Source organism: Neolamprologus brichardi, chromosome 6, assembly GCF_056152115.1.
Source record: "Neolamprologus brichardi isolate AB-2024 chromosome 6, ASM5615211v1, whole genome shotgun sequence".
In the NCBI taxonomy this organism is placed as follows: Eukaryota; Metazoa; Chordata; class Actinopteri; order Cichliformes; family Cichlidae; genus Neolamprologus; species Neolamprologus brichardi.
In genome coordinates this window covers 20,629,818-20,695,690 of record NC_142109.1, presented here as the reverse complement: position 1 = coordinate 20,695,690, position 65,873 = coordinate 20,629,818, and the positions used below count along the sequence as shown (strand labels likewise).

Below are 65,873 nucleotides of genomic sequence, written 5' to 3'. Positions count from 1 at the left end.
TTTAGTGCTAGTATCATCTAGTTTTGATTCTGGTTCTGTTTTGGTTAAGTCCTAAGTACTCCTGATTTTGAACTGTTGTACTCCTGTTTTAATTCTGGATCAGTTCTGGGTCTGGTTAAATTGGGGTTTAGTCCCTGTGTCTTGATACAGCCCCGACTTTGTTCTGCCTTGCTGCTTAATTAAAAAAACTAGTTTAAGGTGTCCTGCATATGTGATTTTTTTTTTTTCCTATATAAAGTCATTCTTTTTTGAACAAAACTCAAAACAGAGCCTATTAATCTTTCAGTCATTTCTACCCTCACTTAATTTCCTTTCGCTGCTCAGCTCTCACACAGTGGCTTAGCTATGCTCCAATCCCTTCATATTGAGGCCAATCACATGCGAGGATATAGGATAATATCATAATGTCATTATGTGAAAAACAGAGAGGGTGAGAGACGTGACAGTAAAGTGGAGCATGCGTCTGTCCTCTCAGTAAGTGAGTGAGATAGTAGACAGCGGTGAGGAGGGCTGTGCGAAAGCAAAAACACATAAATATGCCTGACACCCGTAAACGTAGCAGAATCTGGCTGCAGTTTAAAGACTTTTTTTGTCCCGGTCTTGGTCTCGTCTCAACTTGGTCTTGGTCTTGGTGTCGTCTCAACTTGGTCTTGTCTTGGTCTCAGATTAGGTGGTCTTGACTACAAGTCTAGTTAGAACTGAAGATGCTTGTCAGATGAGAGGTCTTGAAGAAACTTTAAGAAGTTCAAATGGTACAAAGGTAAGTGGTGAACTGCCAGAGGTTAAAAAAAAAGGTAAGGTTACCCAAAACTGAAAAATAATGTACATTTCAGAATTATGCAAAAAGGGAACTAAAAATATATTAATATGTTTAAAACTGTTCTGCAGCAATGGAAGTTGATCAAGCCTCCATTGCCTGCCTGCCGGAGGTAGACGAGGTGCGCGAGGACCTGCTCCTGCTGGAGATGGAGGAGTTGTGTGAGGGTACGTGTCTGCCGGCGGTGGAGAAGGGGCTGCGCGAGGGACTGCTCCAGCCGGGAGTGGCAGTGGTGGAGGGGGGCACGCAGGGCTGCTCCAGCCAGGAGCAGGGGAGCCTGCTCGACCGGAGCCAGAGGGCAAGGCATGCGACAGCACCCCCAAGCCAAGTCTGGCTTGCTGGCGAGACCGGCTTCATCTTCATCAGAGGCCGGTGCGCCAGTTGATCCTGCACCGACGGTCTGGGGTGATTCCCTCTCCTGCTCGTGGACAGGGGAGTAAGTTCGGACGGATGGCTCCCCGGCCTCAGTTGGGCGATGGGGGTATGTGGCGGGTGTGGTTGTGGCGCGGTTGCAGTAGAAGCAGACCCACTGCATCGGCTCATCACGCCGCCTGAGTGTGTGGGTGATGTGTGCGGCTTCCAGTGGGAGAGCTGCAGTCGAGTGTGTGAAATAATAATAAAACTTTTGACCAGTAGTGTATAAACCAAATTATGACAGTATTAAAATCACCAATCATATGGTGCAGGTTTCTGACACTTGATACTTGTGGATCACTGTGTTGCAGAGTGGGCCCTCTGAGGATCAGGCTTGTTGGAGCATATTCAGGGCCATTATTTATACATCAGGACAACCAAACAACCTCTGGCTAAGCGGATGGTACAACACAGAAAGCTAACTCGTCATGGCAGGACTTCGCAGACTAATAACACCTACAGGCCTGTGGCCACTCTTTCAATGACGGGAATGCTGGTTTGAGCAGGGATTTGAGGAGGGATTTGTGAAAAGGCCAAGACTGAATAGAGATTGACAGACCACGTGACTTTCACGCATTGCATGCCGGGTACTAGTGGCAAAACAATCAAAGCAAGCATCAAACGCAAGCATTTGCAGCACCGCAAAATGTTCAGTCTTCGGTTCCAATACCTTCTTGCTTTTTCTTTGGCCCCCAAAAAAGGTATGTACAAAACGAAGGAGAACAATGCCGGTCCGTACAAAGACAGACTTGATGAAAAGTCAAAGAAAAGATATGAGGAAAAAATCAAAGGAGTGAAAGGGTTAGACCCTTACGAGCACACAGAGTGGACAAAAGACCTTAGCGTGCTGCCCAACTTTCACCACGCTCATATTTATAATTATACAGTTCTTGGAGTGAGTGCATACATTCATGAAGTTTTTAGTAACTTCAGGTCACTGCAACAAGCCCAGGTACAGTTTACCGACGGATGGGTACAGGACCTTGAAATGCACCGTGTAGAACGAAAGACCATCGTACGAACAAAGGTAAGTTTACCAGTCTCACAAATTGTCTTCATAAATAAACATTCGTTAACCGTTTATTAATAGGACCTTTGAGCTCAACGGTAATTAATTAGTAGTGGAAATAATTTCTGGTACGCATTACAGAAATGTAGCAGTGACAATAATTTGTATGCTGTAATCGTACTGGGCAATAAGTGATACAAAAAATGACGTGTTAACTACTACAAAACACTTACCTTTGTGGAAATGCTTGGAGCAGACTAACATGTGAGCTGGAGTGTTCTGGGACGTTATATTTGGTCTTCAAATGGCTGCAATCCAGGCCATCCGTCGCCTCTTTGTTACTTCGGAAACATGGCTTGAACAATTTCTCTTCAACGACATAATCCGATAACAACTGATCTCTTTACCCGTCGGCTTCCCGTGGCTGTCATGCGACCGGCTATTGCAGTTAATAATACAACAGCTTCTTGCCATTTTTTGTGTTTGTTTTTATTGCTGTGTAACTGATTTCAGTTGAAAGCCTGCCTGCGCTAGTACCTCTTGCCATGAGTTCCCAGAATCCTTTGCGGTTTTACCCCTGAATGACGTCACATTTTCAATCTCTATTGAGGAAGGGGCCAAAGGGTACATCTTACAGCATCTTACGCTGCTGTGATTGGTACTCATGACCATTAGTCAATGGTATATTAATTTGCATATGATAATGATCATGAAACTGACCTTACAGCCCATTGTTAGTCAGTGGTGCTAGTTCTGCTCATTATGCAAATGTACTGTTTATAAGGTTAGAGCAGGGGTGTCGAACTCCAGGCCTCGAGGGCCGGTGTCCTTCAGGTTTTAGATATCACCCTGGGTCAAATCACCTGAATCAAATGATTAGTTCATTACCAGCCCTCTGAAGAACTTCGAGACATGTTGATTAGGTAATTTAGCCATTTAAATCAGCTGTGTTGGATCAAGGACACATCCAAAACCTGCAGGACACCGGCCCTCGAGGCCTGGAGTTCGACACCTGTGGGTTAGGGAAACATGCAGTCAGCTGAGATTGAAGAAGTCCCCTCGATGAGTGACGAAACATTTCTCCCAGTAAAAACGCTACGTCTGGATGAACACAATCAGCGTTTTGGGAGCTTTAGTGAAGGTTGCAAATTATTTTCTTATGGTTGCTGACAGTGGACTCTTATCTGTACTTGTCCTGATAGACCTCAGCTCAGCATTTGATGTTGACCATAATATTTTATTACAGCGAATAGAGCATGCTGTAGGAATTAAAGGTACTGTATTGCCATGGTTTGAATCATACCTACCTAACAGACTCCAATTTGTTCATCTAACCGGAGAGTCCTCTACACATACTCCAAATTAATTATGGAGTTCCACAGGGTTCCATGCTAGGACCACTTCTGTTCACATTATACATGCTTCCCTTAGTCACTATCATTAAAAGGCATAGCATACATTTTCACTGCTATGCAGATGACACCCAGCTTTATCGTCCCATGAATCTAGATAAGACACACCAATTAAATTGCAGGAATGTCTTAAAGACATAAAGACCTGCTTCTAAATTCTAGATTATAGATACCTGGGGAGCATTACCTTGGCCTCCAGTAACCCTGCAAGGAATTTATCAGGATGTGTCCTTAAATGTGTATGTTAAACAAATATGAATGACTTTCATGTATTGTGCACAATATCTCTAAAATTAGAAGCTGAAGCTGAAGCTTCCAGGGCCCTCTTCTGTGGAACCTGATCCCAGTTTAGATTTGGGAGACAGACACCTCTCTATTTTTAGGATTAGCTTTATAACTTAATTTTTTGACAAAGCTTATGGTTAGGGCTGGATCAGGTACCCTGAATCCTCCCTTAGTTATGCTGCAATAGGGCTAGGCTACTCAGGGGTTCCCATGAGGCACTGATTGTTTCTTCTTAACTCACCTTTTTTCACTATGTGTTTAGATACCCCTTTGAATTTTTGCATTACTCATTATTCATCTCCGAATCTCTTTCATAGCGTTTCTTATCCTGTTTTCCTGCCTTCACTGACCACTGGTCACAAGAGATGGCTGCCCTTCCCTTCCCTGAGCCTGGTTCTACCAGGGGATTTTATTCTTGTTAAAAGGGAGTTTTTCCTTACCACTGTTGCCAAGTGCTTGTTTACAGGGGGTCATTAGATTGTTGTGAGCTTTTTCTGTATTATTGTAGGGTCTTTATCATATACTATAAAGTGCCTCAGTTTGACAGTTGTTATGATTTAGAGTAACATAAATAAAACTTGTTGAAATTGTTTTATGGAGGGGAGCATGGCAGTTCTGGAAGAGGCTGCTGCAGCAGGAGGAGTTTTTTCGACAATGTTTGAGTGTATGCTTGTGCAAATTAGCATTAGATAACCAGCATCACATGTTGCCTGTTTGAATGCTGGGGCTGATTACAATGCAGTTACCACATGGTGTAAAAGAATATCCAACCTCACTTGTTTGTGGGCTGCAGGCTTATCACTTACAAAGCAAAATATAAATGGCAGTGGGAATATCTGTAAACAATAAGAAACAAATGGTACCAAAAATGTTTTTGATACAACCCTACCTTCCGGTGAGGGGGGGTGGGGGGTATAAAGTATGCCTCAGGCTACATTAAACCTCAGTGAGGTCTTAAGAAGTTCACCTGTTTTTCCTTGTTGTCTCCTTTCAATAACATTGATTATGCTTGGGTTTGTGCACAACTTCCAGTCATAGCATTACAGCCACAGGGACAGCATTGACATCACTTTTCTACAAAAAAAATGTGCTGAGTCACCTTGTATCAGTAATGTCACTGCATTAATGTGTGTGGAGAAGCCCAATTGGTTTTAGAGCATTTGTTCTCCACTAAGACACCTGTAAAAAGGCATGGCCATACATCAAATAGAGTGCTGAGCATTTCTGCACTCCTGCAAGCATGCTAATTTAAAAAACACAAAACACAAAACAAACCTCCCTTATGCAAGTGAGAAAGAAGCTGCGTTGAGAGTGCTTTACCACACCGTACAAACATCTGGTCTTTTCTGTTTCACTTTTATTTTACAGTCAGTATATATGTGTGTAAAGCTTGCAGAGGCAGGAAGAGCTTTTAAAAGACACACAAAAGTAAATCAATCTGCGCATAAATGTGGACATACAACTCAAGTCAATGGAAGTCCTCTTCTGACCACTTGCACATGTGTGTATTTACCATTGACCTCAGTCATGTAGACAGCACACCATAACTTGTGGTTTAAAGCTTTACATGCAGGACCATTACATGTGGCAACTGTTGGGTTTCCAGCTATGACTCAACAACTTTACAGCAATGCAGTGAAAAGGCAGGAGGTTGGGTTTTTTTGTCCCTTACTGCCCACACTACTTGGTTCCCTGCAATTTCCCCCCAAATTAAAGTCAAGCTAAACGGTAGCACCTTTATGTCTGTGAAGGTTCTCAGTCATCCAGGTCATCGTAGTCAAAGGAGCTTGCAAAGAAAAGCGTCTGGACTTCTTTAAGTTACTTGAAGACGTTTCACCTCTCATCCGAGAAGCTTCTTCAGTTCTAAGGTCAAATGGTGGAGAGTCCCAGATATAAACCTAGTGGGAGTATCTCCCCACAGAGGGACAAAAGGACCCCCTGATGATCCTCTAATCGCCTGAGCCAAGGTGTGAAAGGTATTAAACTGTATTAAAGGTAGCACCTTTAATACAGGTGCTACCTCTCAACCTCTACAGTTGAGAGGAAATATATACAGATGATCAAAAAAAAATATTTCCAATGGAGAGGAAAAACTGCACAAGGACATTATTGTGAACAACAGAGTGGTTAAATTTAAATTTACGTACACCTGAATGCAGTTAAGAAACTATTTGATCATACCATTCATCTGTCCATTACCACTTATCCACTCCAGGGGCGCAGCGAGAGGGACTAGAGGCTATTCTTGCTCTCTTTGTGTGAGTAGAGACACCATGAATAATGGGGAGTTCCATGTGTCAGGAACCCAGGGGGTCTCCCACACAAACTTCTGCATAGCAAGGTAAACACGTGTCTCTTCTCTTTTCCTGCTGGAGATCATGTAGGAGCCCCAGCTTGCTTAGGTTCGAAGAAATGCATGAACCATGTGGAATACTTTGTCTTTGGCCTCCAGTGCCTCATCTGCATGATTTGAGCAAGTGGGAAAATAAAAACATGTGTCCCTCAGGTGTTCTCTGTGCTCAGTTGCAAGGCTTCCTCCTCCCTTTTCCTGTAACTACATGAGGTCGTAATATTCACTAAACAATGCCAGAGGTATTAAGAGATTGGTAGAGAAACCTGAAATACTGATCTTCAGGGAAGTCAGTGTGAGTCACGGGTGTAACCAAGTCAGTGGTGTTTTGGCCATGCCTTTCCCCGAGGCTAGATGTGCAGTATTAAAACGCAAGAGGATAGGTTCTGCTGTCCTGCAAACCTCATTCAACAATCTGACAGGGCTCTCTATGATCAGGAGGCCTCATGCAATTTCTAAACTGGTAAGCCAGTAGCATCAATACTAGTGTGCAAACAGTGATCCTTTGCTCACTGTAAATGTGCTTTTAGAGCTATAAAACTGAGAACTGACACTGTTTTTCTAGAACACCTGGCAGGCATTGAATTATTCATCCTTGCTAAACACAACAGGAGATTTTTCGATTTTTGCAGAACTGACCAAAATGAAAATTCCTGAAAAAAAAAAATCCAGGATAATGATCCATTCTTCACTAGAAAAACAGACAAATTTTAGCTTCCCACTATTATTAGTTTGGTCATAGAAATATTTTTGTGATGACATTTGTGGCAGTTCCAAACGTTTTCCTTATAAGCATTTTTACCATTTTCCACAGGCTTGAAGCAGTTGAGTGGGCTTATTTTACCCAGTCTTTAGCTAGCTAGTCTAATAATGTGAAAACCTCCATTTTTCTTATGCTACTACAATTTTGGTTAAGAGTTGCCTGAGACATTGGACGTGATCCTTAGCACCTGATTGGAAAACAGCCTGCTGGGCCTGAACCAGTGCAACTGGATCCTGGACTTTCTGATGGAGAGACCTCAGACAGTCCAGATTGGTAACAGCATCAGCACCACCACACTAAAAACTGGAGCCCCTCAGGGCTGTGTGCTCAGTCCACTGCTGTTCATTCTGCTGACTCACGACTGTGCAGCAATGCATTCCTTGGTGTCCACCTGACGGAGAACCTCTCCTGGTCCTTTAACCCCAGCTCCATAACTAAGAAGGCTCAGCAGCGTCTCTACTTCCTATGGAAGCTGAGGAAAGCCCATCTCCCACCATTCACTCTCACCACCTTCTACAGAGGGACTATCAAGAGTGTCCTGAGCAGCTGCATCACTGTCAGGTATGGTAACTGCACCGTATCAGATCACAATACCCTACAAAGGATAGTGAGAACAGCTGAGAAGATCATTGGAGCCTCTCTTCCCTCAATCACAGACACCTATTGTACACGCTGCATCTGCAAAGCCACCAGCATTGTGGAGGACCCCAAACACCCCTCACACACAATCTTCACCCTGCTGCCTTCTGGCAAGAGGTACCGGAGCATTCAGGCCTTCACTGCCAGACTACGAAACAGTTTCTTCCCCCAAGCTGTCAGACTCCTGAACACTCAGTGGCTGGACTGACACACACCTTCATACACCAAGTTACTTTTAGCACAGTGCTCAGTCTTTTGCACATTTACACTGTCTGTATCGTTCTGTTCTGTCTGGTGTTGCACCGTCTTGTTTTGGGGTTTTTGGGGTTTTTTTTGCAATTTTTGCACACTGCACTTTATGTAGTCCTGTGTTGATTGTCTGTTATATGTCATATGTAGCTTGATCACGTGACACGCTTGGCTAAGATGGCTGCCTGAGAGCACACTGCGCCCAAACCCTGTATATACTTCTGCTTAAATCGCAATCCAGAGATTTAAAATTGCACCACAATACATTGACAAGGTTTGCCTAGTGCTAATATGCCAAATGTTACTAGGAACTCCGTTAAATCCAGCTCAGGAGCCGGGGCGAGCAAATCGTCTGAACCAGTTAGTGCTAGCTGTGCTAGCCAGAAGGCTTCACCTCCATACGAAGACACGGAAGAGTCGGAGCCAGCGTGGGGTATCCCTGGGGAGGTGGCGAAGGAATTGGCCCGGCTCTCAGCCCTTATAGTGGAAAAATCAGACGTCCATGATAAGAAACTGGAAGAAATACGAATCAGCACAAGCGCCACAGAGAGTAAGCTGGCAGACATAGTCAACAGACAGGATCGGTCAGGTAGAAAATTGGCTTTGTTTCTTAGAAGACGAACATGAGAGACAAAAAGCTAACCCCGCGGCTACGCTGGACGAAGTTGCAGTACTTCAGCAGAAGTTAGATGACATGGAAAATAGGGAACGGAGGAATAATCTGCGTTTTGTGGGGTTCCCCGAAGGCTGCGAGGAGATGGACGCGGGGAAGTTTCTGGAGGGAATCTTACCAAAGATTTTGAATCTGGTCCTTTCGCAGGGCCTGGAAATAGAAAGAGCACACCGAGTTGGGGCTCCACCAAAGAGGTATGAAGGCGATCAACCTCCGCGAGCTAGACCACTCATAGCCAGATTCCTGAGATTCCAAGATCGTAATTGGGTCGCCGAGGCTGCCCGTCGCCTGGGGGATATCGTATGGGAAGGTCACCGTATAATGATCTTCCCGGACTACTCAAGGTTGCTGAGTGAGAAGCGGAATAAGTTTAATGAGTGCAAGAAGCTTCTGCACAACAAACGTATTGGTTTCTCCTTAATCTATCCAGCAGTGCTTGTTGTGAAAGCTCCTCAGGGATCCCGTCGCTTCGAGGACCATAAAAAAGCAATGACTTTCATTCGCTCCATGGTGTAAAACCGGTTTGTTTTTTGGGGGTTTTTTTTGTTTGTTTGTTTGTTTTTTCCCTGGACCCCGAAGTATTGGAACAGCTCGTGGCTCCTGGTTTTATTAATGGAGTTTTGATTATGTTTAGAGAGTGATACAAATGATGATTATTATGTGCTCGTTTTATTTTCGTATTAAGGACTATTCTGGAGGTTAACTCGGACCTCTTCTCTAAACTGAAATGGACACAAGGTGGAGCGGTGAGTTCATACCCTTAGGGGATCTATTGTACTTTGTCCATTCTCAGTGTTCTGTTTGTTAAATTGTATTATAAGCATTAAACTAGAACAAAGTTTGGTTTGGAATGTATTTTTTATAGATAAGACTGTAGATCCAGTATATTCGATTGTGGGGTTTTTTTTGGGAGGTTTTTTTTGTTTTGTTTTTTTCTCCTCCTTAGACTAAATTATGGGTTTAGCCTGGACTATCGGGGTATGGGAGAGCGGGGCTCAAGGCAGTGATAGTTAAGTGTATGATCACGGACTTTGGTAAGGGGGGAATCATTGCCTGGGGCTCCCCGGCATGGTTGAGGTATTGTTTTAATAGTTTTGTTTTATGTGGGGTTTTTTTTTTAATTAATTCTTGATGCCAAATTTGCTAATCATTATTACAGGTTTCTGAACATCTTGCTTTATATGTACCTTAAAAATTATCTATTAGTAGAAATAATTTGAGTATCATGAGCTGGAACGTCAAGGGTCTCAATAATTCTATTAAGAAAAACAAAATATTGTCCTTTATAAAATCTAAGAAGTGTGACGTGTCTGTGAAGGTTCTCAGTCATCCAGGTCATCGTAGTCAAAGGAGCTTGCAAAGAAAAGCATCTGGACTTCTTTAAGTTACTTGAAGACGTTTCACCTCTCATCCGAGAAGCTTCTTCAGTTCTAAGGTCAAATGGTGGAGAGTCCCAGATATAAACCTAGTGGGAGTATCCCCCCACAGAGGGACAAAAGGACCCCCTGATGATCCTCTAATCGCCTGAGTCAAGGTGTGAAACTGGGTGTGGGTCCCAATCAGCCAGAGTTTCGGGTGAGTTCATTGTGGAACCTGGCCCCACCTTATCATGCGAATTCCTGAGGTCAGATGGCCCAGGATGTGGTGTATGCTGTACAGTGCAGCGAGGAATGCCCAGACCTCTACATTGGAGAGACCAAACAGCCACTTCACAAGCGCATGGCACAACATAGAAGAGCCACCTCCACAGGACAAGACTCAGCTGTCCATCTGCATCTTAAGAATAAAGGACACTCTTTCGAGGATGCCAATGTTCACATTTTGGACAGAGAGGTCAGATGGTTTGAAAGAGGAGTGAAAGAAGCCATCTATGTCCACTGTAAGTGACCATCTTTGAACAGAGGCGGTGGTTTACGACACCAACTCTCTGCCATCTATAATCCAGTTTTGAGTTCCCTTTCCAGACGCCTTAAGGCCCACTCACATCCTGGGCCATCTGACCTCAGGAATTCGCATGATAAGGTGGGGCCAGGTTCCACAATGAACTCACCCGAAACTCTGGCTGATTGGGACCCACACCCAGTTTCACACCTTGACTCAGGCGATTAGAGGATCATCAGGGGGGTCCTTTTGTCCCTCTGTGGGGGGATACTCCCACTAGGTTTATATCTGGGACTCTCCACCATTTGACCTTAGAACTGAAGAAGCTTCTCGGATGAGAGGTGAAACGTCTTCAAGTAACTTAAAGAAGTCCAGACGCTTTTCTTTGCAAGCTCCTTTGACTAAGAGGTGTGACATTGCATTTGTTCAAGAGACCCACCTATTGCCTCAAGATTCTCAGAAGCTATGCGTGGGTTGGGTGGGATATGTAGGGGCAGCTAGTGGTACTAGTAAAAGTAGAGGAGTGGCCACTTTGATTGGTAAACATTTACAGTTTAAATGTATCCAAAAGAGTAAGGATGATGCTGGGAGAATGATGTTAATGTTGTGTGAAGTTCAAGGGAAGGCGGTCATCTTAGCTAATGTATATGCTCCTAACGTAGATGATCCATCTTTTTTTGGACAATTAGAGGAAAAAAATATCTGACATGGGGGACTATCCTATCATTATGGGGGGGGGGGGGGGTTTAATGAGGTTATGGACCCGGTACTGGATCGGAGTTCCAGATCAGTCTATGCTTCTAGGGCTCATAGGGCCCTAAAAGGGCTGACTGAGGCGTGTGGCCTCATAGATGTGTGGAGGTTACAAAACCCCTCTGGAAGGGACTATACTTTTTTCTCCCCCCCTCACCACTCCTTCTCAAGGATAAATTCTTTCTTGGTATCCCAATCACTAATGCCTGCTGTTGTATCGAGTAATATTGGTACCATAATCCTCTCGGATCATAGCCCTGTTTATCTCCTCATGCTACTATCTAATGATACAGCTAGGACGCCTAGATGGAGACTTAATTCGACCCTTCTATTAGATGCAACATTCAGAGAGTCTCTTCGATTACAAATCAATCTGTATATAGAGACGAATGTCCCTACCGCCCCTTCAGCAGGAGTAGCATGGGAAGCACTAAAAGCTTTCCTGAGAGGTTATATAATACAGTATGCCTCATTTAAAAAGAGGGAAAATATTACTAAACTTCAAAATCTAGAACGTCAAATTAAACTTGCTGATTTAAAATTTAAAAATGATTGTTCTTTATTAAATTTGAATGAATTGACCAAGTTAAAATATGAATTTAATGCAATACTGTCACAAAAAGCTGAATTTTCTCTATTTTGTGCTAGACAAAAACACTTCGAGGAAGGGGATAAGGCTGGAAGGCTTTTAGCGAGATATATTAAACAGAGAGAGACTATGGCTATGATCTCAGCTGTTAAAGATAATAATGGACATATTTTCTTTAAACCTAAAGAAATTAATACAATATTTAGTAACTTTTATAAAGATCTTTACAGCTCGGAATCAAGCATTTCAGAGAGTGATATAAAGAAATTTTTGTTATCTTTAAATCTTCCTAGGGTGACAGTGGATCAACTGAAATATTTGGACGCTCCCATTACCATTGAAGAGATAGTGGGAGTTATTAAACACCTGCCCTCTGATAAAGCACCAGGCCTGGATGGATATACAACTGAATTTTATAAATCCTTTCCAGAAGATCTAGCGCCACTGCTTTTAAACACTTATAACGAATCTTTTCAAGAGGGTAGGCTCCCACCTTCACTATCTGAAGCAATCATTACACTTATCCTAAAGAAGGATAAGGACCCCACTGACTGTAAAAGCTACAGACCGATAAGTCTGACATCCTATGATAGTAAGATTTTATCTTAAATTCTGGCTAATCGATTAAACCGGGTAGTAACCTCTCTTGTACATGTAGATCAAGTTGGTTTCATAAGCTCACGCTCTTCAACTGATAATATTAGGAGGTTAATTGACATTATGTGGGCGGTTCAGGACAGTCATTCTCCCATAGCTGCGATTTCGCTGGATGCCGAAAAGGCATTCGACAGAGTCGAGTGGAGATATTTATTCGCCACTTTGGAGTGTTTTGGTTTTACCAAAAGCTTTATTAATTGGATTCAGCTTATATATGTACACCCCAAGGCATCAGTACTCACAAATGGAATAATAGGGCCTTCTTTTGAACTAGGTAGAGGAACCAGGCAGTGGGATCCCCTCTCCGCTGGCAGTGGCTATTCGTAGGGAGCCCAATTTTCCAGGTGTCAGTATAGGGAGAGACTGTCATAAACTGTTGTTGTACGCCGATGACATTTTGCTTTTTATATCAGACCCAGAAAAGTCTTTAAACTCCTTGCAGGCAATAATAAATACGTTTTCAGCTATTTCTGGTTATAAGGTGAATTGGACCAAATCAGAGGCCCTTCCGTTAACTAGTTATTGTCCTAGGTCACTTTTTCAAACCGGTATGTTTTCCTGGTGTCATGGTGCTGGGTCGTTGACCCAGCGTTTTGTGTTTTATGATTATTTTCCTCTGTTCTAGTTATTCTGTGTCCTCCCCCCTTGTGTCCGGTTCGGGTTCTAGATTTCCTGTTTTGTTCTGAAGGTCCGTGTCTGTTGTCATTGTGTTCAGCTTGTCTCCTCCGGTCCTCATGTGTATTGGGTTCAGCTGTTCTTCCCTCCTGTGTGTGATTACCTGATTACCTTGTGTGTGTATATTTAGTGGGTGTCGGTCTGTGTTCGTTGTCGGCTCGTCTGCGTTCTATGGTGTTCCGTTCCTGTCTCTGCGTCTCTCTGCCCCACACCCCTTTTGTATGCTCTCAGGTTTGTCATTTAGTTCTCCCAGTTTAGGTTTCTTCAGTTGTTTTCTCATGCTTCGTTGTCTGTTCTGCCACTGTCACCTGTAAATAAACCCTCACTCATATCATCAGTCGGCTGCCTGCATTTTGGGTCCTCCTTTTCCTTCACACCACACGGCTCACCCCGCCAGCCGTGACAGTACGAGCCGACCAAACATGGACCCAGCAGCATCCGCACCTTCCCAGGAGTTTCGGGAGGGAGTGATTGACTCCGTTTCAAGGTTGGTTAACCTGTGGCTGGAACATGAGGGGGAGGAATTTCACCGCGCTGTAGAAGCCAGGCTACAACAATTAATCTCTGCTCACTCCTGGCTACTGGACTCTCTTCACCCGCTCGCACAGAATTTCATACTGAACGAACTTCACCTTCACCCTCCAGCCGCTACCGCTTCCCGACCCAGCCCGGTGGTGAATGTTTTGCACTGCCCGCCGGGGAATCTGCGGCCCGGCCCGCCGGATGTGGAATTACCCGGCCGGTTGGAGCTATTGCCGAGAAGGAAGCGACGTTCACGCCGCCGACGCCCATCGCCACAGCCGGGCCCCGAGAGTTCTGAGTTGCCGACTGTAGTGAGTGGAAAAGACACTCTGTCTGTTTCGCCAGACCTTGTGACTGTTTATATCGGGGCTGTGTTTTTTGAGTCAGCTGCCCAGCCGGTAGCTCAGTTAGCTGCCCAGCAGCCACTAGCTCAGTTAGCCGCTCAGTCACCAACTCCTCCGGTACAGCAAGCCATAACAGTTCAACCCATAAAGGACAGTTCAACAACTTCTTATTCTAAGCAGAGAGACAAACCTAACAACAATGAAGACATTTCTCAAGAGCTGGCCAGTTCTGAGACTGAGACGCACTCCAGGGCCTCCCCAGAGGCTGGGTTTCAGCCCCCAGCAGACTCTGGACCCCTGGAGGTTAAGAAGCCAGCTGAGGACTGCACCCGGCTGTCGCTGCCTGAGCTGAGTCAATGCTCGGTGCAGCTGCAGTCTGCTTTGTGTTTGCCAGAGGCCACCGTGCCTGCTGGTTCTGATCTGTTCCTGCCAGAGGCCCGTGCGCCTGCTGGTTCTGATTTGTTCCTGCCAGAGGCCCGTGCGCCTGCTGGTTCTGATCTGTTCCTGCCAGAGGCCCGTGCGCCTGCTGGTTCTGTTCTGTCCCTGCCAGAGGCCCGTGCGCCTGCTGGTTCTGTTCTGCGCCCGCCAGAGGTCCCCGCGCCTGCTGGTTCTGTTCTGTGCCCGCCAGAGGTCCCCGCAGCTGCTGGTTCTGTTCTGTCTCTGCCAGAGGTCTCCGCACCTGCTGGTTCTGTCCTGTGTGTGCCGGGGGCTCCGGTACCCACTGGTTCTGAGACTGTTTTCGCTGGGGGGCCCGAGGAGCCCATCCAGCCTCCTGTCTCGTCCGCTGGAGGGCCCGAGGAGCCCGTCCAGCCTCCTGTCTCGTCCGCTGGAGGGCCCGAGGAGCCCATCCAGCTGCCTGTCTCGTCTGCTGGAGGGCCCGAGGAGCCCGTCCAGCCTCTTGCTTCGTCAGCTGGGGGGCCCGAGGAGCCCGTCCAGCAACCTTCCTTGTCAGCTGGGGGGCCCGAGGAGCCCGTCCAGCAACCTTCCTTGTCAGCTGGGGGGCCCGAGGAGCCTGTCCAGCCACCAGCTGCTCCACCAGCAGCGGCATCCACGCCTGCAGCAGCAGCCGCATCCACAGTTCCGTCCACACCGCCGCCTGCTGCAGCGCCTCCGTCTCCGGCTTCCACGCCGCCGCCAGCTGCAGCCTCGGAGTCTTCATCCTCGCCAGCTGCAGCCTCGGAGTCTTCATCCTCGCCAGCTGCAGCCTCCGTGTCTTCATCCTCGCCAGCTGCAGCCTCGAAGTCTTCATCCTCGCCAGCTGCAGCCTCCGTGTCTTCATCCTCGCCAGCTGCAGCCTCCGTGTCTTCATCCTCGCCAGCTGCAGCCTCCGTGTCTCCATCCTCCGTGTCTCCATCCTCGCCAGCTGCAGCCTCCGTGTCTTCACCCACGCCGTCGCCTGGTCCAGCTTCAGCTTCACCCACGCCGTCGCCTGGTCCAGCTTCAGCTTCACCCACGCCGTCGCCTGGTCCAGCCTCTGCCTCAGCTTCGCCCACTTCACCTGGTCCAGCCTCCGCTTCAGCCTCGTCTGGTCCAGCCTCCGCATCAGCGTCGCCTGGTCCGGCCTCCGCATCAGCCTCGTCTGGTCCAGCCTCCGCATCAGCGTCGCCTGGTCCGGCCTCCGCATCCGCTTCAGCGTCGCCTGGTCCAGCCTCTGCCTTAGCGTCGCCTGGTCCAGCCTCTGCTTCAGCCTCGTCTGGTCCAGCCTCAGCTTCCGTCTCGTCTGGTCCAGCCTCAGCTTCCGTCTCACCTGGTGCTGCGAAGGCCACGCGGCCTTCAGGTCCCCAACTGCCGCCTCAACGTCGTCGGTCATCTGCCAGGCCGCATGTTGGGCATCTTCGCCACCGTGGTCGGCCTCCGGACTTGCTTTGTCGCCACCGCTGTCGTGCGCACGGTCGGCTCCCAGAACTGCTTTCACGCCGCCGCTGTCATGCGCACGGTCGGCCCCCAGAACTGCTTTCACGCCGCTGTTGCCGTCCGCACGGTTGGCCGCCTGAACTGTTTCCCCGTCGCCGCCACTGCCTTCCACATGGTCGGCCCCCAGAGATGAACTGTTCTGGGCTCCTGAGTTGTCAGCCTCCGGGCCGGCCTCCTGACCTATGTTTTGGGACCCTGTTCAGGAACTCCAGTCTGTGTTGTGTTTTGGACAATTCATTTGGCCCACTGGAGCTTGTTTTTTGTTTAGTTGTGGTCCCTCCATCCTGGGCCCCCGCCGCCCGCCCTGGGTTGGTCGTCTGTTTTTTGTTTTGGGCTGTCGGGAGCCAGCCCTTGGAGGGGAGGTACTGTCATGGTGCTGGGTCGTTGACCCAGCGTTTTGTGTTTTATGATTATTTTCCTCTGTTCTAGTTATTCTGTGTCCTCCCCCCTTGTGTCCGGTTCGGGTTCTAGATTTCCTGTTTTGTTCTGAAGGTCCGTGTCTGTTGTCATTGTGTTCAGCTTGTCTCCTCCGGTCCTCATGTGTATTGGGTTCAGCTGTTCTTCCCTCCTGTGTGTGATTACCTGATTACCTTGTGTGTGTATATTTAGTGGGTGTCGGTCTGTGTTCGTTGTCGGCTCGTCTGCGTTCTATGGTGTTCCGTTCCTGTCTCTGTGTCTCTCTGCCCCACACCCCTTTTGTATGCTCTCAGGTTTGTCATTTAGTTCTCCCAGTTTAGGTTTCTTCAGTTGTTTTCTCATGCTTCGTTGTCTGTTCTGCCACTGTCACCTGTAAATAAACCCTCACTCATATCATCAGTCGGCTGCCTGCATTTTGGGTCCTCCTTTTCCTTCACACCACATGGCTCACCCCGCCAGCCGTGACACCTGGCCTCAGAAGGGCATTATGTATTTAGGCATCACCTTCCCGCCTCATTTGTCAGACCTGATAAAGATAAATTTTGAACCTTTACTCAGCGACATGAAAATTAATATTGATCGTTGGTCTCAGATGTATCTCTCAATGTGGGGAAAGGTAAACGTAATCAAAATGGTATGTACACCTAAGTTTAATTATTTGTTGCAGGCTCTACCAATTCATGTTACTTTGAAATACACCAAACAATTTGACCAGCTTTGTAAGGCATTTATATGGAATAATAAAAAGCCTAGATTGAATCTGAGAAAACTGCAGAAACCAGTGGACAGAGGTGGGTTAGGGATGCCTAATCTACTCTTATATCATTATGCTTTTTCTCTTTGGCATTTGGCACATTGGTTCTTACCCCCTGAGAAAGCACCTCCTTGGTTTTCCATTGAAAGTACTGCTTGCTCGCCATTTACACCATTATATAGCTTATCAACTAATTTGTCCCCCCGTATCCAATCACATCCGGTACTTTCTCATTTGAAAGAAGTATGGAAAAGAATGTCCAAATTATTCAAATTTGATCCATATCTTAACCAATCTGCTGGTATTTGGTATAATCCCAAATTTTCTATTGCTAAACTACCCTTCTTTTGGAAGCTCTGGTTTCAGAGAGTGTTGGGGGATCTTTACGAAAACAGTATATTTAAATCATATGGAAAACTTGCAGAAGAATTTGATTTACCTAGACAGGAATTTTGGAAATACCTGCAACTAAGACATTTGATGGCCAATACATTTGTTTCATTCGCAAAGTTCCCTTTAAGCTGCAACTTTCTGGAGGAAATAGAAAAAAACCCTTTGGGCGTGGACAAGGGGCATCAGCTTATTACAAAATGCTTTTATTAGCTTCTGATCCTAACACACTGTCCCTCAAAAGAATGTGGGAAATGGACTTAAATCTCAGCTTTACAGTGGAGGAATGGAATGGCATTCTCAGGAATCTGAAAAAAATGTCACGCAAATTGCGTTCAAGATTGGTTCAATTTAAGATTTTAAATAGAGTATACTGGACACCCTCGCGGTTGCATAGGGTGGGTCTAGCGACTGATGATGCATGCTGGAAATGCCAGCAAGGAAGTGGCACACTTTTACATTTGCTTTGGGGGTGCTCCAAAGTCCAAGATTATTGGATTCATATTCACACTGTAGTAGAGAAGGTTGTAGGTCAAGGGGTCCCATTTATGAACAGCCTTTATGTATTAGGAGACCCTTCAGCTTTGAGTCACTTATTCACTTCTCTTGCTCATTGGGTACAAACGACGATTATGCTGGGGAGGAAGCTGCTGGGGAAAGAGTGGAAGGCCTCATCGACTCCTACCTTCTCTCAGTGGTATACTTCTTTGGGACAAGTGGCAGCTTACAAAAGATTATCACATAGACTGCTAAATAGACTGGACGACTATAATGATAAGTGGGCTAACTACTTTTTACATACAGGTCAGTGACGTATCCGGCTAAAGTAGTTAAGGTCGGACTAAATAGGATAGCTGTAATCTGGTCTATGTGAAATATTGGCATCATTGTGTATTTACGGGTTTTTTTGGTTGTTTTTTTGGATGGAAATATGCATTGATTCTCAATTTGTTCTGTTGTTGTTACTGGGAATGTCCATTCTGCTATCTTTTGGGTGTTTTTTTTTTATATATATATATTAAAATCTAATAAAGTTTGGGTCATATGTCATATGTAGCACCATGGTCTTGGAGGAACGTTGTCTCTTTTCACTGTGTACTGCACCACTGCACATGATTGGACAATAAAGGCACTTGACATGACTTGACTTGATAAATCCAGCTATTGCTCTGGGAAAATGTGTATTCCCCAATTCTTTAATAATAATAATGGATTGGATTTATATAGCGCTTTTCAAGGCACCCAAAGCACTTTACACTATTCACTCTCACATTCACTGCCAGAGGATCATGGACGGGTCTCTAGGTCTGTGTGACTGGAGCCTACATTGTCAACATAATTTTCATGTGTCAAAAATTTTGAAATTATTAAATGTCATGTGGTTAGTGATTATGTGTGCAAAACTTCAACAGAATTCAAACAGCTTTGTCTACCTCACAATTTATGACAACCTCCTGAAAATCTGAAAGTTTTATTTCTTTAACTGTTCCAGGCATCATCATGGGAATGTGAGATGTTTGGACAATAATATTTGTGAAGTCAGTGAGCTGCTTAAGACCCAAAGGGAACATCATGAGTGTGGTTTGATGTGTTGCAGTGAGATGTTGCCGGTTATTTAACTGTACCTAGCTTCAGGACTTTGAGGTGGACAGTAATTTAGCAGTAAGGAGATCGCACTAGTTATGGCTGAAAGTAGGGATATCCTGGACATAAAGCTGTGAAGGAGCATCATTGCCATTGCTGTTTAAATCCAGTTTGAATAACTGTAATTTTCTAATCCCTCCATTGACGGACGCAGATGTAATCCAGATGACTGTGAATAAATGGATAATGTGGCCCATATTCAGCACTAGGCAGGCAACATGAAAGGTTTAGCAAATTTCCCCATTCTATTAGGGAACAGCACAGTTGGATTTCCGGATTTCCAAACAGAAAGTTGGGAGAAGCCGCACCAACCCCATTTATAATCCAAGATGGCAACAGTGCAGAAAAACAGTAGTAATATGGTAAAATCCTGTAATCTGCAATGAAACTGTAGAGCACTGAGCAGACTATCCGTGGACGTGTTGCAGCTGTGTTTTTGAGCATCATTGGCTGTACCGCTATTTTTCCTTGCTTTTGCGACTACAACTGTAACCTGGTCTGAGAGATGTGACTCCCTGCTCCAACGTTTGTGGTAAGAGGAAGACAGCATTGAATATATGGGATACAGATACAGAATACATATACATGTATTGTTGCATCCCTAATATATACATATACATGTCACAGTGGTAAAAGTACGTCCTAAATACCGCTGTGCCATTGAGAGCATCCTCACTGGATGCATCACCACCTGATATGGCACCCCTTACAACCAGCAAAGCTCTTTAAAGAGTGGTGTGGTGTGCTGAAAGGATAATTGAAGGTGAGCTTCCCTCCCTCCAGGACTTCTACAGGAAGCAGTGCCTGAGGAAAGCGGGGAGGATCATCAAAGTCTCCAGTCACCCCAGCCAACTGTTCAAACTACTTCCATCAGGTACTGCAGTATCCGGTCCCAAACCAGCAGACTGAGAGACAGCTTTTTCCATCAGGCCATCAGATTGCTGAACACTTCATAGACACCTCACCTTCACTTACCGGAATGTCAACATTATGCACTCCATACTGTATGTAAATGCCATTTCTTTTGCACAATATCCAACTGCTAACCTCTGTATATTTTATTTATTTTATTTTATATATATGTATACACACACACACATATGATTTGGTATACATATTCAGTAATGCGCATGCATTCTCATATTTGTACATATATTTATTATAATTCTCATATTGCTATTCTTATATTTTGCTTTGTTATTATGTTTCTTGTATTTTGCACACTTCTGTTGCTTGTGAAGCTTGCACACAAGAATTTTACTCACATGTGCTGTACCAGTGTACCAGCACACATGATGTGACAATAAAAGTGATTTTGATTTTTTTTTTCCCCAAACAGTCTATGATTTCAAATAATGAGGTCAGCAAGTACAAGTACAAGTTACAAGTAACGCTGCTAGCTCAATTCTCAAGCTTCAGGTTGCTCTAAACGTTTGTTTTTTATATTCTTGGTTTGACATGATGTCAGTGACAGCAGATATCCTCAATATGGCCACCTTTGGCACACAGTGGGAGATGTAAGCACAGAACCCCCGCCTACCTGCTGTTCAAATCTTTTCTTTACAAGCACTAGCCAATAAGAGGAATGCTGGCTTGAAAAGGAGGGGGATGGGAGGTGAAAGGTCTTGTTCCACAAGCGCTGAGCTGAGGGGTGCCACCCAGGCTTATAAAGATGATTTTGAACAGTGAATCATAAAAACTCTGAGTCCAAGAATAAAATTTAGGAGTTGGACATGAGCTCTGAGTTAATGAAATGGGTCCAGTTAAAGTAGTAACCAGACCGAAAAGCAGCGCACATTTCGGTGCTTTATTTCGGTGCTTTTTTTCCCCTGAGATGTCATACACTTTGGATTCCAGCCAATAATTTTATCTTTGCAAGCGTAGTAGGCGGGCCCAGGTACGTACGTTCTTTTAGAGCAGAGCTACAGATTAAAAACGCCCAAGGCGAAGCGGTAAAAGTCTGGCTGTACTTCACAGCAAAAGATGCAAACTCAGCAGCCTGCAACAAGTGCTTTAAGCTGATACTGTGCAAAGAAGGTAACACCTCGAATCTGATGAAACATCTGGCGACGCATAGCGTTTTTTTAAAAGCCGAGAAATGCACCGTATTTGATAGCTTGCTGCGAGACCTCACATCGAGTACATCTACTGCAGGTGGGTTGCCTGCTATCAGACCCGGAGTTAGAAACATCCCCCAAAAACCCGAAGGGGAGAGTCCTGGCTCCTAGCCCTGCCAGTGTAGCAGAAATGATGACGGATGATGATGGCAGCAGCAACCGTTCTTCTCTGGGTCAGTAGCTTAATGTTGTTCGTGTGTAATTTACGTTGAGTAGGCTAACCACGTTATTAAATTAATGCATGTAAGGTGAACTAGCAAACACTGTCGTAGTTACATGCGGCTGTCTTCTTGTTTGATGACAGATACTCCCTTCACCCTGGCTAAAAAGGCTAAAATGACCAAAGAAAAAGTGGAAAACAGCTAAACATGAGAAGTTTTTGGACAAAGTTGGTGGGGGTTTTTTCCCATTGATTAAGCACTGCTTCCAGCCAAGAGTGATACCATAAATCCCCTATAGTTGCAGAAAAGGCTAACATTGTTATCTTTTTACAAAAAAAACCAGCTGAACATGAGAAGTTTTTGGACAAAGTGTGTTCTTCATTCTTTAAGCACCGGTTCGAGCACCGTTTAAGCACCGGCACCGTTTCAAAAGTACCGGTTTGGTACTGGTATTGGATAAAACCTAAACGATACCCATCCCTAGTCCCGTCGCAGTGTGGACACTCAAAAACGCAGACTTTCTAAAACGATGACTCATTTTAGTCATGTGATGCAGTCATGTGACCAATTAAACAAAGATAGCAGTTGTTTTGATTGCTCTCAATTTTGACAGCCCTAAAAAAAGATTAATATCACTTTGTACATGGTCCGGATAGCTTTTCTTCAAATTCTTTAATTCTCACTCGCTTTTGCGCATGCGCAGGACTGGAACGTAAGCGTTTTCAATTCTGTGAAAACGCTAGTGTGGACGCGGAGCGTTTTCAGATGAAAAAAACGTTTTCAAATCTATCCGGGCTAGTGTGGATGTAGCCTAAATTGCTCCACTCCTATAGGTCTGAACGTCAGTGTGAATGGTTGCTTTGTGATCGGATGGTTCTCAAATTTGTTTCTACACAGCATTCAAATTCCGGAAACAGCTGTTCCGATGCTGAAAAACCCATGTAGGCTTACTTTTTTCCCCACACACATAAAGGTCGATCAGGATCTAACAATTTCTCTAACAATTTCTCATCTATAAACACAAAATTGATAATAGCAATGCTATATAAAAGTGTTATCTCTACTATGGCAGGAATCAGAAATCTCTAAATGCAGCTGAGACACCTTATGTAGTTACCGCCATCTGTTCAGTCCGACCTGTATTTAGTGACAGCTTCTCCTCCTACAGTGAGGTGCCAGACTGGTGAGAGGACACAATCCCAATAAATAAGAGGATCCCACATGATGACACTGTTGCGTCAATTGGGAGATTCAGAGAGAATTGGTTGTTATAAAGGTAACTGATTGGCTTCCTTGGGCAATAAAGAATTGAAGTTTTAAGAAGTGTGAAGTTCAGGGTTAGAGGTCTAACTCTTGAGTGTTAAAGAATGTGGAAAACTTTACAATATATATAAATTCAACACCTAAACAGCAAAATCTATTTCATGTATACCAATGAGTTCATCTTTAAAAATCTTCAGAGTACTAGCAGGCTATAAACAGACTAATAAATCACCAGAGGCCTGGTGAGATAAGTGTCCTTATCTGATGAATAAATTATGCAAATTTTAGGGTTAAAAATTTTTTGTATTTCTACTTCTTGAAGTCCAACTATCAACTAAACTAAACTAAACACATGCTATTTGGAATACGTGATTTTCACTACACGATTATTGCGACAACAATTGCAGTATCTGTGGAAAATTTGAACTTTTTTAAAAGTGTTTTTCATCTCCTCTTGGCAAACCAATTTCACTCCAAATACGATAACGCCACCTACTACATTGGAAGATTATTAGAAAGGTCCTAGCATTGTTTACAATAGTACCATATGTGTTTCAATAAAGCAGCGATATTAAATGTTTCAATATTGTGTAGTTTCTGTCGTCATATGTATACTGTGACAGGATGCTGTGTATCAATATCCTACTTAATTTAAAAAAAAATCATATTAAATGATGCAGGTTTGCTGGTTCTCTTGCTGTTTAAGAAGGACTAAAAGTAGGTCAGTTGGTCCTTAGCTTAAAGGAACACCAGACCTGAGTTTTTTCCTAAATTTTGATACCTATACAATAGTTATTATGACAGTTTGTCATATATATATAGATTAAATTTCCATTTAACCAAACCTTTATTCACTAACCTCATGCAATAGCCAAGACATCTATGGGAAAGCATATGGGCTTTAGTTGGGCACCATCATCACGTATTTTGGATATGAAAACAAAACCAGGACACTTCCAGGAAATAAGCACAGTTACGATCCCCAGAAAATGGCATCATTCGGTTTCGGGCAAAGCAAGTTCTCTGAACTTCTTAGTTTAAGACAGTGGTTCCCAAACTTTTTTTGCTGGCCCCCTCTTTGTTTTACAAGAAAAATTCATACTGCACCCCCCTGCAATGGCTCTGCGCCCCCCCTAGGGGGTGGACCCCACAATTTGGGAACCTCTGGTTTAAGAAATGCTAACTGATAAGCATGCTAGACAAAAGATGACACTGACAGAGAAATAATTCCCAAGAAAGAGCAGGAAGAACAGGATAATCAGGTCTAGCAATGAGAAAAGACACAGAGACCGTGATGACCTAATACTGACGTAAAAGCAGTATGACCACAGTCTTAGCAGATATTAATTAGTAAAAAACTGATGTACCCAAGAAGATTTTTTTCATTATTTTTAAACAATTAATAAAGCTTGTTTCATCTTCAGGCTAAACATTTAAACACAAAGTATCTGGAACCATGGCTGTAAATGAGCAGGCTCGTTATCCAAGGAGGGACGCCCTTTTTCACATGACTCAGCTTCCTGTATTGTTACCTTAAGTCTTGATAGAAAACTTTACAATTTAAGCGACAATACAGGCAAGGAGATGTTTTTTTCCTTCTTCTACTGCTGGAAAGAATGAAAATCAATTTTATGTATATAAAATGTAAACCCTTCCTCTAGATGTCACTAGACCAACAACATCTGGACATTTTTGCTAATACTAGTCTCTAGCTTCAGTTTCAAACCTTATTTTTATATAGTGATCAAAATATTTTGCTACATTAATTTATGAACTAACACTGTTCAACGTGTTGAAATTCTGTGTGAAAACGTGATTAAAATATTAAGTGGGTGTAAACAATTAGTTACTAATGGGAGTATTTACTTTTTGATTTACAATCCCAACAGTGGTTTTACGTCTGCCTCAGCGCCGGTGACCAGATTTTGTCAACACAACAGTACTGCAACCTAGAAATAACTTAAAAACTTTACCTATGAGATCAAGAGAAGGCGGGTCAATGCTGGGTGTGGTTTGAAAACTTTGTGTTATTGTATTTTATTTTTGCACAAATGTAGAGGTATATTCTCTACTCTTATAAAGGTCCATTTCAGTAACAGATTCAGTGTTTTACATAAGCTGTTTTCACAAATCCATATGGAATAATCAGTTTGGGATGCTATTTACACTTCTCTGACATGAGGCACATGGGTGGAAACAGTCCTCTTCCCACATGCTTGCACTACTGTAAATACCGCATGGTTAGGGAAGGAAGCTGACTGAATGCAGGAAGCACATGACAACCAGACTATTACCAACACACATTAGCGTAAACTGACCTTACGTGGACTTTGTCTTGGGAAGACGGCAAATTAAAGACTGTCTAAAGTCCCTTTGTTGTGCTGATAAAGAACTTTAGTTAATTTTTAATATGATTTTCTGGCGTTCTCTTGTTTACGCTGAGACTCTAAAGGACCTGACACACCATGTAGACAAATTGGCTGGCAGATCATGATTGTGGTATACCGTGAGCTACAGTTTCTTTATCATTGCCTCTGTGGCTGACTTATCGTGTTCAGCTGAGGTTAAAAACAGTGTGTGCGGATGGTGGTTAAAGCTAAATTTAATGTAGGCTTTGGTATTAAACTAATATTTTTAATATAATGATATTAAAAATGATCATCCAGAATTGTTTGTCCTTCCAGAATTATTTCTATTTGAAACAGACTACATAGCTTTTGTGGAGGTTTATATATTTAGCTTGTTAGTTTGAGGTTAGCTTCACAAAGTCAATAAAATTATACACTGAAAACAAGTGTCTGTTACTCATGCCTACCCAAAATCTCCTTCTGCTATAAACAAGCACTACAATACATGCAGACGTTTGGACACCTCAAGGCAAATTAAACGTTTATTAAATTTCAAAGTAAAAAGAAATGAATAAAGCCCTTCGGGGAAATTAGATGTGTCATTTCATTATATATATATATATATATGTAAAACTCCCATCCCAAACATTCAAGGAAATTAATTAACTCATTAGGTCTCATACAGTTCATGTATGTGTCCCGCCTGTCACCCTATGATAGCTGGGATAGGCTCCAACACTCCCTGGCGTCCCTGAAGAAAGTGGGTGAATGGACTTGTACCGACAAATTTTCTGACCACTCCAACTTTGCTCTCCTACTTAGGAAATCTTGAGTTAAGCTAACTGATGCTTAAAAGACTATTATAATATCATTAATAACAATAATTAACAGGAACACTGTAGAACTGCTGGGCAGAAAGGCCAATTGAAAACTCCATATGATGACAAGGGACCCGGCTCAGCATCGGTAAAGGGAGACCTTACCTATGCACAGACGACCTCTGGTTAAGCCAACGCCTTTCTAAAAGCTCGATTAAGGTGAGAGACTGGTGGCAGCTGAGACTGCAACCTTGCAAATCTTACCAAAGGTATATTTGGAGGAAATGGGAACATGGAAAAATTCTGCTTTAAGGCTGGAGAAGAATGGACCCTGTTATAAATACATGTATACACAAAAAACACCACTCAAGAACTCACAATTATCAACAAGTATTATGTAAAAGTGTGCGTACTTCAAACTAATGCATACAAATGTAGTTTTTTTTATTACTGCAGGAAGTCAAGCCTGCTGTGGGTTTTTGTGGCTACAAATGAGTGTGTAAAGACAGAGTGAAACAAATGCGATTATTGAGATTTATTTTTTTTAAATAAAGAGGCATGTGTACAGACAGCTTTATAACTCTGCCGAAACATACAAGCTCACCTGCCGATATAGTGAGATTTCCAGCATTGGGAATTTTAAATAATCCCGACAAATAAATTGAAAAGTACTCTAATTTTAAAAGGATTTATTCCTTCACTTGCACGGGTAACTATGCAAAAATACTTCTACCATCAAAGCAGCGTGTTATGATTTATTGAGGACTCTAAACGGTGATTCACCAAACTCTGAGAGCTTCAGCTATGCAGGCTATTTTCAGGCTGCTTGTACTGCCTAAGCAAAGGGAAATATAAATGTTTTTTATTGCTGTGTGTTCAATTTATGCCCCAATATCAATGTATGAGGACTAAGCTACAGTGTAGCCTAGCTGATTTGACCACAAGGGGTGACTTGTCTAAGCTCAAGGCTGCTTTCTCCAGCACTGCAGACATGTCTGGTGTGCAAAAGGGTGTGAGAAAGAGAGAGACACGCAGGCTCTTGGAGAGCACAGATACCAGCTCCCCTGCTCCCGATCACATGGATTCTTCTGCAAAGGGACTCAGACAACACGAGGTGCAAAGGTTTAAGCTATTCCTTTTCTGGAATACCAACAAACATGAGAATATAAGACCACTATAACTCACCCCCTGCTGGCCTCTTGGGGAACAGCAAGTTCCTCAAGTACAAGTGAGTGCACAAAATGGCTGACCTGAATTAATGCTTTGTGATCTCAGAAGGAAATGACTGCAAAAGGCTGTTGTTTCTAATAAATAGCATAACATAACATAACTACTCGCTGGGACCTTCATGTGGACTCTTCTCATGTGTGCACTTCCGCGTAGAAAGTGCAACACTTCAATGTGCCTAACACCCTGCATAACCACCATGCTTGCGGATGCAGCAGGTCATGTGTAACTGTGAGTGTAGGTTTACAAAACTACAATCACACCACTGTCTGTAGTTAGGTTACAGACAAATTTTCAGGCTGTTGTTTGGCAGAAAGCTCCTCCCCCTCCCTATAATCCCTCCCCCTTAGCACTGTAATGTCTCTGGGCTCTGTCTGGACACCCCTCCCCCTCCATGCCAATGTTCAGCTGCCTGTTCTCTACCACTCATTGGCTCTGTGATTCTGTCTCAAATCTGCTCCTGCTGCTGCAGGGTAACTACAAGCTGCAGCACATTTTCTTTGAGTCCTGCATATCCTCCATACTAACCGACCTAAAACATCCTGCAGCGGTTCATATACATACCTTGCCTGCTTTTATCTACCGACTTCAGCACGGTGACCAACAGGATGCTTTAAAAAAACCCGAGTGAACCACTCAGACTGCATCTCTGGACTGCGCGACCGTTAGTCGTTTAACGACCAAACCCCCTCTCCCCCGGTCGCAACGTCAGCCGTTGGAGTTTTTTTGTGCGTGCGCGAAAGGAGGAGGAGTCTGATCGCGAGTCAGAGGGGGCGCGGAGCAGTCGGTTAAATCCACGAACACAACAATTGTTGTTGTGGCACAGCTCACTAGTTTCCCCGGTTCATCTTGAGAACGTGGACTTGATGCAGCACTCATAACGCATCCCGAGAGCATCGGCGCTTCACACAGGGGGTCCGTAAGAGTTGGTTTGGACACCAGCGGGTGAGGAGGAGACCGTACGGAACGAAGCTTAAAATCGCGGGAACGTCGGCGGACAGCGTAGAGAAATTCGGTGAGTCGAGGTACTGCAGTTAGCATGCTACCCAAACAGCTTATTTGTACTTTTATTTAATAGCAGTGAATGCCATCCTTTATGGATTCATTTGATATGAATTAGGAAAAAAAATCTGTTAATGGTAGTTGGCTGCATACAATGCAACAGTGACCCCTACAGACCGGGATTACAGCAGACATGCATAATGAAAACCTTGTTAGCTAGCAGTGTCAGTGTTCGCTAAATGAATAATGGTATATCGATACTGTTTTTTTTTTTTTTTTTTAATCGATATCACAGAGTGAAAACATTTTATTTGGAGCTTTTATTTAAAGACATTTTTTAATTTTTCGTTTCCTCCAATGGGTTATGTTCGATTAGTTGTTTTTTTTGTGTGTGTTAGAAAAGTCATTCGCATAGCCAGTCTGGAGTCATAACATCTGTGTATGCTAGCATTAAACTGTGAATTGATTTGAATGCTGATAAATCTTACATTTGTTATTCAGGTAGTTTTTTTTAATTACATACAGCATATATTTTAGAACATTTGAGCTTTAAAAAAATTTACATGTCTATTCCTTGATTTCTGATAAACGTTATGAAACAAGTCACCTTTATCTTTAGTTATATAAATAACAGTCGCTTTACTATCTGCTGATTGAGGAAAGAGTTCTTACATCTCATCAGTAATCAAATACTAAGTTTGCTTCCCAATTCAGAATGTGGAAATGCACACTTGTGTCTCTGATGTTTTTGTACCTCATTTTATGACTTTTTAGGTAAAGTTCTACAAAGTCAATGTAGCAACTGCACCATGCTGGTGCTAGGAAGCAGCGAATATAATCAGCATGTTGAAATAACAAAAAGCTTTGTGGTGTCCGTTATTGATCTTCTGTGGATGCTAAATGAAAATTTGGCTTTTTTTTTTTTTTAAATAATATTCACAAAAGTTTTTTTAGCTCTTACTAGATGGTATCCCTAAATTCACTGCTACAGTATAATCTTTTTAACTTAGCTGTCTAAAGTGACTAGAAGTGAGTAGGAGAAAGCTGCATTCCTCATATTGAGCAGCTGAACCCGCCCGCTCCCCCTCTGGGTTTAAAGTGGTACAATCCAGTAATTTTCCATTTCACTCTCCTAGGATGTGGGTGTGGCCTAAAGTCAATGATCAGACAAGAGTTGAGCAGGTTTTGTTTTTTACCTGCCAGTGAGTTTACTTAAAAACTGAAATCTCCACCTTTTATGGTTTTGGTGGAAAGATGGAAAGATGTACATGATCACTACACTGCACTAAAGATCAGACACCATATGTCTTGGGCAATTTCTCAGTTTTCAGTGCTGTAGTCTTTCATCGTATTTTCCAACATCTTACATATTTTTAAAAATGAACTGTTGACAGTTAATATAAAGTCAACAGTTTCATATTTGCTTTTAATTTTTTGAATCATGTCTTGTTTCTGGTTTCACCTTCCCCTCTTCACTTCTGCAGTGCTCACATGGTGCACTTGTAATTCATTACAGAGACTGTTGTTTCCCTACAGAACAGGAAGCAGCCCTTAAAGGCACAACCTATTTTTTTTTGTGTGTGTTTAAAGTTATATTTAACTTTGCTGTAGCGATTTATTGTGCTTTTTTTGTTTTTGCAATTACTGTAATAGTAATATGCTATGCTACAGTTTGTAGTTTTACCTGTGTTCGCTTTAAGATTGTATTCAGTTTGGATGTGTGTTTTAACTGGTGCCCTTTCAGTTGCAAAAAACCAGAATCCTTGATTAAGCCCTAAACTCCGAACGAAAATGTTTAGTGGTCAAAACAAACTTTTTTTTCCTCCCCATAGATCTCTGTAGAACCAGAGGTTCTTTTTGCAACCACAACTGCCACCTTCTGGTGGCCGTCAGATAGAAGCCACTTCCAGGTTGGCTTCGTATATGTTAGAAATGCGTAAAACAAAAAATGTCAGCTAGCAGTGGTAGTGGCCAGTGATAAATTAATTACCTTCTAATACCATAGAATTGATAATACTACACTGGCAAATTTTTAAAATTCTGATTAATATGACATTAAATGTTAAAACAAACAGCAAAAAGCTACTTAAACATTGTCACTGTTTTTGTTCGTAACAAACTGTTTCAGGTGGGAAAAACTACCTTGTTAGTTATTCACAAGGATACATTGGAAAAAGGACAAGAAAGAGTTGTCCTCACTCTCTCCCTTTGCCCAGTTATCTGCCACACGGAATCAAAAATCTGTTAATATAATTAATTTTCTCCAAAATTTCACAACTAGAAATGTACATTTGTGTCTTAGGTATGTTCATACCTCACTTCAAGACATTAAAGGCCAGTCCTACAACATCAGTGTAGCGACTGTGCCGTGTTGGTGCTAGGAAGCTGCAGACATAATCAGTGTGCTGCAAAGGTGGTAATTTGGGCAAGGGACAAAAAAAATGACAGATCTTAATGTGTAGCTGTTTATCTTGAGATAGAAACTAATGAAGAAAGTGCAAAAGTAATAAATGGACTATGTCATTCTGTTTTGTGTCGTTGGATTGGCAGCTTTACTGAAGAGTTAGCGATTTAAAAAATACGCTTGCAGGAATTGCTGTATCTTATCAAACTGCAATCTAGATAGAGCCTTCAATGTGATAGAATAGAAAAATATAATGGCTAATGTGAGTAAGAGGCAGCTGCACCCCTCCCCTCTTGGTTTAAAGTGGTACAGTCCAGTAATTTTCCATTCCACTGTCCTAGGATGTGGGTGTGGTCTAAAGTCAATCTCACCAGACAAGAATTAAGCAGGTTTTGTCTTCAACCCACCACACAAATTTACTAAAAATGAGAAATCTCACTTTGTTTTGGTTTTGGTGAAATGATGCGCAGATAGATATAAGGCCAGCGGAGTGATTTCTGAACTGCATAAAAGATCAGGCACCAAGTGGTTTGGGCAATTTATCTGTCTTCAGATTTGGAGTCTTTCATATTTTCCAACTCCTCGTTATAATGTTATTGATAACCGTGTCCATAGAAACAGAGAAAATTAAGAGTTTAATATTTGGTTTTTACCTCTTTAGAACATGGTATGGCCTTGTTTTTGGTTTCACCTCCCCCACTTCACCCAGCGGCAGTGCTCACGTGGTGCACTTGTAATTCATTACAGTCTCTTTTTTTTTATCTGCAGAAGAGGAAGCAGCCCTTAAAGGCGCCACATACATTTTTCAAAAGCTTTCTTGTAGATGTTATATTTGACTTTGCTGAATTTATTTGACTTCTTATCCTGTGTAAGATTGTCTGTATTCGGTTTTATAAATCAGCAATTTGTAGAGCTAGCTTCATTAAGATTTTAAGATTGTAAATAAAAAATTATTTTGTTTTGTTTTCTATCATTAAAATCGAGACCTTCTGGGGAGCTCCATGTGGCGAAAAGGGGGAGTTAGTGTGACAGCAGTCCTGGTTTATACATGTTTGCTACCAGATGTAAATCGGCTCTGTGCAGCTGTTGGCTCATGACAACTATAGGCCAAGAGTTTTTGGCCTCAGTGATAAATATGAGCAGAATTTGATGACATAACTCAGATTCATCTGAAATTTTAATGTGTATATTAGACAAGGGCGTAAAGTGCCATTCAGGTAGGCCACATCACTGTACCATGTCACACAGAGCATACTTGTATCTTGCAGGATTTTCTGTAGAGAAATAATTAAAAATAATATATCACATTATATAACTGGTCAAGTGACAAAATGCATATTGACTCTCAATTCTCAATACGTGCCACTGCTGTTGTGTGACATTATTTGTTATGTATCTTAAATTCTTACAAAGCGGTGCACTTCAACATGAAATGGTATTCATGTTGGTATATCATAGTAGTTATGGTTAAAACCATGTCACCATGGTTATTTATTGAAATTTAAGCTAATTCTTAATAGATTGATCAAATAAATCAAATGTAGAAATATAGTGACATAACTGATTTGTCCACAATGAAAAGGAAAATCAGTTTGTGTCTTTCTCATTTAATTACAGATTCTGACATTTACATGTTATGTTATGAAATTATTCTTAATGAAGTTAGGTCAGGTGTGATGCTGGCTTCCAGTACTGTATTTTTAACTTTAAATAGGAAAAATTTGCCCTTGTTTGTGAGATTTTGAAAGCATGCCAAGTCTATGAGAACCGGTTTCAGCCAGTTGGAGCCGGTTCCTTTGCTTTGGGCTGAAAATGAGAGAGATGAGAAATGTGATCTAGGTTCAAAATACTGTGTGCTGGTTATTTGTCATTGATGTCTTGTTATGCTGCTGATTAGAAATCTTGGTTGTTTCAGATGTAATGTTGTACTTCACACATAATAATAATAATAATAATAATAATAATAATAATAATAATAATAATAATAATAAAAGTGGTCAGGTTTTACACAGATTTTTATGAGAATGTTTGTGCTTAAGACATGCTACACTTGCGTATTTTCCAGCTTCATATTTTGTGGCTGTTTTTAATTATTTAATCCTGGTAGCTGTCTGGTAGCAATATGAGTACTAAGGGGATGTTACACAGAAGAGCAGTGATGTGGCAAATAAAGACTGAAATATCAGGAAAGTTATTTGTAAAATTACAGAAAAAATTGACCTTTTAACATTACCTAAAGCAGTGAATCTTAGAATAGTTTTCAGACTAGGTGACTATAGTCTTTCTCCTGTATTCAAGTTACCTGTACAGGCTTCCTAGCTATATTTCAGTTATTTAGAAAGTTCAGTTGCTGCTACATAGGGATATAAGTGACTACTTAACTAGGTGTATAGATGTTACTCCCCTTGCTGGTAGACATCAGAAACACTAGTTGGCTAGTAGGGCTGCAACAATTTGTTGACATAATCTATGACGTCAACTATTAAAAAGTGGTTAGTCCCTCATTTTATTGTTGACGCGTCATATATATATATATGTATATATATATACCACATAAATGTGTTTTTGTAACTGCAGTACACTACAGGAAGGTATGGGGGCAGTATCACATTTTCCATCTGCAAGACTGCACTCAATATTAACAAAGAAGAGGTGTAGGCGAATGGCAAAGCAGGAAGACGGAAGAAAATGGAAACTGAGATTTTAAAAAATGCGAAAGCATTTCACAGAAAACAAACTTAAATGCAGACTGTGCAAAGTGGGGCTGCCACAAACGATTATTTTGATAGTCGACTAGTCACAGATTATTTTTGCGATTAGTCGACTAATCAGATCGTGCATCCATTGGACGTAAAACGTACAGCTTATTGGATCAGCATGTATCTGCTCTTATATAACTATCATTAGCTTACAGCTTTAAGTGTTTAAGGTATGTGCTAACTAAAAGTAAAGACAAGATGATAGTTTATTAAATTTTAATGAAATTTGCAGATTGTTTCGGTGGAGCTTAATAATCTCAGCCGTCTGCTCCTTGCTATCTAAAACATAACAGGACACCAGAGTATATTCTCGAGCATCTCACACTTCTGATAATCAGTTTTCTGCTTGATGTTTATTCAGCTGTGTAAAAACTAGAACTTTAATCTCAGCCAAACCGATTTACTTAGGAACAAATAAAATACTGAAAAAAGCCAAACAATAACATTTTAAGTTATCTATGTGACTTATATATCATGTTTAACCTGAGTAGCGAAAGATGGCGGTGGGTTTGAAAACGATTTGCTGGGAGTCCGGTGTTCTCACAGGCTCTAGTGAGCCTTGAACCCGGGCTAGCTATCGAGCTGGTGGGTAACAGACGTCTCCGAAAACGTCGGAGCACTGAAAATATGTGGTGTCTTGATACACTGAGCAGATGTTTGAAGTTTACACAGTTACATTCTCGCCTGAAAATATGTTAAAAGTTTATTTTGTGACCCAGAAACAATAAGAGTAATATTAAAACCAATTAGCTGCCGCCATTGTTGGAAACTGAGCTGGCCTGCACTATGAATTCTGGGATAGGGTTGGGCTATGAAGTATACACCCTACCCATCCTTCAAATCTGGGGAAATAAAGGACGCATTTGTCGGCGGCATTTGTCGGAGTCTTCGAATTTGGACAAACCTTCGTCGTGACGCTGTAACGTAATTGGCCTACTAATGCGGGCACAGGAGGATGCGGTTCCTGAATTTGGACACAGCTACAATACCGGACACTGCTTCTTCTTCTTCGGGATTTAAAGGCAGCTAGCATTCTTGTACATGCAGTGCTGCCATCTTCTGTTTCAGTCCGTTATTACACTCTTAAATCCTACTACTTATTCCTGCGTCTTTTGGGATCTTACAAAGCTTCAAACGACGCATCGACTACTAAATTAGTTGTCGACGATTTTGATAGTCGACGTAATTGTGACTAATCATGGCAGCCCTAGTGCAAAGCGACAGCAGTAGTTTAAATATTCATAAACTGCAGTTCATAAATATTTAAATCCCCAGATTTGATCTATGATGTCAAATCTGAATGGGTCAGTTTTAAAGATTTACGTTAGTGTGTTGCGTTGATACTTAATGTTATAATGTTATGACAATGCTTGCTAAGCGAACACCATTTTAGTTTTGTTAGCTAATAAGTGAAATGCGATAGTAAACCATTAAACAGGAGCAGCTACACTGTCTCCTAGTTTGGGTTTTTTTCCACACAATTGCAGCCGTAATGACTAGTTGGCTTTCCATTCGGTTTCTTAACAGAATAGATAAACATCTAGTCATCTAGTCAGGGTTTTGTGGTCTGTAGGGTTGTGTAATGTCATATTGTCTGCAATACCAGAATAAATATTACATGATAAGTGTCATATCTCAATATCATTGCTGTAGCAAAGCTATGGTTATACGTTGTCTAGGCCATGCAACAAAGAGATAATCCCAGGCATGTCTGATAGCAAGAGCTGCCTGTCAGTATTAGGTGATGATTTAATACTTAAAAAGGGAGCTACTTCAGCAACCTCCAATAAAGTAGTAGTAGTAGTGTGAAATATGTAAAGAATGTTGATTCCACAGAAAATGGAAACAAGAAACTTGTTTCACCACTTAAAGAAGAACACACTGTCAAGTACAGCCAGATTATGAAGCAGGGGATGTGCCACCGAAATGTTTAAAAAAAAAAAAAAAAATGACTCGACTGTGCATAGCTGCACTCCCTATGACAGAAGGAGCAAATGGTTGATGAATATTACCAATACTGTTACATGGTGGTCAAGGAATGCTTTAAGCAAACTGGTTAAAAAGCTTGAAGCAAGTTACAACTAGCCAGGTAGAAAATATTTTTCATTGGCCACACTGGGCGAATTGTGCACTCTAGCCAGTAATAAAACTGTAAAACCTGTCATCTGTGTTCAGCTATTCTTTTCACAAACAGTTGGCACATTAAGTAACTTCCGATGTTTTATTTTGCATATTTTTACTGGATACCCTTCAGAGAGATTTGTGTCTCCTCCCTCTGACTACCTCCTCCAGCTTATTCAGGGAAACATCGAGCCTCTTCCAGGCCATCCAATAGACGTAATCTCTCCAGCATATCTTGGGTCTATGCCTGTGCCTTCTCCCGGCAGGTGCCTGGCCAGAATACCTTACCCAGGAGACGACAGATGTCTCAATGTGGAGGTGTAGGGGCTCTACTCTGAACCCCTCTCAGATGACAAACTCATCACCTGATCACGAAGGGAAAGCTTATCCATGCTTCGGAGAAAGCTAATTTCCATGGCCTGTATCTGTGATCTCATTCTAATTTTGTTAACAAAAAGATCAGGCCTAAATTAACAAATGTAAGGTGTTTCTAAACAACGATGCACCATCTTTTGGCAGGTGACTGCATTACATTTAGGGCACAATCATTTCATGGGATTGGGAATCTATTAAAATTTTAACAATTTATTCAAACGACTAGTAACTCTGATAGAGAGTAGTGAAAACAGCAATGATTAGTCGACTAGTCATGCACATCCTTAACCACTACTATATATCTACTGAAGGAAATTTTGTCATAAGGCAGTTAGCTCGAGGGTCCATTCAGACGCCCATGTGCCTTCTTGATTTTGTGACCATAGGGACTCATCCGCATATATAACAGGAATGGCTACTTAGCCGTCCGGTCTTCAGCTCCGCATCAGAGTATAATCATGATTAAAGCCTGGATAACCTTTTCCTTTTCCATCTGTTGATGCCTGATAATTTCATCTTCAGTGAGTGAACATAAAGGTCGGTACATATGTCCGCATAACTCTCCATGTTGTGCAATTGTCCATGGACAAATTACATTACGATGCACCAACAACACATGGACTTTGCAGTGGACTTCAGGCTTGATTCCTGTTATACTTTAAAACATCCCTGAAAGTCAATAGATGACAGGTGTACAAACCAGCGTAATTCTGCAGCACTAGAAAATTAGCGACCGTGTTTCCTTTGTCAGAGTAACCAGGCCACTGCTGCAACGATTGCTAAGAGCATTAATCTGTTTTCTCCAGTCACAACAAATTTGCTGTCAAACGTGATTCTACTGCAGTATTGGTAACTGTGATGGAAGGCTCTTGGCCAAGGTGCTGTGAAAGATCACCATAGCCTTCCATTCCACTGAAGTTGTTGCGGGCTCTGTCAACCTAGTTTGTTATATTTCTCAGGAGGTGCATGTCAGGTTGTGTGCAAGGTTACAGTGTAGCATTAAAAGGAGTTTCTGGTTATGTCGTAACTTACAACGTAACTGGCACTTGTGTGGGCAGAATCACCCAGACCCCACTGCTCTTTGCCACTTCCTTCAGCTGATTCTGTTCCCAAGCCACCTAATGGTGTGTCCTTGGTCTATCTCAGGGACTTCTCGGAACACCTGAAAAACCTCATCTAGGATGTGTCAGAATAACCATCCAAGCCATCTCAATGGGCCCCTTTTGTATGGAGGAGTACTGTCCCTAACCTAAACCTCTCCTGAATGACTGAGCTCCTCATCTTGTCTCTAAAGCAGGAATTATACTCTCCTTGTCAGTGTGTCTGCTCGGATCCCAATTACATAAATTTTGAAGTCACATGTTTAGCATGAGGGTTTGTGAGCTTTCCTGTTTCACGTCCATGGAGAATTTACATTAAAATGCACCAACTACGTATGCTCCTCAGGCAGCAGAATTCTAGCTGATGTCCAAGAAGTATAACAAGAATAACTTCTTGACTGTCAGGTCTCCAGCTGTCGATGTTCGCTTCTGCAACAGAGTATAATCATGACTTAAGGGACAGGCCAGCCACCTGTTCAGCCTTGCAGGGTAACTTAAAAGCTATACGTGGGCCCATCACAGGAGGGAGCGTAGGGGTTTGGTGCTTTTTCAACTGGGAAGAGGTAGGGCTGCACGATTTTGCATAAAATGAGAATCACGATTTTTTTGGCTTAGAATTGAGATCACGATTGTCTCACGATTTTCTCTTCCAATATAAATATTTATTGCACTTATTAACTGCACATCAACTTCATAACAGTTGAGACTGAACATAAAAACAATAAATAAACATAAAAACAACAAATGTCTCACGTTTTGTGGTTGCCGCAAAATGTTGTACTGCTTGAAATTCCGTCTCCACCGTTGCTCGACACTGCGTGTATAGAGCAGGTAGTGCAACAATAGAAAAATAGTTGCGGGACGGCACTGTGTAGCGTTTGTCTAGGGTGTTGATCATTTTCCTAAATCCCTCATTTTGCACAGTGTTGATGGGAGCCATATCTTTGGTCAGGTGATAAGTAATAGCCTCTGTAATTTCTTTGTGCCTGCGGGAGTTCGACGGGTATAGGGAAGCGCTGTATAAGGTTCCCGTTATTGATGTTTGGGTGGTTGACCGGGACGGATTTTCTCCTATTACTTTCTTGTCATCCCTGACGTGTTCTCCGTTGTTTTTTCCCTGCTAATTTTAGCAGCACAAGGCACAGCTTCTGCATCACGTGGTATAAGGCTCCGCCCTTGTCATTTGTTGAGCAGGAAGAGTGAGCGCTTGTTTTCATGCAGATTACGTCCCGGATCAAAATGCGGTACAATCGTCGCCGTCTTTTTTTTTCTTTTTTTTTTTTAAATCGTTGTCATTTGAAAATGAGATCGCACATAAGTATGAATCGAGATTGCGATTTTCTAACGGTTAATCGTGCAGCCCTAGGAAGAAGTCTTGCCATTATAGTTTGAACATTTAATTATATGTGATATTTGATATGTGAATGTGAAATGGGTATGCTTGACCCAGCTAGGTTTGGTTCTAAATAAGAAGTAGAACTAGTGAAAGGGAAAATGTCTCTGCCTTTAATTTGGAGCACTTGGACTTTAGCCACGTTCATAAAGGTGAGCTAGCCTTTACTACATTTACTAAATAGGCTTAGGATTGTGCCACCGTCCATACATCATTTCATTCAATCCACTGAATCGGTATCAGTGAATGCCAAGTGTCATCAAGTCTTCCAGCAAGAATCTGGAGCAAGGTAGGGTTGTTCCCAGTTATTAATTTCTTATCAGTCAAGCTTTAGATTTAGATTAATCCATCAATTTAAACACGAGAAAATGCATTCTCTTGAAAGTTAGTAGCAAAAGCAGGATTAGCTCTCTTACCTTACAGTTACCATTGTAATACTCGGTGTGCTTGTGGGTTGCTTCATGCCACCCACAAAGTACCAATATTTCACAAATATATTTTTCAGAAGTAAAAGAGAGAAATATATGGGAAAAAGTACTAGTACTTTACAAATACTATTATTTTATTGTAGCCTAGCCAAATAGGAATACTTTGAGACATTGCTAACAAATACATTCGCTATAAATACTGTCAAATTATGAAGCTGGCTAATTTATGTTAACGTGTCAACAAATGCAATTGAAATAACCATTTACTGCTGTGGGTCCAATGAATGTTAATTAGAATATGTCTTCTCCTTTTATACTTAAAAAGAGTCTTCTGTTTATATAAACCAGCAGGGAGGGGAGAAACAAATATAGTTCTTTTTAAAATAGAGTGGTATTAAACAGGCTTATGTGGGGAAGGGCTAGCTATATTCATTACAAAAGGCATTCTCAGGCAGTCAGCCATTTTGTGCTCTAGCATTCACTGCAGCCCATCAAAGGAATAGAGTGGGGGATGGGAAAGTGTCAAAGTTGCTAGCTTGTTAACTTATCTAAATCATTGAGTCAGGAAATTTTAGCTGTGTCCTGCAAAGTTTTTCACAGAAAACTGTGTGAGTTCCATGGCCTGTTTATGCTTGAATGTCTGTTTTTAGACAGAGGGGAGGAAGCTGTTAATACTGGATTTATGAGTTCTTAATTCTGGACCTTATTACCACGCAGCAAACTTCTGAGAACCTTTAGACATAAACAAGGACGAGTTATTGCAGCACAGACAGAAGTAAAATTTGATCAAAAAGCTTAAGGAGAATGAACAGGTCTTTCAAAGCCAAGGGTAAAATATCTGCCTCCACAAGAGAACTAGAACACACAACAAATCTTTTCCTGTTCAGCATAGGCTTATTTAGATCTGAATATGTAACTATAGAGTCTGAATCATTTAGGTAGCTTTGAAATTGTAATTTATCTTTATAGTTCCCTCCCTTTTTATGAGAACCCCCCTACTCCTGAAATGGTTTAGTCCATGCCTGGCTGTAAACCTCCAGAGAGCAGACTGCAGGTGTGGGGGAGGGGTTCGGTGCTCTGTTGTCAGGCTGTGGATCTGACTTTGTGTGCTAGCTGTAGCTATTTCATACAGTGTGACCTAAACTCAAGTTATTCCACACAGCCTTCAGTCTCTTGAAAAAATAAAATGGAGCAACTACATGCAGATGTTTTGGTTCTGCAGTTAACCAAAAGTGTGGGGTTATTGTTTTTGTTTGTTTTTTGTTTATTTGATGCCTTAAAATTAACTCAAGGTCGACTTTATTTTGCTGGATGGTGTACTTCACTTTGTATTTGTAATCATCCATAGCATTTTTCTGTAGTCATTACACAAACCCCGCTCAGCTTGCCTGATTCACATGGATCTCCTGGTTCTCCCACCCCCACCCTTTCCCTAGTTTTCTTCCCTTTTTTCCTTCTACCCTGCTCTCGCTGGAGTCTAATTTGTCACAAGAAGGGGGGGCACAATCACGCGTACTATGTTTGAGAAATGGTAGGCTAAAAGTCAGTGCTTTTAAACGCAACAGTTAAAATCATGTCAAAAGAAATTTCCTTTCTTTTGACTACTTTTCAGAAATTGGTTTCTACAATACTACTACAACAATACTACTACGAGGCTACTTTATTTATATTTTCTACTGTAATTTCCTTATTTTTTTACGTGTTGCTTTTATTAGTATGCGCTTTGGGCTTTTCCGCTAAGGGAACATTTAAAGGAACGTCACACACTGTCTTGATGGCAAATAGCTGGATATATGTAGATAAAGGAATCCCACTGGAGAGAGGAATGATCAAATACAGTGGCAATAGCTTGGTCCCCAAGTTGATCTGTCCACATGCCTGCTGAACAACAGTGAAAACTAAATTGTGTGAATCCATAAGGAAAGCATAAAAACTGACTGTGGCAGGTGGCAGACTATACCTGATGGGTTGTGTTCAGTTTTATTGCTGTCGCTGAGTGACTGTATCCACTTATAGATAAATTATGAATTTGACAGCATATCAAGAATGTGTTCAAGGATAAAGTCTTGTAATTGCACCTGTTTCTCTGGAAAGTACCGTCAGTACCATCATGTGTACTTGAACACATTTTTTCCTTTTAACAGTTTTGGTATTGGACATGCACTTCCCTTCTAAAGTGTCCACGTTTGAATGTATCCATCTAAATGTTTTCTATACATCTCACCCTGTTCAAGGTCTTGGCAGACTGGAGCCTCTCCTGGCATGCACACACTATCTCAGAGCAAACATCCGCGCACTTTTTCTCAAACCTCTGGGTGATTCAGATTTTCCAGTTCACCTGACTTTTCCATCCACTGTGGTTGGAAACTGGAGCTTCAGAGTCCTAGTATTATAATATTAGGAAAACTTTGATTGAATTTGTGTACGAATATTTTAGATTGTGTGACAGCCATTGACCCAAGGCTGCTACCTGTTTAGGGGAATTTTGAAATTTTTTCCCGTGTTTAAGGATATAAAATCACTTCAGCTAACATTAAATGTTTTGGTCAGACTTTACCACATATGATTTTTTTTGTTGTTGTTGTGGTTCCTACTAAACATGAGATCTTGTTGCCGATGTAGCAGGCAGTAAGAGCTCAGTGTGCCTGCGCACAGCAGATCAGCGTGGCCATTTTAGGTTTCATTGAATCCAGATGCAGAAGGAGAGGGTGGGGGAAGGGAAGACTGCGCATTCTGCGCAGTAATGTAGGAATGCAGGCTCTGACCTCACTGGCTGACATCTTTTTTTCCCCCATAGTATTTAGCCTTCATAAAAATGTCTAATATCAGATAGCAGTTAATTGCTTTTTCAGTGTATAGTTAATCAGAAAATAAAACCAACAACATCTTGAGTGTCTGACAGGCTTAGACAGCGAAGTGTCAGGTTTACTGGTTGAAGGACATACGCCAGTCTGAAAGAGAAAGGGCGTTATTTTATTACCCAGTTCTTCAGACTTATAAAATATTTAGCAATATTTGAGGTTGTCGAGATTTTCTTAATTCTTCAATCATAGCTTAGGGTGGTAGTGAGCAAGTGAGCACAAGACTTCTGGTCTCTTGTTACAAAAATAAGCTAAACCAGGATTTACAGTAGATCACTAACATGCAGAGATAACACTCAGTCGTCAAATTTGCTGTTTCCTCAAGATCTACGTATGTATATCAAGATTTCTGCAGATACGCATTGCTTTTCCCCCCTCCCCCCTTCTTTTTTTTGTGGGTGGGGCTTGTTATGTGATCTGATCCAGCTTGTACTCTGCATGCTCCTCGCAGCAGCGCTGGTGGCCATTTTGTGTTTCTGTCATGGAAGAAAGGAGGGTTAGGCAAAGAGTGCACTGCAAGCTTTTATTGACTCTGGCAAGAGGGCTGTTGATGAAGACAGGTGCAGGTTGAATATGAATGACAATTTAAATAAAATTGTATTTCTATCCTACTTCACCTTATTTTGTCGTTTTTGTGTCAAATCAGGAAATTACCATAAATAGTTCTTTTTAATTTTAATTTGATGAATCATTCAAAGCAAACCTAATTAGAAGAAGTGATTAAAAAAGATGAACCATGTAGGCTTTTGATTTTATATTTTTAGGTGTGTGTTCTTTGTTCCTCTTGAGTAGAGGAATCACCCCCGCATAGGAATGGTTTAGTCTCATTTAACAGCAGCCCTCCCTGCTGAGGGAGAGGCCGGGCGGGTAGAGGCTGCTTATTGTGTCAGACTCTGCTCTCTTTTTTTTTTTTTTTTTTTTTTTACTGGATGCAGCTAGCATGATACTTTGGGGCTAAGAAAGCACCATTTATTCCCAATAAAAGATATATACACACACTTTCTTTCCTTTTTTGTTGAGATAATCTTTTAACATTCAATAAAAACAATAGACTGTATACACAGTTTGGAACAAAATTGCTTAACTGGCTTGTTTGATATGTTTTAGGAAGACATTAAAGACGTTTCAGCGGGTCTAGAACATTCTAGCGCTAGTATTTTAGATAAAACCAAAAAAAACTTCTGGTTGTTCCTTGGTAATTCTGAAAGTGCAGTATTACTTCAAAAAGAAATAAAGTAAAATTTTCTTTGTTTGAACGCCCCACCCCCACTTCCGCCCTACAGCAGAATGGTTCAGCCCATCAGCGAGAGGGAGAGGCTGTTCCAGAGAGAGCGCCTTTCTCTCTGTGTGTGTGTGTGTGTCTGTCTGTGTGAAAGAGACAGATGGAGAGAGGGGGAGGGTGGCTGCAGCTTGTTCTAGGTTGAGTGTCGAAAGTGTGCAATTTAGCGCTGGTTGTGCACTGCTAGCTAAGCTGAGACTAAAGTGCACATTGTGCTGCTTTTTGTTGTGTTAGTGACTTTATTTGTTTTCTGTGTTTTTGCTTTTCATTTGGTTGTATATATAATGTAATGTCACTTCTTTTTTTTTCTTTTTCTTTTTTACTGTTTGGTTTGTCTTTAGCACAGACTGCGTAGTAGCTTTAGAGGAAAAACATAGACTCCTCCCCTTTACCTTTGATCGTTCTCTGCTCAGTAATTTATCTGACCTTCAGTGGATGCCATATTTTCTAGAGTCATCCTGATAAAGGTGAACACATACAAAAAATCACTTCCATCATTGTTTAGTATTGAGGCTTTTGTTAATTTTTTTTTTTTTTAGAGATTTGGCGCATTGAGCTGTTTGGGTTTGTTTGGTCCAGTCAGTTTGATTTTCAGTTTCAGCCTTAACAGTCTAGGTTTAGGGTTTTTTTTCCAGTTCTGTTTTGAAAGTGTGAATACAGTGAATACTAAGCCAAAGGATGTCTGTGGAGATGGTGCAGGGCTCTAGGTTTTGAAATATTTCAACAAATTAAAAAAAATCAGTAAACCTTTTGGTGCCTCTACCTTTCATCAGGTCTTAACACATCCTGCAAATGTATGATCATCTTATCACTGAACAGAAAGGAAATGTGATCCTGATTAGCGTGTGCGCACTGTCTACATTATACATGGCTTAAATTGTTTATATCTGAACAATATGAATTCATGTTTATTTAAGGTTTTTTGGAGGTTTATTTTTTATTTTTTACATGTTTTGTCTTGAGGAAAACATTACAAAATTACTGCTTTCTGTGAGACCTATCCCTAAGGTACTAGTGCACCGCCTGTTAATACTTATGTGATGGAAAGAATTTAAAACAGCTATTGTTCCTCCCTCCCTGGTTTCTAATAAATTCAACATTTTGTGTGAAAGTGTGGCATTTAGCATGGCCAAGAGGAGTCCTGTGAGATTATGTTACAGTCTGACTCCGGTCCTCAGGAGTCATTACAGAGCGTTGAAAACTGTGGCTAACACGGTGCTCAGCTCAAGAACAGCAAGTCCTCAGGTTATTGGAGTAAACCATGGCCAATCATATATGTATCCAGTTCAGATTAATTCTATCAAAGATTTAGCAGAGAGCCCAGAGGGAGCAGTAAAATTTTCCCTGAAAGGGCTTAATATTTTTAATTGCATTAAAAACAGTGGATTGAAACACAGTTTAATATTTTTAACACTGCAAGCACAGAACAGCATAAAGTACTGTGCTTTCAAATAAACATAATGCCCTTAACCTTTTCATCATAAATGTCCTCTGCCTGTGATGTTTTTAATAAAAGGACAGATCCCCCCCCCCTGCCCTTTGTTAAAATGGTTTGTCCCATGCTGGCTGTAGATTTCCATACAGTGGACTAGTTTGTGCTAGAGTTGGGGGATGGGTGTTGCCATGCAACAGTCTGTGCAGGGTACTTTCCCTCTGTCTGTGCGCTGCTAGCTAGTGTTGTCATTGACAATCACTACGCTACATTTAAAAATGATAAAAGGATTAAACTTGCATGTATTTATGGCAAGCTGTAAATAAATCTTGCTACTGTGACAGCAGGAAGGGAGGAAAAAATTTAGCGGCTCATGTTATGCAACAAGACACGTTGCTGTGTCAGGAGTGCTCAACAGGCTTTTCATTTGAAAATCGTTTAATTAATAGCTAGTACAGACTTTATAAAGACTTTATATGACTGCAATGTGCTTGATGGACTGGTCCTAACTGAGCCCCTCCTCTCTTTTGTAGTCTGCTGTTGGCCTCTTAGCCAGTGCCTGTTTCACAGTCAGTAGGCCCCAATCCTACATAACCTGCTTTTAAATTGTGGGTTTTTAAATTTGTTTTTAAAGTATTTCAACAGTTAGAGTCTCTCTGTGATTTAAGTTGACATCTTTTTAAGAGATCTCAAGTTAGCTTCTCCTAATGAGAAGATTTTTTAACTTGAAGATCTAGAAGATCTTTTAACTATGTTTTATTTTAATAGGAAGAAAGATTTTTTACTTCACTCAAAAAGGTAGCATTTTGACAGTCTGTCATCATCCCCTCAAAATGTAAGTTGTAAGTCTCAAATAACAATATACTGTCATAACACAGCTGCCCAACTGTGTTGTCTTAGTCCAAAGCGGGCTTTCTTGGCTCGAGTTGCTGATGAACACGTGTGTTTTCTTTGAACTCACTGGTTTATTTGTTCATGCTGACCCGTGGTACACTCACACACTGTTTCTAGTGTTTAATGGTGCACAGTGGACAAACAAACAAAGTAACAAGGGATTTAACATTAACTGAAATCTGTAGGTCAGCGAGAGATGTGACGATGAATAATTTGGCGCTTCGTCACAAACATGCTCGACAGCGTGTATTGGTGGAAAGGCCAAGATGTTAAGCCAGGTTGTCTTATGTTGTCTTGAAAACTGATGATCAAGATGTCATTAAGTATGACTGTGTCTTCCATCTGTACCAGCGATGTTCTTCCATGTTCTGAAAGAGAAGGTTTTGATGTTGCATGTAACCACAAAGTATCAATGTCAAGTCTTGATTATTTGCTTGGGTGCTAAAAGACTGAAGAAGGTTAGAGGTTTTCTTGCTGCAACAGAAACTCCTCTCCAGTCTCTCAAAGCAAGTGACCTTGCTTCTGCTTTATTTGGAAGTAGTTATGCTTGTAGTCGAGATTGACAGAGTTTGTAATTGGCGGTTTAATGACCGCTTATCTGGGGCTGACACAGGGAGTTTCAAGGAATACTTCTAAAGGAATGAGCAGCTATCTTGTAACTTGGAGTAAAGATTTGTTAAAGTCCAAGCATGAAGTCTGAATATCTCTCCATGTCTCTTTCCTTTGATGCAGTCTCTGTAGCTTCAAACAAATGAAGCAGTTGCTGTTCAAATTTAGTAAGCTGTTAGTCAGAGCCTGGCTTAGAAAACATTGCAAAAATAAAACGCAAGTGTTAAATAAAAAGTGCATCTGTGCATAGTAAGATCGTTGAACTCGGTTTAATCACATAGTTGTGTTTTTAAGGACACAGAAACAGTGGGTGTCTGCTGTTTCAGTAGTCAGTGGATTCTCTCTTGGGAAACATTCACAACTTGTATGAAACGTCATTTAGTGATTTGAATTCCATTCTATAAACCTTCATGTGTTGGCTTTCCTATGGGTTTCTGTTGTGTGAAGTTTAACGTTATGCTGTTTCTGCTGATTTAGGATAAATAATTTTTTTAAAAATAGTGTTTACCTTTTTCGGCCTAACTTGGAGTGAAGATTAAATGCCACACCCTGATGCTACTCATACATGTTATTACTGCTTTCTGCACTTTGCGGGGGCAAGATGACTAGTTCTCGTAGCTGCAAGCAACTATTAAAAATCTATACACTGAGCGTTTACACACAGAACTGCGCTTTTTTTTTTTTTGAAGACCATAATAATGATTAATAATAAAATCTGACAAAATTGACTCGATACTTTTTCTGCTTGTTTTATAGCAATAAAAAGGTTGGATGTAAAGATCACTTTAATAATATTATCAGCAAATAACTGAGATTATGTTTGGCTTAATTAGCACTTTCTTTAAATGTTCTACAATTTGTTCACAATGTGACAGCTTGCTGAATTGTCAGGCTGAATAGAAAACTCTTGCTAAGCAGAGTTGTGCTGCAACCTGATACACCTGAATGAGAATCCTTCTCAGCTAGCTACTGAGAGCTCGGGCTGACATTAAACAACAGATCCAGCGGCCATTTTGAGTTCCTGCACTAAATCCAGGAGCAGTAAATGAGGCCGTGGGATGGGGGAGGGGGATAGTCGACTCTGCGCAGTGTGCAGTAACACTGGAATGTGAAGCAAACCAATAATTGTGCTTGCAGTTTTCACTGCTCCACATATTTGTGAACGCTGATTTTTATTTTATTTTTTAGGAGGTTTTTTTTCTGTTTCTTCTTGTTTTTCAGGTCAGATCTTTTTTTAGGCGATTGTATTGAAATGCTGCCTTACTTATTTTTAGAACAATAGGAAGGAAAACAGCAGGAAATATGCATGCTCATGTAAAAACAGAGTAGGGAAGGCCTAACATACGTGCATACGTGTGCGCAAACATCTCACTGTGCTGCTCAGCATTAAAGCTGGAGCTATACGCTCAGTCCACATTAGTCTTTGTGTTTTTCCATATACATGTGGCAGCCTGCTAAGCTTCAACATACACAAGGCTAAATGAGAGGTTTTTGCAGGTTGAGGCTGTTTTCCCTCTGTTCTCTCTGCACCATGTGAGTACTGCAGTAGCAGTAAAGCTAACCAAGTTACAGTGTGAAACTGACACGGCTTACTGCTCCTTCCTGGTCGGAGTTTAAAGGTTTTTCATGTAGTAACCACTTTATACGTTGTTTTTGCACTGAAACCAGTATAAAGGCTTGGCTGTTTGAGGTTCCTACCATTTGAATGTCTGTTTTTGCTTTTTACCACTAGAAGCGACAGTCTGATCTTAGCAATACAGTCTCATGTTGGCAGCTGGGGGAAAAATAAGACCAAAAATATAACAAAACTGTCAGTGACTGCATGTTTTTGTTTGTTTTTTTTCTTACATGTGCATAATTATGTTTTTTTTTTTTATGAAGTTCAACCTTTCTGCAGTAAAACATCTTTTTCTGTCCATCATTCTGGCAAACCACTTTCCTGTTTTGTGTCCTTTTGTGTTAACCTTTTGTGTGTTTGTCACCACTTTGGCGACCTTCACCAGTTTGTCACCACTCTATTGGTGTTCTTCTTAAGCCTCTTGCTAGCAGATAACTGAATAATCACCCAAAATATAATTGTGATATTACGTTATTGTGTTTACCTTTGAGTAATTTTTGCCTTCGTGAGTTACTGAATTTTGAAAAAAAAAAATAGTATCGAGTTTTGTCACATCATAAAGACTATTCCTAAAAAATTCCAAATTAAGGCAATTTCATTTGCTTTACCAGCATGAGTAAGCGAAAGCTGGTTACGACCGATAATTTTACACTGCAGAAACAAATGTAAGGAAGAAGCATCAGTCTTATCAAAATCCAGGATTTAGTGTCCTTAGTCTACTTTACTGTATGCTATTTTAAATCTGGATATAAATAAGTGTGTTAAAAACAAAATACAGTAATTGACATAATTGCACTTTTAGTTGATGCAATTCATATTGACCTGGAAAAATATATCACTTTGAAGCCAAAGAGACAGTTAGAGCTCAAGTTTCTAAGAAATTTGCTAACAAATTATTCTCATTTTTCCCTCAGGTTGTCGACAAGTCCTGTATTAAGTCCGTTGTCAGGAACCCTTTGGCTTGAAGGTGAGTTCTAAATACTTTTTCTCTGCTACTTAATATTATAACACATATGAGTGCAAAAGAAGAAAATTACTGCAAGTAAAGTATCTCCTGCACACAGCTCAGGTTCATTTTTACTTCTGACACCCATAAAATGAAGGTAAAATCAACACATGCTTCCACGCATATAAAATAAGTAGACATGAAATGAATCCTTGTAGAATGTGACAACTAGCCTTAACAGTAAATTGTGCACAACAATCACAACTATACGGAAAGTCCTTCATGTTTTGCATAACCCTTTTGCTGCTGCCAGCACAGCCTGAATGGGTCCGTTCTGATTTGCTGACGAGGGAACCAATAGGAGGATGGGGGGATGGGAGGAAGGTTGGGCTGCTGCTGTTGTTAACTCGTGCCACTTCTGTTCTCAGGATTGGGGCTTAGGTAAACATGAAATCTGTAGTTTTTCAGAAAAGTGAGGTAGAGGGGATTTGCAGAAGCAAGTTTAGCTTTTCTGACTACCATGAAAAAAGGTTTCCTGGCTTACTGAGCTGCTTGTTGACTTAAGTCACTGTAGGACAGATGAAGCAATGTGTAATCAGATGGATGAGTGTGATTTAGCTTGGGTGCTGAGTTAAATTTGTAGTAAAGGAACGGGCTGCTAAGGAACCATCAGTTTGGTGCAGAGACAGCTGTGACAGAAGAACCTTCCAGAAAGAAAAAGCTAATGCCAAAGAGCTCTGCAGTGTCCTCTAGTGTTTTCTCGGAAACGGTGCACCCAATTCTGAGCAATGCGTAAAGATCAGAATCAGGAAAGGTTAATTAGCGGAAGACACTGTGTCATTAACTTTTACAGCTCTAGGTGTTGTCTGTTCTCATTAATCCCTTCTGAATGCATGTTATCTCTTATCTCTACTCCACAGGCAAAGATGGAAGTTATTGTGACAGAAGAGAAGAAGAAGATTTTTCGCGCCAGGAAAACCATGAAGATCAGTGATAGACATCAGCTGGAGAACCTGCACAGCACTTTGCTCACTGTGGGTACAAGTTTGTCCAACCCATCTCCACCACCTCTGATGAATGGAACACATAAAGAGGACGGACAAAAAGTGGGCGACAAAGAGCAAAACAACGTCCTGGACTTGAACACTCCCCAGACTACACCACCCGTCTCTCCGACCGCTCTGAGCTCTCCCACACCGTCCCTGTCCCTAAATTTGTCTCCTTCCCCACCCTCTTCAAGTCCAAAAGGACACGAAGAAATGACTGCTCCGAGATCACCAGTGGATCCTCTAAATTTTGAACTGAAAAAGGTAGAAGAAGATGAGAAGAAAGATGGCACACCATCATCATCAAGTGAACCTGTCACAGCTAGAACAGACTGCAAGGGACAACAGGAAAAAGATACTGAGGTGATCCCAGCTGAGGAAAAGAAGAAGGTAAATGTATGGAAACATGAACAAAACTGTCAGATACCTTTGTATTCATTTTAAAAAATGTTATGAGTTTATACTGTAGTTCGTATTGAAAGTGGAGAGCCCGAAAAACGTTTAATTGGTTATCTTTTTTAATTTTCTCAGGAGGACCACACTGTAGAAGAGGACCCAGCTGTAGATTTGGCAGTGGACCCACTGAAAGGTTCGGATACACCTGTGCCACCTGCAGTATCTGACTTTACAGAACCAATGGAAACAGATAGTGACACTACAAAGGAAATGGACACTGAGGCTTCCACAGCCAAAGTACCAGATGAAAAGCCTTCTTCTCCTAAATGTACCACTTTCGACTCTTCCTCATCTTCTTCCTCTATACCCAATCCAGCTTCTTGTACGGACCAAAAACAATCAGTGGAAATCAAAGATGAGGACATAAAAGAAGTAGAGACTGACAAAGCAGATGTGAAGAAAGGCTCAACGTGTGAGGAAAAGATGGAGGTGGGCTCTGTAAAAGTGGAGCCCAAAAAGGAAAAAACAAATGTGGGACAAGCCTCAAAGCCATCTCGACCATCGTCCACTCCACCATCTGATACAGGTATGAGATGGTGGATGTTGCGACGCAAAAAGCAATTATATACTACATGACATGTGAATAGGATAATGTAACACTGCACTCAAAACATAAATGATTTGGTAGGATTTCAAGTCAGAATGCAGAATCCTTGCATACTTTACCATAGGATAAATCAGCTTCCCCTGATCCTGAAGGGAAAATTTGGGTGGTTTCTTTTTCGGAAAATTGTCACAGGAAATGTATCATTTGAGGATTTTACTGCAATAAATTTCCTGGATGATTTTGCAGTTTGATACGTGGAACTCTTTCGCAGTTCTTGGAGTTGGAGGAAGTTGTGCCTTTTTTCTGTGTGACTGCAGGAGTAGGAAAAGATTGCAGTTAGTACTCTATATTTGGTGTTGTTTTTACTTGAGGGTAGGGACTCATCCAGCACAAGAGGACCCTTTGTAAGTTTACAGGGATTCGTTTAGACTTCAGTTCATATGCTGATTGGTCAAACAAACAGAAGAAGAAGAAAAAACGCCAGGTGTAAACACTGGAAAAATGTTAACCATGTAAACAACGGCTCTTATTGCTAGCTTGTAAAAAAGAAAACAGTCACAGAGTAAGGAACCACTGGTAAAGTCCATATGAATATGGACTGAGTTTATATTAGGACATGCCTTGGACTCAATTACTAACTAACCTCTGATCAGCTTTTACATAACTTCAGCGTTCATACTGGCAATGTCAATAGAAACAAAAAATAAAGCCTTCAGAGGTATGCAGTTCTTTTTGAGGGCCCCAGGTCACTGAAAGGGAGACCCAACAAATGTTCTTATTGAAAGTAACTGTTACTGGTTCTGTGTTAAGTTTAAATATTTTGGTGTTTGTCTTTGTTTGCTAAGCAGTGAAAGAGGAGAGGAGCTCAACCTCGGGACTGAAACGCACTTTATCGGAGGGCTCTGAAAAAGATGGGAAAACTGTAAAAATAGAGGGTAAGAGGCCCAAGATGGACCGTGAGGAGTTGGAGGCCCAACTGGAACTTAAAATTACTACAAAAGCTGGCAGTCATCATAAACTCGGGAAGGTTTGTATTTGAGTATTCAGATATGCTTTTAGTCTAATAGCTTTTAAACACTGGTTGCATAAAATCCATTCACACATACAGCATAATTGATGCCGACTTTTTTCACAGTGCTCTGTGGCCTTAATTATAATAATTTTGACTGATATAGCTGAGCTTGGATAAATATAAGTTTCTCTTCACCAATTTTCCTAACATTTCATCCCTTTCACCTCATTCTTCTTCTCAGATTGTGCAGCAGTTAGTGGAGGAGCGATTGAAGGTGTTGGAGCTCACCATTTTCGACAAACATTTCCAAGAGCTGAAGGACAGAGTAGACAAAATTGACTGCGCCACTAAACACCAAGCCGCCATTAACACACTCCAAGTGAGTGCAGGGTAACTTTTTATGTGAAATTAAATTTGTCCCATAAGGAGAACATGTTGGGCATTGGAAGATGCTCTGCTTTCATTTGACAAGTATCTAAAGTCTACTTGGTGTTTCTCTTCAGGCCAAGATTGCCCGACTATCAAAAAAGTTTGGAGAGGCCAATCAGGTATCAGAGAATAAAAGGAAACAGGAGGTAAGATGTTTTTTTGTAACTTGTTAAAATGTTTCCATTTGGCATGCAGGTGATGTCTTGAAAAACATTGAAACTTCTTATTTGTTTTCTACAGGCACTTGCTGCTGTTGCTGCTGCTACTGCTGCCAAAACTGCAGCGGTTACGAATAACCCTCAAGCTCAGCGGTAAGTGTTCTGGACTCATTTTCAGTCTAGATCCCTGTCAGCTATGCTTTGTATGTTAAGTCATGTATTTGAGAGGCAAATCTCCATGGCTTTTTTAAAAGACATTTTAGTCCCTTCAGTGGAAGCTAACACCTTTTGACAGTCCACTTGTCAGTCTGATTTTGAGGTTTCAAAACTGACAGCATCAGTGTATTTAAACATGTAATCTCTGAAACATACAGCAGTTTGTGCATGATGATATTTTGTGTGAATATAATTTTGCTTTTGTATGAACGTGACAATACCGGACTAAAGCAAGTACTTACTACACACGAAACCGTTACACTGTGAATAGTTGACATTGTCCCGGGTTGCTAAGTGTAATCACTAGATTACAAACAAATGGACAGAATATCAATCTTTACGTCCTCTAAATCCATACTTTTTTGGAAACAAGAATCCATGTCCCTTGTTCGGTTTGTCAGGACCATCTTTTTGAAAGTCTTAATTTCGCTCAAAATATTTCTAAAGACTTGTTTGGAATAAACAAACACATGCCCCAGTGTGTGTTTTGCACCTGCAAAGTAACCCCACATGGGTCCAGGTCCTGAGTCTTGTGACGTTCTACAATATGAAGCCTGAGCGTTTCTTCAGGCAGTGCAGAGTGTAGTTAAAACTGCACCTCTCCTCCCAACAGCGTGCTCCGTCGACAGACAATAGAGCCGCAGCCTGAGGTGCCCAGAGAGGGATTGGTGCCCTCTGTTGATAAGACTCCGGCACTGTCTGTCAAGATGGAGGGAGAAGACGAGGAAATGGAGGAGGAAGAGGAAGCAGATATGTCCCGCCATGTTGCCATGGCGAGAAAGCTGGCAGAGTACAATGAAGGGAAATGCAGAGCAGACATTAAACTCCGCACGATTCCCTCGCACTTGGAAAACGTGCTCTACCACAACTGCAAGAGAAGCTCAGGGAACCCAAGACCTGACCGCTACGCCTCGTACATTTTCCGCTACTTAGTGCCATACGATGTCTACTGTGACTGGGTCGCAAAGGTCAACTACGTTGGATTATTGGGCAAAGAGGCCCTGCCCGTAAACTTGAGGAGGGCGATGAGGATGTACATTGAGCGTCGATTTCCTGTGCTGTCTTGTGAGAAGTGGAGAGAAATTCGAGACGTTATCAATGAAATACTGCGAGTAAAGAGAAGGCCGGAGTTTTTTCGAGAGTACGAGGAAAGAACTGGCATGTCGTTTTGACGCTTGAACGCCACAGGAACTGAAGCATACTGGGACAATTGTCATTATTCGTGGTAGAACATATATAAACATTTTGTCAAAATATCACCCTCCAGTCACTTAGATCTTTGTAGGTGTTCTTAAAAATTATCATGTTGAAAAGGATATTAATCTCTGCTGACAGACTTTGTGAAGTTGACACAGTGCTTGAAGAGAGCGAACTGCAGTTAAATACCGATGAATGATTTTGTGAAAACTCGGACACACGCTTTAAGTTTGAGTTGCGGTCCTACCACAAAGATGACTGTGTTACATGGAATAAATCTAAATGTCAGCACCTTACCTCATTCAGTCTTCATCCTGTAAAGGACATAAGCAACTTCAAGTGTCAACAACTCTAAGTATCAGCAATCTTTCTAAACAGGCCAGGCTGGACTTCCATGGAGGTAAAGCAGACATCCACAACTGTTTCTTCATCCAGCACAGCAGGTGAGTAACAAAGATCTATCTTTAATTTTTTTTATGGTAAATGTTGTGTACGTTTTGTACGTTTATTTGTTCTTTGACAGAATTAATGGCTTCTTGTGGGAGTTTTGAAACTTTAGCTTTTTTCTTCATGTGGGTTTGCATGTTGTTCGTTCTTTGTGTGTACTTGAAGCCTTACCAGTGTTGGATATTTAGGACCTGTTCCCAGGTTTTAGGTAGTACAAATTCAGGTATTGGTGTGTTGGCTAAACAATAAACGAAAATGGGATCCAGTGCAAGCTGTGACAGATAAAGCTAGGATTTGACACAACAATGCAGTCATTTCAGAACAGTTTAGAGTGATCTTCAAATAATAGCCAAAGTATACTATATCCCTAATGCATACTTACACAGTTAAATAAATGTTATTTATGAGCGGTTTCCACAGCAGAGATCTCTGCATGTTTGATTTGGCAGATTTCTTTATGGCAGATCTGATAATTTACTTCACAAACCCATCTGTTGTGTTATTTTGAAGACATGGCTCAACTTTGCACCATAGTTTGCTCAGTTCTGATGCATACTCTGCTGCATGTGCTGCAAATAGTGGTGAGACTTTTGTAAACAGCAGAGTCAAAGCCTCTTTTTTTATTCTTTATTTTTTGTTTTTTTTCTTCAGGAAAGTGTTATAGTTATTATAGTTCTGTATTTTCTAATTAGTTTTTATTTTTATTTCATTTTAACCTTTTGTTTAAAATTCCGTTTAGTTAGTTTGTTAATGTTTTAGTATTTATTTGTTTTACACTTAGTTTGGATCTTTATAATTATTCATGTATGGAGGGCATATGTCCGAGACAAGATTTAAGAAAATCAGTACAGCAGTTAGAATCAAAAAACAATGAACTTTCTGAAAATGGATGCAATTTTTACCAAACATTATAAGTACTAAACTTTCTCCTACACTCTTTATTTTATTTTGATTAGTTTTCACAATTTTTTTTTTGAGAAGTCTTGTTTTAATTTAGTTTTCACCATACACCGAAACCTTCAGAAATAAGAAAACAGTCGACTTCTTAGTAAGTGTTTACAATGTAGCCAATTACATATAGGAAAAAAATATTGCCTAGTTTTAATTTTCAGCAATGTTAATTGAGTTGGTTACATAAACACCGTGAAAGTGAGCGTATCAAACTTCTGGCTGCTCTTTAATGTTTATTCCTGTTAAGAAGCCATGTTTGTAATTGGAAGTTTATTGACCATGACAGAATTACAGAAAATAGGTCATCTTACCTTTCATGTTTTCCAGGAGCAGTGTCGAAAAGTGTCATTGAATTTGTCTGCATGTTGTATTTTTGCATAGATGTCTCAAAATCTTTTGTCCATGTCATGCTGGGATGGGTTTTTAACTGCCATCACCTTTACTAGCAATTAACAAATGATTGACAGTCTTTTGAGCAAAAGTGTACCCTGTGCAGATATTTTCAAGTCTCTTCTAACAAGTCTCTCCTCCCCCAGTAGTTCCAGTTCCTACCGTAACCCCTGCCGCAGCTTCAGCCCCTGCTGCAGCTTCAGCTCCAACCCCCACCTCCACTTCAACTGCCATGGTTCAGCAGACCCCTATCCTCCAGCTGATCACTTCCAACTCTAACCCCACCTCCACCTTGGCCACTGGCAGTACCACCCAGAGTCAAACGGGCACCCTCCTCTTGAAGACTGCCCCTGGGAGTAGCATGATGGCTACAGGCCAGCCGCTTCTCATCCAGTTGCCTTTATCAGTGAACGGCCAGGCAGGGACACTGGTCAACATCCCCGTCTCGTCTTTGTCTGCAGCCAGCTCACTGAACAAGTCCAAAACCACTGCTTCTACCGCCACGTTTATACTCAAGCCTGCATCTGTCACGACCACAGCCACAGCCTCTGCACCAGCCGTGGCCACTGTCCCAGCCCTCCATGGCTCCAGTGCCCAGATGTCCTCTGGCCAGATCTCTCTTGCTCGTGCTGTGTATCAAGGGGGTGCAGGGGCAATAACTACACCCCATGCTGGGGTATCTGTGACCACGGCCAGGACACCAGCTCAGTCTGTCTCTGTAGTCGGGGCCATGTCTTCAGTCTCTTCACCTACAACATCTGGGCCAGCTGCAACTGGATCCACTGCTCCAGGACCTCCACAGGGGATGTCTTTGACATCAAAGACAGGTGAGGATGACTGAAGAGCACGGAGGTGCTGCTGACATTTCATTTTCCTTAACTTGGTACTAAATTTAGATTGTTTTGTATTTCTCAGACAACCAAGTTACAGGAACCGCTGCATCTAAAGCAGCTGCACCAGCAGCACGACCCAAAGGCTCCGTAATTGACCTCACCGAGGACGATGATGATGTCCAAGGTTAGAGTTGGCAAACTTTTTGTTTTGTTTTTACTTCCCCTAATATATGTTATTAAGGCTAATTATATTATGTTTTATGGTTTTCAGTGACTGGAGTGAAGAATGCTACTGTTACAACTCCCTCACCGAGCCCACGCACTAACCCAGTCATCAGCATCCACAACAGTAAGAGCACCAAATTACACTAAACAAATTTTATCACTCTGGCAAATTACAAAGTATCTAGTAATTTAGGCAGATGCCTATGCATATGTATCCTGTGCTTTAATTCTAACTTATACATATAATCTAAGTTTCTTGTTTTGCGTGCTTTTGTTTTCAGATACAGGAGCAAGAGCATCCCCTCTAAGCAATCAGAACAGTTCTGGCAATCCTCAGTTGACAGTACATCACCGCCCCCCAGTGGTGAGCTTTTAGAACTGGATTCTCAATATTTCCCACACATGCACTTCACTACTTTTCTGTTCTGTAACTTCCATGTTTAAGTCTTGGTGAATTGTTATTTTAACATGATTTGCTGATGGTTGGTTTCTAAAGCTATTATTAGATTTTTCTCTGTTGAAAACTACAGCTGTTAGCTGTTTTGGGAGTTATCCAAGCACAAATGATCCTTTTGCCACAACTAAAAGGAAAGAACAAGCTGTGACACCAGATTTCTTTTTTTGCAGGATGCTCCATTAAAATCCCGCAGTGTAACCACTACTACTACACCAACTCGAGGCTCCAGCATGGCGCTTCCACCGCTCCCTCCTGCACCCGCACCATCACGCTTACCCCCAGAGGCTGAACGGACCTCACCTCCTCAACAACCTCAGCTAAAGCTGGTGCAGAGTCAGACTGGTATAGTGCTCTCCTGGTGTGTTGGAGAAGTTGATCGGACCTGCGCAGCTGTAGAAAGCTATCACCTTTATGCCTTTCATCAAGATAACTCTAACAGCAATGCATCTCAGCAGCACTGGAAGAAAATTGGGGAGGTGAAGGCCCTTCCACTGCCTATGGCCTGTACGCTGACCCAGTTCCAGTCTGGCTCCACGTATCACTTTGCTGTTCGAGCCAAAGATGTATATGGGCGCTTTGGCTCTTTCTGCGAACCTCAGTGCACAAATGTCATCAGTTCCAGCTCTAGTTGAACCGTTACAGAAAAGACATAGCGTTTTGCCTTTGATAGTTTATGACTTTTCACCTGTTTTGTGTTAGGAACTGAAATATTGTACGCTGGACAAAAACAAACACCTGTAAATGTCTTCCCATATAACAACTGGGCAACAAACTGACTTGGAGAGTTCAAGTGGCAAACGGTTGGTTTTGTCTGACTCATCATATGTAATGTGTTTTTTGTGACTTAAGCTGTTGTGTATATAAGTTGAAAAAGTTTGCCCCTCCTGCCAGATCAGGTATTTGTGTTATTCGCTCCTGATCTTCAGACCCAGATCTTTTTCTTTTTTTTTTTCTTCCTCTTTTACTTGACAGGACTTTTTTTTCCATGTAAACTAAATTGCACAGAAATGTATAAATGTGTGGTAGAAACGGAATGATAACTTTTGTAAGTTTTGTCTGGCAACCAGACTTTCACAAGCATAATAAAGAGGTTTTATTAAAGTCAGTGACAGATTAAATATTCTGTATTTAATTCCATAGCACTCCTCTGCAGTTAGACTTTAGTCACCTAGGCCTAGAGAGTCTGGATGACTCCTTTGTAGTTATCCTTTGTAGTTCCCAAAGGATTGGCAAGTTGTTCCTAGAGGTTTGTGGGTGATGCTAGGTGAAATCTGTTTCAAAGAGTGCTGCATCCACAACGTTCTTGTGATTGCCCAATTTGTGCAGAGAAATCGTCACCGACACAGTGGCAACTGCCAGCAACCACTCACCAGCTGGTTGCGGGATACATACTTTTCCTAAACAACCTGGGGTTGCCAGTGGGTCACTGACTGATCCCTAGGCCTATGTGAATGAGGCTTCAGCAATCGATCTCAAAGCAACTGTCAACACCAGCTCCCAACTGGTCAGGGGTTCAGGGAACATGTGTATATATATTTTTTTAACCTCATTACCAGTGGTTGCCAGATGATTACAGAGTGGTCATTAAGCCTGTGTGACTCGGACCATACAGAAACCACAAAGCAGAAAACCAATGCCCAACAAATACATGGACTTTGGTAACAGGATACAGAAAATATAGTCGTGTGGGGACCAAAATCAAAAAGGTTATGTTATTGTCTCTGAATGTGCACAATAAACCTTGTCAGATGGCAGTCCTGTGACTCAGTGGATGTCTTATACTGGTGTTCTTCAAATGCGAGAACAAGATCAGAACAACTATTTGGATAAATCCTTGTGAAGGCATCAAGAGGATTATTGAAATGCTTTAAACAGCTGTAACCACTCCGTTATTTTGGCACAAGGCTGGCTGGCTGGTTTTAAGATTGGTCCCTGAAGCCATCCACAAGTCCATTTATTTTAAACAGCTGGGCTGGAGCCCTCTCTAAGATGAATTGAGCGACAGATAATGTCAAGTCTTACAGATAATTTGGAGATGCTAGTTAACCTTAACAAAGCTGTCTCTGGACTGCAAGTGGAAACCCAATGAACCACATGGAGAACATGCAGAGTGCACTGGCTGACCATAATGTTCAAGCGGAGAACCTTGTTTCTGTGAGGCGACAGTGCTAACCACTGCTCAAATGTGCTATCTATCCTTCTCTAGTGGGACTAGCTGCACAGCCCCATTAAAATTAAAGCAGAAATTGGTTCTCAGACTGCCTTGTTAAAGAGTTCTTGGGCTTTGACCTGTGGAAGCTGGTCAAAAGAAGAATACACTTGATTTTAGTCTTAGCGGAAAGAGGAACTGAAATGAACCATTCTAGTAAAAAAAAAATTGCCAAGCTGGTAGATGATCTGGTTTGGAGTCTTAACAACAAGACAGTCTCATGTCTCCAGGAAACTGGCAATGCAATGTCTGGATTGGAAGAAAGGGAAGTAGAAACTAGCTCGGACTGAGACAAAGTGTGTACATTGGCTGGCCATGAGCTCTGACTGACGTTGGCATGTCTCGGATGAGGAAATATAAACAGACTAGGTGGAAGAGGTGCAGTCTTGTTCTTATAGTGCTTTTCTACTCCGAACACTCAAAGCACTACATACTAAAATCTTCATTCATCGATTCACGCAAGCACGCAAGTGCTTTCTACGTAACATTCACACTCCAATGAATGCATCAGGGTTCACTAGTTGGCATGCAGATTTGAGCAGCCAGGGATCAAGCCACCAACTTTCTGATTAGTGTCCTGCTAATCTACTAAAAAGTCCTGGCTTCAGGGACTTCCCTGGTAAGATTAGATGAAAATGCTGACAGGACTTGGGGCACTGCTCTGATGAAGGATGGAGGAACTCAGTCCAGAAAATCTGAAGTGCAATAGACTAAGCTCACTGCAATATGATAAAATCATCTATGGTAAATCAAGACAGATAAGCTAAGTGGTCCTCTGGAAGTGATTGGCAGAGGGAGAGACTGGTTCACCAGATTAGGCTGTGACAAGACATGCCTGGATCCAAGAGTGCTGCATCAATATAAGCCTTGGAAGATGACACATGAAATTTTTAAATCACTGTGTCAAAGTCTTTTGTATCATTGCATTTTTGACTTTTTTATGGACCTCAAATTTCAGTGAGCAAAATAGGTGTCAAGGTCAATCTTCATGTTGAGGATCATCACTGGTGATAAGCTGTGCCTTCAAGAGACAGACAGTCCTCAGTGGATGAGTGGAATTTTGAGGGCATTGCATCAAGAGATAAAACTAGACCTGGAAAATATCTCTAGATTGTAACATTATGAAAGGTCCAAGAGAGAAAATTTGGGACAAAAGATCTGAACTGTGGCACTTTCCCATTGTACAGTTGTGCACATTCATCACAGAACCACCGTCCTCGCTCAGATCCAGGTTTGAGGCCCACTGTTTTGATGGATATGATACAATGTGCACTGCAAATGTGAACATGCAGTTGGTCAGTACGGAACATCCATAGAAAAAAAATGGAAGTAGCAAGGTTGCTGGAAGTGGCGCAGCACTGCTCAAGAAAAGTACCTTGAAGGGAATAGTGACAAAATTGAAATTGGAGCTTTATGGAGTCTTCTCGATGGTCTGTACGAGCCAGTGTTGGAACAGGCTATAACATCACATTCACTGGCTTCACCTGGGATGGGTACCAGCCTTCATGGAAACATTTAATTAGGTCCGACCTTAGTGATGGCTTTGGTTCTTCCAGGTCATACAGAGGTTTGATTCAATCTCCACACTTACAGACTTTGACTCAGGGGCTTTTTACGGTTACTGCATTGGTTCTACCACTCACAAACAATCATGTCACTACAGCCCATCACCATTTGAGAACTGAGGACGTGAGAATTTGCTGAAGTATTCTTCTACAAATGATAGGTGTCGCCACCCAGACAAGCAGCGTGCAGGTATAATTGGCCTTTGAGTCCTCTCAGTCCATGAAGGCTGAGGGTTGAATGAGTTTTTCTACAAATTTTGCCTAAAGTCATTGCCCACGTGTTATGCCATACAGGGGTGAGTGGATGTCTTCGAAAAAACTGTGGAAAATTACGACGTAAACAAGCTCACATCCAGGTAGATATTTAAAACCAACAAAGAAAGAGATTACAGATGACTGTAGTGTGCCATTCATTACATTTTGAGTTTGTTTACCTTTTTTCTTTGTTTAGACAAAAACAAGTACATTGATGTTTGACATTTATTTGCTATCCACGTAAGCACGGCAAGGTTTCAAATGGAACAATTAAATTCTTTCACCATAAAGAAAGTAAACAATCTTAACTTCCAATCCAACTGCAAGTATCAAGAAACTATTGGGGCTGTCAAGATATATCATATCATTCTGAGCCCTTATGAATTTACACTCAAACACTACTGAGGCAGCATCATTTGCTGCCTTAAAAGATTTAGTGCTTAGGCCTTCAGTCAGATCCTGGGTTGAAGATAAGGGTTTTGCCATAAGCTAGAAAAATAAAAACAGCAAGATGGCCAGCAGCAATGTGTCATGGTTGGAAGGCAACAATAACTCAAATATCCACTTGTTACAAGCAAAGTATACAAAAGAGCGTATCTGAACACAACATTTGTCGAGCCTTGAAGCAGATGGGCTACAGCAGCAGAAGACCACAACTTCTGCCATACCTGTTCGCTAAGAACAGGAAACCGAGGCTACAATTTACGTGGGCTCATCAAAATTATGTGAGGGGTCTGCAGAGATGTTTTCTGTCCTTCTGGAGGGAAAATCCACAGCGATGATCCTGTCTCCAGACTGATTGTCTGTTGCACTCTGGCGCTGTCCTGCTTTGTGGCTGAGCCGAACAAGACAGCGATAGATCTGCACAGGACTGTCCTGATGAAGGCAGTGAAGAAGATGACCAGCAGCCCCTATGACGGGGTTAAGTTTCTGACTTGCCGCAACTTTTTCCAGACAAATTCTATATGTGAGGACCACTTTAGATCGCGTGAAGTGGTAGATCCTAGGAATCTGAAGTGATCCACAGTAACTACTGTATTGTTGAGGATGGCAAAAGGTAGGAAGGTTTGTTGGGTTCTTCAAAAGTCCACCGTCATCTCCACAGTTTTGAGTGGGTTCAACTTCAGGTGGTTCTAACTGCACCAGTGGACCAGTTTATCTGCTTCCCTAACTATACACGGATTTATCCTCATTTTGGATCAGACCAATGATAGTGGTGTCATCCACAAACTTTAGGAGTTTCACAGATGGTTCTTCTGAGGTGCAGTGATTACTGTAGAGGTAGAAAAGCAGCAGACAAACTGTGAGTACGTCGTTTTTCAAACAAAGGTAAGTCAGCTTGAGTCTAGTTGAATGCGATTGATCGATTGACCTTGGCCTTTCTGATCTACAGCTGCACTGTGTAAGGTATAAAAATGCTGCAACAGTTACTGGAGAGCAGGCAGAAGCTATTGAAGGACACACAAGACTTCAGCACAAGAGCCCTGTTTGGTTTCGATGGTATGCCGGGAGAATCACAGCTTCAGTGAGGCACGCTGTATTTGCCACAAGTTTACAAACTCCCGCCCAAAGCGTGGTTAATCGTGTGTGCTACCCTGAAAAGTCTATGTGTATTGTGCAAACAAGATGGGGACTGGAACATGAGGAGGACGCACGAAAGGTCTACACCGAAAAAATTGCAGCACTTCACTATCTGCAGGTTCGTTTGTGCGGTTTTATTGTGAACACATGTTTTCCTGAACTTGGAGCATCTCCTGATGGACTCACTATGTGTGAATGTTATGGAAAAGAGTGCTTTTAAATACAGAACGGACAGCATTAAGCAGGCAGTGGATGCGCAGGATAAATACTTCTGCCTGGAGTTAGCTGCAAATGGACTTCACTCAAAGAGGACGCACCCTTACTACTCTCAAGTGCAAACACAAATCTTTGTGACCAGCGCCAAGCACTGTGACCTCATTGTATGGACCCAAAGAGACATGTCTGTGGTTAGCATCTTCCCTGATGTGGACTTCTGGGAACCATGATTGAAGAAAGCACAGGAGTTCTTCAAAGGAAAAAAAAGTGCCTTCCTGAACTTCTTCAAAAATTTTTCTCTATGTGTAGTGCAGCTCTGAATATCTAATTTTTTCTTTCTGGGGTCTAGTTTCATCCCTGATGTGCCTAGACATGTTCACAATTTGCCTTCACTACTTTTGTACTAACAAAATACCACTTTACAAAATGTAAATAAAGAAACAAAAGATTTTTTTCTTGTCATTACTTTTATTACAACAACGTCAAAGGCGATCAAAGTAGTTACAGTGAAGAATAAGTGTCAGTTACAGTTTACAAATACAATAATGTAATGACAACGTTTTTATAACATAACTCACCACCAACTGTCTTGAAATTACTATGTCTTAAGAGAAATAATTACAATACATACAGCACACGTTGTTTACGAATTTTTAACAAGAGCAAGTTTCAGTTGTCCCTGGTTTTACCACCACACTGGGACACATGTTCACCAAAACGCAGCAAACCTTCACTATTTTATCAAGAAGGGTCACATCTTCACCCTCACATGGAAGACGTAGACGGATTGGCATGGTGGTATGCAGCATTTTGAACTTATTGCGCAAAATACCTATTACTCGCTCAACATGAATTCTTAGGTGGGCAATAGCTCTCGTATCTTCTATGTCCCTGGCATCGAGTTAACAGAAGCCCTTTGTATATGCAGGGATCTTAACCTCCGCACACATCATTCCCACAGGATCTCTGATGTCAAAGCCTCTGTCAGCCAAAACTACATCCCCTGGTAACAGCCTTTGAAGAATACCACATTTCTCTGTGATATGTCTGTCTGATGCACTCCCCCCCCAACCCTTGGAAATGAATGAAATTGCACCAAGAGGTGTGATCCAACGAGGTATTTCATGGTGTGTGTACCCTTATATCGAGAGTATGTTTGTGCATGTGCCTTTAAATTTGATGGTCTTTCTGTACGAATTTCAAAACAATCTACAATGACGGCTACCCGTTTTCCAAAAGTTTCAATAAATTGAGGGGGCATTGTGGCCTGTAAACAGTGCCTCTCTGGCCAGTGCACCAAGGCTCCTAAGCGGGCATACAAAACATCAATGGTATCGGTAAAGACAGAAGACAGAGCTTTGTGGGAAACATTGAATAGATCACAAAGATGCTGGACAGGAAGATCAAGTCTGAGACGCATGAGTGTGAGTAATAGCATTTGGAAATGCGACAGTTTCTTTGACGCTGGCAGGAAAGCTTTTACATTGTCAAACACGGCCAGTAAAATTGCAAAACAAGGTAGTCCAGTGTAATATCTTACTTTTTCCGTGTCATCCTTTAAAAAATGTTGATTCAGCTCTGTCTTTTTCAGTTGTGCTTGAAGCTTCCTGTTCTCCTCCAACAGCCGGTTTACTTCTGCTCTGCTCTGTTCACAGCACACACAATCCTTCGTCTGTCTTGTAGCCTCTGTGTGTCTTACTGTCAGATCAAGATTTTCTACATTTGCAGCTGCTAACTCAGCCTCCACTTGTCCAACACAACTCTGGCCCACAGCCTCCTTGGCAAGGTGATTATGGTGTTGGTCTTCTGTCGTGTCCAACTTGAGCTGCTCTTCATGTGCAACTGCTGCACAGGCCTCATCTTCACACTCTACTACTCCTTTATGAAAGCCTGTCAGATACAAAGAGTACACACACAAAAGGGAAATGTTCAGCAGTATTCCAAATAAGGGCGCATGATTAATTAAAACGCTATGTGATGATTGCCGGACAGTGAGAGGACGTTTTTAATTTTAGGATTGGGGGTGGGGGTGGTGGTGGTGGTCTTTACCTCCGACTGGTGCTCTTTGTTGCTCTCGTTGCGTTCGCCGTCTGTGACGGTCAGAATTAGATGTTAGGATTTCGGAGTGCCCCATATGCTGCGTTGGAACCCAGTCAGGATTTGTCTCATCCATTACATAGGCTGGTTTACCTACAATTGCGCAAAAATAATTAGTGTATCTATACGTATGTCTGCGAATTCACTCGGTAGGACGTTTGACCTCTGAGCGCATCAACATTAAAACTAATAGGCTATAAAGCTTGATATGTACATATTTAGGACTTACCGGACTGAAAATGTCTGGAGCACACCAACAGATGTTTGGAGATGGAAGAGAACTTCATATCAGGTCTTCTCACAGCTGCTATCCAGGCTAGACGCCGTCTTTTGGTTACATCCGCAACATGAACTCTCTCATGTTGCTTCCAGGTGGGGAAAGAATGAAAAGATAAACCACTTTCAGACTTGTTCCTTTGCCGGTCGCGCGAACTAACGTTACAACCGATTACACAGCAAGTACGAACCATAGCTAATGTTCTCCGTGTGCTTTCGCTCCTCTTTCGCTAGCGCTTTTTTTGACCCAGAAATATGGCGCCTCAACTAAAAATCCTGGCCACGCCCCCTCCCGTGACATCACGCTCCAAAGGCCTCCAAAGACTGCATCCTTGGCTCACCTGTTTGGCCCATTGACTGTAGAAAACATGGACGACGCGACAGCTCCTCAAAAATGAAGCCAAAACGTCTCTATCGCCCCCTGGTGTCTGGCTGCAATATAGGTCATAAACCCCGCCTCCTCCATGTTAGCGGATGGGACTGGGGTGAGACTAAAAGAAATTAATTCCCCTGAGATAATTTTTTTCCAAAGATTCGTTCTTTTGTTTTCAATAGTTCTCATCACGCTGATTGATGTTCAAGGGGTCTCCTTTCCCATAAGTTTGATTCTAATTCCTACCGCGGTGATGTTAAATTGGGGTGAAACGTCATCATAAGAGCTTTGACTGACAGCTGCAGTCACGGAGAAACTTGCGTATCTCTGTTCGCGAATAGCAGATAGAGCGTAGGCTCTGAGAGGACGCCCAGCGTTTACGCTACGAAAACATGACCGAGTGTTTTAACCTGACAGCCTGGGGTGTTCTTCAGAAAACTGGACTACCCGACAGAAGGACCCGAGGCCCCGCTGCATTTTTTCGGTAAGTTAAACGTGTTTGTAAGCTAATCCGTAACTACCGTCCTTAGCTAGCTCCTGAGACCTAGCTAGCTAAGATGAGCACTCGCTGTCAGGGTTCATTTAGCTAATTCAGGTGAATGAATTTACCCTGACTAAAGAAATCAAGAGA

General features: G+C 41.8%; 2 protein-coding genes and 2 pseudogenes across 7 annotated transcripts; 2 read left to right on the top strand and 2 right to left on the bottom strand.

The window, feature by feature from the left end:
- Positions 1-14,204: 14,204 nt before the first annotated feature.
- LOC148102534 (uncharacterized) lies at positions 14,205-16,031 on the bottom strand. The gene is made up of 6 exons (XM_087842416.1): positions 15,495-16,031; positions 15,298-15,425; positions 14,973-15,177; positions 14,712-14,804; positions 14,463-14,594; positions 14,205-14,222 (listed from the first exon to the last, which is right to left on the bottom strand). Exons 1-6 carry the CDS (start codon positions 15,840-15,842, stop codon positions 14,205-14,207), a joined length of 924 nt encoding a protein of 307 aa, XP_087698542.1. The 5' UTR covers positions 15,843-16,031.
- An 11,478-nt stretch (positions 16,032-27,509) lies between these two features.
- Positions 27,510-58,424, top strand: atf7ip (activating transcription factor 7 interacting protein). Of its 5 annotated transcripts, XM_006787362.3 has the most exons (15): positions 27,510-28,100; positions 48,275-48,327; positions 49,227-49,742; positions 49,884-49,941; positions 50,125-50,334; positions 51,201-51,382; positions 51,609-51,746; positions 51,871-51,942; positions 52,037-52,107; positions 53,746-53,810; positions 55,302-55,982; positions 56,071-56,172; positions 56,260-56,337; positions 56,495-56,577; positions 56,841-58,424. In XM_006787362.3, the coding sequence occupies exons 3-15, from the start codon at positions 49,233-49,235 to the stop codon at positions 57,300-57,302; spliced, it is 2,712 nt and encodes a 903-aa protein (XP_006787425.1). In that variant the 5' UTR covers positions 27,510-28,100; positions 48,275-48,327; positions 49,227-49,232; the 3' UTR covers positions 57,303-58,424. The 5 variants fall into 5 exon arrangements, with proteins under 5 accessions (XP_006787425.1, XP_035762129.1, XP_006787424.1 ...); XM_035906236.2 differs by having other exon boundaries at positions 49,884-50,334; positions 51,204-51,382; XM_006787361.3 differs by having other exon boundaries at positions 49,884-50,334; positions 55,305-55,982.
- A 3,641-nt stretch (positions 58,425-62,065) lies between these two features.
- LOC148102533 (uncharacterized) lies at positions 62,066-62,824 on the top strand (annotated as a pseudogene).
- A 325-nt stretch (positions 62,825-63,149) lies between these two features.
- On the bottom strand, positions 63,150-65,066 carry LOC148102532 (uncharacterized; annotated as a pseudogene). Its single transcript, XR_015719188.1, has 3 exons — positions 64,823-65,066; positions 64,546-64,686; positions 63,150-64,386 (listed from the first exon to the last, which is right to left on the bottom strand). The product of XR_015719188.1 is annotated as an uncharacterized LOC148102532 (transcript).
- Positions 65,067-65,873: the final 807 nt, after the last annotated feature.

Coding starts and splice junctions, on each gene's coding strand:
- LOC148102534 (XM_087842416.1), bottom strand. CDS start 15,842: ATGACCGACGACGTTGAGGCGGCAGTTGGGGACCTGAAGGCCGCGTGG. Junction 14,805..14,972: donor CCCCCCAGCTGACAAGGAAG/GTTGCTGGACGG, acceptor CGGACGAGACAG/GAGGCTGGATGGGCTCCTCG. Junction 14,595..14,711: donor ACACAGGACAGAACCAGCAG/GTGCGGAGACCT, acceptor CAGAACCAGCAG/GCGCACGGGCCTCTGGCAGG.
- atf7ip (XM_035906234.2), top strand. CDS start 49,233: ATGGAAGTTATTGTGACAGAAGAGAAGAAGAAGATTTTTCGCGCCAGG. Junction 56,338..56,494: donor AGTCATCAGCATCCACAACA/GTAAGAGCACCA, acceptor TTTTGTTTTCAG/ATACAGGAGCAAGAGCATCC. Junction 56,578..56,840: donor TACATCACCGCCCCCCAGTG/GTGAGCTTTTAG, acceptor CTTTTTTTGCAG/GATGCTCCATTAAAATCCCG.